The sequence below is a fragment of the Bufo gargarizans genome, chromosome 6 (genome assembly GCF_014858855.1).
Source record: "Bufo gargarizans isolate SCDJY-AF-19 chromosome 6, ASM1485885v1, whole genome shotgun sequence".
NCBI classification, from domain to species: domain Eukaryota; kingdom Metazoa; phylum Chordata; class Amphibia; order Anura; family Bufonidae; genus Bufo; species Bufo gargarizans.
In genome coordinates, this window is record NC_058085.1 from 165826853 (window position 1) to 165898941 (window position 72089).

Below are 72089 nucleotides of genomic sequence, written 5' to 3' on the forward strand. Positions count from 1 at the left end.
AGCAGAAGAGAAAGACAACCGAACTCCCAAGCGAGAACAGAAAGCCTTCCAGAATCTGGAAACAAACTGCGTGCCCCTATCAGAGACTATGTCTGAAGGAACACCATGCAATTTGACAATGTGATCAATAAATGCCTGTGCCAGCGTCTTAGCATTGGGCAAACCAGGAAAAGGGATGAAATGCACCATTTTGCTAAAACGGTCCACCACCACCAGAATCACAGTCTTCCCCGAGGAACGAGGCAGGTCCGTAATGAAGTCCATGGACAGATGTGTCCAAGGATGGTAAGGAATGGGTAACGGAAGGAGAGGACCTGATGGCCGTGAATGAGGGACTTTGGCACGAGCGCAAGTCTCGCAGGCTGCCACAAAACCCTCAACCGACTTACGAAGCGCAGGCCACCAGAATCTCCGAGCGATGAGATCCACTGTGGCTCTTGCCCCCGGGTGCCCAGCAAGGACCGTATCGTGGTGTTCCTTAATAATCTTGTGTCTTAAAGCGAGAGGCACAAACAACCTCCCAGGAGGAAAAAGATCAGGAGCCTCTGACTGGGCTGCCTGCACCTCTGCCTCCAATTCAGGAAAAAGAGCAGAGACTACCACACCTTCAGCCAAAATGGGACCCGGGTCTTCAAAATTCCCACCTCCAGGAAAACAACGTGACAGGGCATCTGCCTTCACATTCTTAACCCCAGGGCGGAACGTGACAACAAAATTAAACCTTGAAAAGAACAAAGACCATCTGGCCTGTCTCGGGTTCAGACGCTTGGCTGAGTCCGAGTAGGCCAGATTTTTATGGTCAGTAAACACAGTAATAGGGTGTCTGGCTCCCTCTAGCCAATGGCGCCATTCCTCAAAAGCCAACTTGATGGCCAACAATTCCCTATCTCCCACATCGTAATTTCTCTCTGCGGAGGAGAGTTTCTTTGAGAAAAAGGCACACGGTCGCCATTTGGCAGGAGAGGAACCCTGAGACAAGACTGCACCCACACCCACCTCAGAAGCATCAACCTCAACTATGAAGGGTAGAGAAATATCAGGTTGTACCAAGATGGGAGCGGAGGCAAAACTCTCCTTGATATTAGAAAAGGCCTTACGCGCCTCTACCGACCAGGAAGAAAAATCTACCCCCTTTCTGGTCATATCAGTGAATGGTTTAACAATAGAGGAATAATTCAAAATAAACTTCCTGTAATAATTGGCAAAGCCCAAAAAACGCATCAGCGCCTTCTGTTTCTCAGGAAGCTCCCACTCAAGCACAGCGCGGACCTTCTCGGGGTCCATGCGAAAACCAGAAGCGGAGAGAAGAAACCCCAGAAATTGAATTTCTGGAACCGCAAACACACATTTTTCCAGTTTCACGTATAATTTATTCTCCCGCAGGATGAGCAAGACCTGACGTAAGTGTTCCTTATGAGTTTTGAAATCAGGAGAAAAAATCAAAATGTCATCCAAGTACACTAATACAAATTTTCCCATTAAATGATAAAAAAATGCTGTTCACGAAATGCTGAAAAACGGCTGGGGCATTCATCAAACCAAAAGGCATAACCAAATTCTCAAAATGGCCCTCAGGGGTATTGAAGGCCGTCTTCCATTCGTCTCTTTCTCTGACCCTGACCAGGTTGTATGCCCCTCTTAGATCTAATTTGGAAAAGACTTTAGCCCCAACAATCTGGTTAAACAGGTCCGGGATCAGAGGAAGCGGATAAGGGTCACGAATAGTGATACTGTTCAGCTCCCTGAAATCCAGACAAGGTCTTAAAGAACCATCTTTTTTCTTAACAAATTAAAAAACAGCGGCAACAGGTGACTTTGAGGGTCGTATGTGTCCTTTTCTCAGACTCTCAGAGATATAAGCACGCATAGTGACCCTTTCAGGTTGGGAAAGATTGTATAAATGAGATTTAGGCAGCTTGGCGCCTGGGATGAGATTAATAGGGCAATCGTACTCCCTGTGCGGGGGCAAATCCTGAACTCCACTCTCAGAGAAGACATCTGAAAATTCAGAGAGAAAAGGTGGTACAGTCTTAGTAGAAACCTCAGAAACAGATGTTGTGAGGCAATTCTCTCTGCAAAAGTCACTCCAACCATTTATCTCCTAGAGGGACAAACATTTGCCTAATGATTTATACCTCCACAACAAAAAGAAACCTTCACATGCGGGCTGAACCTTCTATTGCCAGAGGCAATCAACCCCACCTGCATGGGTTCCTGCTCAGAAGGGGCTGACAGCGACTGAGACCCCTGCGCACAGAATGAGACCGCTGCACTGTCCTGGGACTGAGTATGACAGGAAGGAGAGATCTCTCCTCTCTCTCTAAGACGCCTGTCAATACGAACGGCCTGAGACATGGCAGCGTCCAAGGAGATAGGCCTCTCATGAAAGGCAAATGCATCTTTCAATCCCTCTGAAAGACCATAGCAAAATTGACTTCGGAGTGCAGCATCATTCCAACCAGTATCAGCTGCCCATCTCCGAAATTCTGAGCAGTATATCTCTGCGGATTGTTTGCCCTGGCATAACAGACGTAGTCTAGACTCAGCCAAAGCAACACGATCCGGATCATCATATATCTGACCCAGGGCTAAAAATAATTCATCCACTGAACGGAGGGGCCGTGCCCCCACCGGCAGCGAAAAAGGCCCACGACTGAGCATTACCCCTGAGCAGCGATATAATGATCCCCACCCTCCGTTCCTCGTCACTAGAGGAATGGGGAAGAAGGCGAAAATGGAGTTTGCAAGCCTCTCTGAAACACACAAAATTCTCACTACCCCCAGAGAACGTATCCGGGAGCGAGATTTTAGGCTCAGAACAAACTCCATGAACGCAAGCTGAACCGGTCACTAGAAACTGAGAAAGAGTCTTACGGAGATCAGCTACCTCCAATGAAAGACCCTGGAAGCGTTCAGTCAAAAGTGAAACCGGATCCATGCTTGAGACGGTTTAGGCAGTTTATAATGTCATGGAAGGTGTACAGGAAACAAGACAATGCAAAATGAATATATGACTCACTGGATCAAAAACTAAGGAACAAAAGGGAGACCCCTGCATAAGACCTGGCACTCTCCCTGAACTGCTCAGCCTATGCGAATACCCCAATGGTGGATGATCGCATATCCTCGTACCTCGACTATATAACACCTGAACACCCTACAATAGTGAGGGGACATGACCACCGGCTCCCTACACTAGACACGGAGGGAGTCAGGGTCACCTGGGATCCAGCAAACATAAAATCACAAATGAATGTACAACACTTATCTTGTAGAAGACTGGGAAATAGGATCAGCATGCACACACACTCCAGGAAGTTGTATAAACCGCACACTAGTGCATTATGGGGAGGAATTTAAAGGGATGCAATCAGTCCAACTACAAGACAGCTGAGAGAGGCTAAGGAGATGAGGAACTGAAAACCAAAATAAAGAAAGCTCAAGGAGGAGGTTCTGAAAGGCATCTGAGCTTCTCAGATGTCTGGTTGTGACAGCTGGGCACCCGGGGGCAAGAGCCACAGTGGATCTCATCGCTCGGAGATTCTGGTGGCCGGCGCTTCGTAAGTCGGTTGAGGGTTTTGTGGCAGCCTGCGAGACCTGCGCTCGTGCCAAAGTCCCTCATTCACGGCCATCAGGTCCTCTCCTTCCGTTACCCATTCCTTCCCGTCCTTGGACACATCTGTCCATGGACTTCATTATGGACCTGCCTCGTTCCTCGGGGAAGACTGTGATTCTGGTGGTGGTGGACCGTTTTAGCAAAATGGTGCATTTCATTCCTTTTCCTGGCATGCCCAATGCTAAGACGCTGGCGCAGGCATTTATTGATCACATTGTCAAATTGCATGGTATTCCTTCAGACATAGTCTCTGATAGGGGCACGCAGTTTGTTTCCAGATTCTGGAAGGCTTTCTGTTCTCGCTTGGGGGTTTGGTTGTCTTTCTCTTCTGCTTTCCACCCCCAGTCGAATGGCCAGACAGAGCGCGTCAATCAGAATCTGGAGACATATCTGCGCTGTTTTGTGGCGGAGAATCAGGAGGATTGGTGTTCTTTTTTGTCCCTTGCTGAGTTTGCTTTAAATAACCGTCGTCAGGAGTCCTTTGATAAGTCACCATTTTTTGGTGCATATGGGTTTCATCCGCAGTTTGGGACATTCTCTGGAGACGGGTCTTCTGGTTTACCTGATGAGGACAGATTCTCCTTGTCTTTGTCATCTATTTGGCAAAAGATTCATGATAATCTAAAGAGCATGAGTGGGAGATATAAGCGTGTGGTGGATAAGAGACGTGTGCCTGGTCCGGACCTGAATGCTAGTGATCTGGTGTGGTTGTCTACTAAGAATATCAAATTGAAGGTTCCCTCCTGGAAGTTGGGTCCTAAGTTTATTGGGCCTTACAAAATCTTGTCCGTCATCAATCCTGTTGCCTACCGTCTTGATCTTCCTCAGACTTGGAAGATCCATAATGTTTTTCATAAGTCCTTATTAAAACCTTATGTCCAACCCATTGTACCCTCGTCTTTGCCTCCTCCTCCAATTGTGGTTGATGGTAATCTTGAATTTCAGGTCTCTAGGATTGTGAATTCTCGTGTTGTCCGCAGTTCTCTCCAGTACCTCATTCATTGGGAGGGTTATGGTCCTGAGGAGAGGATGTGGGTCCCAGTGACGGACATTAAGGCCACTCGTCTCATCAGGGCTTTCCATCCTGAGAAGGTGGGCTCTGAGTGTCCGGAGTCCACTCGTAGAAGGAGGGGTACTGTCACCACCAGACATCTGAGAAGCTCTGACAGACGTTCTTCAGAACCTCCTCCTTGAGGTTCCTTTTGTTTTGCTTTCGTTAGCCTCTCTCAGCTGTCATGATTGCATCCCTTTAAATCCCTTCCCATACTGCATCACTTTGCGGTTTATACAACTTCCTGGAGTGTGTGCATGCTGGATGCTACTACTGAGTCTTCTACAGATAAGTTTGTTCATTCATTTCTGTTTTCCTGTTTGCTGGATCCTAGGTGACCCTGACTCCCTCCGTATTAAGTGTAGGGAGCCAGTGGTCGTGTCCCCTCACTATTATAGGGTGTTCAGGTGTCATATAGTCCAGGAACGAGGATATGCAATCTTCTACCATAGAGATTTTTGCATAGGCTAAGCAGTAAGGGAGAGAGCCAGGTCTGTTACAGGGCTTACCCTCTGGTTCCTTAGTTTTAGATCCAGTCAGTCGGATCTTCATTTTGTGTCTTCTAGTTTCTGTACACCATCCGTGACAATGAGTTGACAATTGGGAGAGACTTCCCTGGTTTCCCGGCACTCTAGCCGGACACGAAAGTTACCGATACCCAGGAGACAGATGTAACCCTAGCAGAATGGCCTGGCTCAGGTTGAGGCCAGAACCTTGGGAACCTGAGTCATAAGAGCCAGCAGTAGGGGTGACCGCCACTTTGGTGGAAGAGGGGGAGACAACCCCGCTAAGTGTGATGGTGGGAGAAATGGAGGACTTGCCACCGGGTCCTGAACTGGCAGACCTCAAAGTCTCTGGGGATAACTTTGGTACAGCACAGCACCAGGACCCGACTCTATCCCGAGCCTGGGAGAATGTGGTAGTAGTTGAGGGTGAGCTGCAACAACCGGGGGCTGAGTCTATGTTCCCCCATTTTGTGGTTCAACAGGAGATGCTGCACCGGGTAAATAAACTACGGGGTGAGCATATTGAACAGTTGGTGGTGCCCAAGGCGTATCGCAAGCTTGTGTTGGAGTTAGCCCACCAACATGTTCTTGGGGGACACCTGGGCCAGCAGAAAATGCAAGACCGGATTCTACAGCGGTTCTACTGGCCCAGTGTGTTCAGAGAGGTGGAAGAGTATTGCAAGTCTTGCCCCACCTGCCAGATAACCATCCCCCAGCCACATTTCCATAGTCCTCTGGTCCCTCTCCCGATTATTGAGGTTCCATTCGAGCGGATCGCTTTGGATCTTGTAGACCCAGTATGGAAGTCCGCTAGAGGGCACCAACACATCTTGGTCATCCTCGACTACGCCACTCGGTACTAGGAGGCGGTGCCACTGCATCATACATCAGCCAAACTCATAGCTAAGGGTTCACTGCTTGAAAAAGGTTCCATGGAGTGAACCGAAACGTCGCATTTTTGTGAATAAAGCACATGTCACTTTAATGGATGTGCCGCGGTACTCTTATTTTTAAGGAGTTAATGGAGATGTTTTCTCGAGTGGGTCTGCCTAAGGAGGTTCTGACTGACCAAGGGACCTAGTTTATGTCCAAGGTCATGAGGGAACTCTGTAAGTTGCTCCACATAAAACAGTTACGGACGTCCGTGTATCATCCGCAAACGGATGGCCTGGTAGAAAGGTTTAATAAAACATTAAAAAATATGTTAAAAAGAGTGGTGTCTAAGGATGGGAGGGACTGGGATCTTCTTCTGCCCTATCTCATGTTCGCAGTGCGATAAGTGCCCAAGGCCTCTACTGGGTTCTTGCTCTTCGAACTGCTATACGGCAGACACCCTCGCGGTCTGTTAGATGTCGCCAAAGAGGCGTGGGAACAACCCACACCGCACAAAAGTGTTGTTGATTATGTTACCCAGATGCAAGGATGGATGGAAACAGTGTTACCTCTGGCTAGGGAGCATATGGAGGCAGCACAGCAAGCCCAGACTAGGATCTTTAATCGGCAGGCTCGGATCCGGAACTTTAACCCGGGTGATCGGGTATTGGTGCTGGTACCAACCATAGACAGTAAGTTCCTAGCTAGGTGGCAGGGGCCCTACGAGGTACTTGAAAGAATTGGAGAGGTAGATTACAAGGTACATCAGTTGTGGAGGCGAAAACCGGAGCAGGTGTACCATGTGAATCTGATCAAACCCTGGAAAGATCGGAAAACCTGTACGGAAGACAGCCCATGTCCAGGGTTTCTAGGGGAAATGGATTCGATCCCTCTGTCTGAAGCAAGGGAAGCGGCTTCCACAGTGAAAATTGCTGACAGACTCTCCTCTAAACAGGCTCAGGAGGCCAGGGAGTTCATTAGTCGGAACACAAATCCAACATGACATTATAACTGAGCCTCAGGCAAAAGTCCAGTTAAAACCATACCGGGTACCCAAGGCTCGGTGACAAGGCGGAAGGAAGTGCAGCTGATACTGCAGCTAGGTGTCATCGAGGAGTGAATGGGCCAGTCCGATAGTCTTAATACCCAAGCCATATGGGACATTGCGCTTCTGTAACGACTTCCGCAAACTTAATGAGGTGTCAAAGTTTGACGCAAATCCCATGCACCGAGTAGATGAGCTTATTGAGAAGTTAAGCCAAGCCCAGTATTTTTCTGTGTTGGACCTCACCAAAGGGTACTGGCAGGTACCCTTGACGGAGGCTGCCAAGGAAAAAACGGCTTTAATCACACCAGAGGGGTTGTATCAGTACAAGTTATTACCCTTTGGTCTACATGGCGCTCCCCCCACGTTTCAAAGGCTAATGGACATTGTACCCTGTCCACATCGTCGTTACTCTTCGGCGTACTTGGACAATATCGTTATCCACAGCACCGACTGGGAAAGTCACCTACCTAAAGTACAGGCTGTAGTGGACTCCCTTAGAAAGGCTGGCTTAACCGCTAACCCGAGAAAGTGCACGATACGGTTAGAAGAGACCAAGTACCTGGGGTATGTAATTGGGTGCGGAATTATTAAACGTCAGGTAAACAAAACTAAGGCAATTAGGATTGGCACCAACCTGTCACTACTTGGCAAGTAACGTCGTTCCTGGGTATGGTGGGGTACTATATGAGGTTTGTTTCCAATTTTGCTACAGTCGCTGCACCATTGACAGGCCTTTTTGAAGGGACGCAAGTCAGTGATGGTTCAGTGGAATGAACAGGCGGAAAAGGCTTTCTCCACTCTGAATTCGGCCCTGTGTGGGTCCCCGATGTTGGTTACGCCCGACTTCAAGAGGGAGTTTGTGGTACAGACAGATGCCTCTGAAGTAGGCCTCGGAGCTGTACTCTCTCAGGACATCAATGGGGAGGAGCATCTTGTTGTTTTCCTGAGCCGCAAACTTACCCCAGCCGAGACTAGGTACAGTATAGTGGAGAGAGAGTGCCTGGCCATCAAGAGGGCACTCGAGTCTCTCCGCTATTTCCTGTTGGGAAGAAAGTTCTGTCTGGTAACTGACCACTCCCCTCTCAAGTGGATGTGCCAAGCCAAAGAGAGGAATGCTCGGGTCACCAGGTGGTTTTTGTCTCTACAGAACTTCAAGTTTTCTGTGGGACATAGGGCAGGCAGGTTACAGGGTAATGCAGATGCTCTGTCCCGGGTACACTGTCTGGTGGGTGTTCACCCCCCCAGGGTTGAACAAAGGGGGGAGGTATGTAGGAAAGCGCAAGGGGCCATCATTGATCATCATTGATGGAAGGGGCCATCAGTGATGCTACATATGTGTCACCAAGGTTCCTGGCCTCGGTGAGGTAAGAGCGAGTCATTTTAAGTGTCAGCGGCAGCTAGTGCTGACTGACACTATTGATTATTTAGTGTGGCTGTAAAGCCGATCCGGGCCAGCTCTTACTGGGAGCAGCCAAAGTGCAGGATGGGTGGCTGTTCCCCACGTTCCAGGCTGGGTTTTGGTTTGGGATAAAAACCCAGCCAGCAGTCCCAGCTGGGTGGATTATCCTCCATCTGATAGTGGAGCTTTGTCAGGCTGGGTGTTGGAGCCTGGGTTTGGGCCAGGCTTGCTATATTGTTTGGAAAAAAGCATGTGGACTTCTGCTTCACCCAAAGACTTATGTGCTGCAGCCTGGTGTGAACAAACACCAGACTCAAGGTGACTGTTTTTCCCTGAAACTGCCTTTTTTGTTGTCACTTTACGTATGTGTGAATAAAACACTGCACTGTTTAAGTTAAAGATGTTGTCATTGCCTCTGTACTGCGTCTGCAAGCCTGTCTACCAGAGAAAATCCCCAAAATACATATATATATATATATATATATATATATATGTTATTATTTTTTTATCACTTTTCAAATGACTTCTTGATTAGTTCAATAGTGTCATTCAGACCACTAGGAAACAAAGTATTTCATTGAAATATACAGAAGGATTCTCTATTTATCAATCTTTTGAATCTAGATGGAGTTGATTCGGGGATATGTTCAAGAATAATTAAATGCAGGCACTCCGAGTCATTATTATGCACCTGAGAAATGTGTCGGGACACACTATGTGCGAACAGGCCTTTTCTAATATTATAATGGTGTTTATTCAGCCTGGTTCTCATAGGTTGAGTAGTATGGACAACGTATTGGATATTATAAGTACATGACAGCAAATAGATAACAAAACTACTCCCACAATTTAGACGGTTGCGAAATCGAAATACTTCTCGAGTAGAAACCGAGGAGAATGTGTCCACGCCATCTGAGATACTATTACAGCAGGCACATGATGGACTGTGGCACTTATAGGTCTAGGCCCCCCTGCAGGTGGGGAGGATGAGTTACATGTGGATCTCAATGCAGAAGGAGTCAGGAGGCCTTTCAGGTTTTGAGATCTCCTGAATATAATCCCAGGTGTATGAGGTAACATATTCTTTAGGATTGGATTCTCATGCAGGATGGGCCAGTATTTGTGTAGTATCCCACTAATCTCTTTATGCAATGTATTGAAAGTAGTCAGGGATCTACATTGAAATTCTGGCGATGGATTTGGACTCTTGGATATAAGGCATACTGTCTGACACTGGGCGCTGTCTCTGTCTAATGCAGAATGGACAATACTTTTGGAATAACCCTTATCCAGAAAGTGCTTCTTAGTGAGCGCTGCCTGTTGGTGGAAATCAGAGTCATGAGAACAATTATGGCGGAACCTCCGAAATTGTCCATATGGGACATTCTTTAGCCATGAGGCAATGTACTGCTGTACTGAATGTAGCTACACTTTTAAAATATGTATGGTTAATAATATCATTGGTCCTTTGGGTCCTTTGATAATTTCCAATTCAAGAAATTCAACAGATAATGGGGAAAATTTGGGTATGAATTATCAACCCCCAATCATTATTATTCAAATAAGTGACAAAGTCCAACGCCTCAGCCTCAGACCCCAGCCAAATAAAGAATAAATTGTCAATAAAATGTTTATATCAAGGGGGAAAAACGCTGGGGCTGTGCAATGAACACGCCCTCGAAATGACCCATAGACAGATTAACATAACTGGGTGTGAAGCTCGTGCCCATTGCACAGCCCATGCGCTGTTTGTAGATCAGACCTTCAAAAGAAAAAATATTATTGTTTAGAATAAATTCCATGGCCTTGATACCAAAATCCACCTGGGTTTCTGGTAATTTGGCCACTGATTTCAGTGTCTAATAGACAGCCTCCAGTCCCAGAAAGTGCTGAATATTAGAATACAAAGCAGTCCCATCTAAAGTCAGGAAAGAAAACCCAGTAGTAGAAGAGAATGATTGTAGACAATGTATCAAGTGTGTCGAGTCCCTCAGATATGTGGGTAGCTCGACAACATTGTCCTGTAGAAAAAGATCAATATAGTGGGATAGGGCCGATGTAATGTGCCTTATACCCAAAATAATGGATCTCCTTAGGGGGGTTAGTAGTTGACTTATGGAGTTTAGGTAAGAAGTAAAAGAGAGGGGTCCTGAAAAAAATAACCTTAAGGAACTCCTACTGCTGTTTGTTAAGTAGAAGTATGTCATCCGCCCACTTAATCAAAGACTTATATTCCTCCAAAATCTGATCAGAAGGATCACATTAGAGTAATGTGCAATACTCAGAATCTGCTAGGATTCTCATGGCTTCATTGATGTAAGAAGAGCGGTCCATGATGACAGTACCCTTGAGTTTGGACATCCGGTCTTTCCCTATAGGATAGATAATATTTCAGTTGGGAGCTGGGTTTCAGCATCCCAAATTCATTTAACGTAAATGAAAAGAAAGTTTCTAAGAAGCTGCCTATATGTTACAGGGGATAAAAATTGAGGGGTGCTCTGACTCCAAGATATCAAGGCTGGGGTAGGAAACAGTACTCTTGATAAATCCCCCACAAAGTATATTGGAAAGTTGCATAAGCCCTTTAAATATCCTTGAAAACGAAAAAATAAAACTATACCGTACTATACGGTGCCCTGCTTGCATTGCTATGGTTAAAATGAGCATCTCAAAAAAAAAAAAAGCATTATTAAAGACTAGCAAATTATAATAGTCTGGTTATACAACGCATACTGGAATATTTCCTCCTCTGGGCATCTGCGGGGCTACAGCCATGCGTCATTATTTTCCTGCTGCATGGGTACGGGCTAATCTCTCTAAAATGTAGCCCTTTGGAAAAATCCAGTGTTGATGATGTGCATGTATAGGGCACAACTTCACCACATTAGTGTGAAGTAGACTTTTTGCCATCTGGTAAATACGTAACTGACAGATGCAAAATAAGGAATACATTTTCTAACTGCCCTAGAAGAATAATATAAATGATTTAACTAGATAGAAAATCTTGGGGCTGTGCGGAGCATGTGTCCCTTATCCCTCTCTTCCCTATCAGAGACACAAATCACTGCAGAACTACCTGTCTCAAGCAGTTAATTTTAGGCACTTTTCTCCGCCGCACAGGTGGGTCTGCGTGTATATTTTACCCATAGAACAAAGGAGATTTTGGCAGTTGTGCACCTGTCCCCATGAAATGAAATTGCTAAAGATAAACCTTTCTTTACATTTATTGTAGCAAAACAGAAATATGACATGATTGGAATATGTAATTGAAGCAGTTGGAGTTAAATGGTATTCTTAATGGCTAAAAAGTAAATGCAGCTGTGGATTGTGTCTTGTAAGAACCTCCATCTAAGATTAAAAAGGCAATTCCTTCTAGGATAAGGCGGAGAATATTTATCTACTGCTAGATGGTTAGCGATGTAATACACAATGAAGAGTACTGATGTTCTGTGTGCTAGGAAATGATTCACACGTCTTTGTATCATTTTGTTCCCCCAGGTGGGTAAAGTGTATTCAATCCAAACTTGTCCAACTAATATTTATTGCATAGTGGTCAAAAGTGGGAATTTACTGTGTACTTTATCAATGAGAAGAATAAGACTGTCCGCATAGGTGATCTGCTCCTCCAGCAGTTTCTTAAAGGGAATGTGACCTCTATCAGGTATCTCTGACAAGTAAAACCAGATAGGGAGACATATTCTTATCTAAGCAGGTTTTTTTTTTACTGATTGTAGCTTTTTTTTTTTTATTCTATTCCTGTAGAGGATTATGGAGGCAGCCATCTTGTTAACGGCATTGAGAGATATCCTTTACATAAGCCTTTACATGGGCCGTAGAAACAATAGATAGGAGGGGATTCATTGACTTCTACGGGAGAGTTTTCAAGCTAACTATGTAGCTTTCACTGTACAGGGAGGGAGTAGATAAGTTGTGACCACCATCTATTGTGACCAGTGGTATATAAAATCATCCGACAAAAGGATCTAAAAATACTAAAGTAGCAACATTTTTGAAAACCAAAATTTGTGTCAGTCTCGAAACTTTTGCCCACAACTGTACTGCAAAACTGTCTTTCAAATATTGCCTCAAAGTTTTAAAAGAAAACATTCTGGATGCCTGTAGCTAGAGGGCGCTTGTGACTTTTTGTGCTATTTGCCTCTTTTCCAGGGGGCATGCTTAGCAGGAGAGAGCCAATCTAATCCTACCAGTGATGACAATGAGATGACTTCTGAAAATAGATCTGTAGAGGACAGGAAGCCTCAACATATTATTGGACTTAGTGGGCATAAAAAATGGCAGTATTTTAGGATATCTTTTAAAATACTGACATGAAAAATGGGAAAAAAAATCCCCCGAAATTCTAAAAACATACATTTTCAAATAAAACATGATTTAAACAATAGGTATTTTTTGACAACACATTCCTTTGAAGGGGTCGAATAGAGATAGGAAAAAAAATCCACTGCCACAAGTCCATGGGCTGTGTCTGGTATTGCAAAGTTATGAAAAATTAGATTTGGCTGCTTCGCCGAATTTTACAAATTCGATTTGTGGTGAATTACTTTGTCACGAAGCATATTCTTTTGAATGTAGCGGGCGCAATGACAGGGAACAGTGATCGCACCGTCCCCCATCATTGAATACCTCAGATGCTGCACTCCTCGCTGATTGAGGCATCTGATCCTACAATCATGGGCTTTCAGGGTTTAATCCGGTAAAAAAAATATATATACATACCCGTACAAAATTTTGCACAGTGACATGATGACTCTCCGCAAGCACATGGATGAGGTGAGTATGTGTTTTTTTGCCACTATTTTAGGAAAAATAGATTACTTACCACAAAGCGCCAGTAAATTCAGCTTTGCAGTGAATCAAATTTTCCTGAATTTTTTCGTTTCATTAAACACTAATTGCAGATGTAAAAATCACAGGTACGCGGTATCTGAGGTGCAATCCAGAATAACATGAAGTAAAACTGCTGCACACCTCAAAACTCAATCTAATGGGACAGATTCACTAATCCTATCTAATATTTAGACAGTGTAAACTTAGACTAGACCCAGAGTTGACCACATGCTTTTACCATAAATATCCACCAAATAATAACACTGACCAGAGAAGTACACAGATCTCATAGAGCCCTTAGTAGTGGCTGCCTTGCGCCTCCAATTTCCCACTACACACGCATCAACCACTTCCAGACAAAGCTGAAAACATAGCACAATGTTCCAGATTTCTGATGAATTTATGACTTTTTAATGACACAGAAGAAATTTTTATTAAAAAAAATTGTAATCAAAAAGCCATCCTCGGCCTCCCTCACTTTATCCGACTTCTGTGTTGGAACAGATGCATAAACAATATAGCGCTCATCCTGAACAGCAGATTTCTCAATGTATTTACAGCAGACAACTGGGATAAATACATTGATAAATTGTCATGCTTCATTTCACATATTACAAAGCTCCGCCTAGTGGCTGCTACAGGAAAATACAGTGTATTCACCTTGGAACAGAAAAAGGAGTGAAGAGGATCAGTGCCCCCCTGACCCTGTAGCAGTTGTGTGGTCTGCCTTTATTGAAGGTACATCAGACAGTGGCCCGTGCTGGATGGTCAATTTGCTGCATCTTTAGACACATTTGTCTAACATTACCCAATCTATGGGTTGGTTTACTTTGCATTACATTGGCACATCTTAAAGGGGTTATCTGGGAAATTGATATTGATGACCTTTTTCTCATATTAGATCGGAGCGGGTCCAAGTACTCGGACCCTGGCCAATCCACTGTTAAAAAAGGCCACAGCACTCGTGAGCTCTTAGGCCTCTTCCTTAGGCGAATGACATCACCGTACATCATTCACGTGATCTAGGCATAATTCCGTTCCATTCAAGAGAATGGGGCTGAGCTGCAATACGAGGCACAGCCACTATACAATGTATGGTGCTGTGCTTGGTGAGTTGTAAAGAGATCACAGAGCTCACAGCAGCATCAGTGAGCGCAGCAGCCTCTACGAACAGATAATCAGCAGGGGTCCCAGGAGTAGGACTGATATTGAGAACCTATCCTGAGAATAGGCCATCAAATTCCTGGATAACCCCTTTAAGCCACAACTCTTATTAAGCAATGCATAAAAGTGTTTGAAATACATATGTAGTGCAAGACATGTACTCCAATTTTTTTCCCACAAATTAAGCTAGAATTATGGTGAATTTAGTTTAGTAAAGCTCTCCCAATGTCTTTTATTTATTTTCTATCTTTTCTAGCAATACAGACTGGTTGCAAACATTTTCAGTCAGCAGATTGCGAAAGTTCCATAGCAGAGAAGAATAAGAACCATGTGGCAGTGTGTCCTCTACAGCAAATACATTGCAATACCTAACACATGATTCTGGTGACTCTGTTATGATGCACTCAGCCATCGGATAGTCTGAAGAAGATCTGCCTACCAAAAAGGATGAATCAGATTTGTTATGAACTTTACAAAAATGTATCCGTCAAACTGAAGCTTTTGGGACCTCCAAAAATAGCCAAGCTTGCTAGCTTTTTATTCTCATAGCAATGGGCAAACAGTTTTTTTGACTCTCAATACATATTCCCTACTCACAGAATAGGCCATAAGCCTTATTATTAGTGGGAAAACCCCTTATTAAGGGGTTTTCCCACTAATAATAAGGCTTATGGCCTATTCTGTGAATAGGGAATATGTATTGTATGCAGGGGTTATGACCACCCTACAATCCAGCAGCGGTGGATGTGCTTGTACACTATAGGAAAAAGCACTGATGTATGCGCACTCCCGTGGCCCTGGCTACCAGAGAGACTGGCACCTTTTCCTATAGTGTGCCAGCACAGCCACTGCTGCTGGATTGCATAGTAGTTGTAATCATGGAAATGGAAACAAGCAGTGTATAATGTGATGGAGAAATGAATCAAGCCAGCAAAGGAGGCAATATGGACAATCACAATACATTAGTAAGTGACTTCTATTAACTGTTTCCTTTAAGGGAGTTGGTTACAGAAAGCAAACCTGCATTGTTATATTGGTGGTAGGCAGGTGCATTATTGCATTGCACCATGTTTTTTATAATATAAAAAATGTAATTGTTGAACCAGTTCAGTGATATTAAATGCATACATAGCTTAAAGAAATGTCACCACAAACACTGCATTATTCCTGAAATGAAATTGTCAATAGCAGTGTGCAGAGTGGGAGGGGAGGGACATTTAATTGCACCACTGTCTTTAAATTACAAAAAACACACTTGCAATTTTTATAGTACCTTTCAATAATCTGTGTATACCAAACTCATGGCTTTTTATTTAGGAAACCTGTGACTTTTCATTTATAGACCTTATAATAAAATGTCTGGAAAAAGGAAGCGTGCAAAACGAAAGACACAGGCCTTGTCATCCAAGAGTCAGAATGGGATTAGTAGCAGCAGTAGCAGCACCAGCTATACAGCCAGTGGTAGTAGTAGTAGATGCTCTTGTAGCAGCAGTGGTAGCAGTAGGGGCAGTGGTAATGACAGTGGCACTCATGGCAAATTCAAAGCAAGGAATGGGGGGGGCTAAAGAGCCTATGATCACTTATCACAAGTCTGATAAAAGTGGCAGGAAAGGTAAGGACTATAAAGATGATGGTTGTTGGACAGGACCTGGCAGCAGGACTGGGGTGCTGAGGAGGAGGAGATATCAGAGGAGGAGTGTGGTGGCAGCTACGGCAATAAAGAACAGAGGCAACGTACAGCCAAACCCTCTAAAAAAAACTGGCAGGGCCAGATCTGCTTCTATATAGTCACAGAATAAGACATAAGCAATCAGTGGAAGTCCCAAAGCTGGGACCTCCAGGGATCACAAGAATAGAGATCGTGCAGTGTCCCATGAGAATGGAGTGGTGGAATGCACACCACTAGTCCACTCTCATGGGGCACTTTGGGATATCTATTCTCATGATCAATGGCCCCAGCGATTCCACAATTATTGTTGGTGGGAAAGCCCCTTTTTAATTTTACACTATTAAAATATATTAAAAATGACAACTAAAATGATCCGCTCTGTTTTCTGCATTTAATGTAACATTAAATGAATACATGTGACAACTCGGCAAGATGAAGCTGAAGGGAGGATACGTTATTGTGTCTGGATCCCAATACTGCCACATATACTGTAGGTCTATTCAGTAGTACAAAAATAGCAACTAAATTCCACTTAAGCCATTAAATTAAAGCAGTATGACTTTTACTTTACAATTTTCTTAGCTTAGTGTATGATGCACAGGTAAATCCATTACTTCATTAGTTTGTCACTGTAAGAACTTTATGTGGTGTGATCTGTACAGGTCTGAATTTATTCAAAACAGGACCCTAGACAAAAATTGTAACGGACTACCCCAGTTCATCAGTTGTCATGATGATACAGGCCCACCAGGCACACAAAATGATCATCAATACTTTCTGGTGGGGCACCAAAGCTTATCATCTCTAATGCCTGTGATTAGAGTTGAGCGGACACCTAGATGTTCGGGATCGACAGGTTCGGCCGAACTTCAGAACTTCAGAAAAAAGTTCGAGACCGAACCTGAACCCCGTTGAAGTCAATGGGGACCCGAACGTTTAAGCACTAAAATGGCTCTAAAAATGTCATGGAAAGGGCTAGAGGGCTGCAAATGGCAGCAAAATGTAGTTAAGAGCATGGAAAGTGCTCTGCAAACAAATGTGGATAGGGAAAGGAATTTAAATAACATAAAATACGTACAAAAAAAATCTAGGAGGACAAGATCCATATGGAGTAAAAGGTTGAGGAGATGGTGGATGTGGCGGTGTAGGTGGAAGCGGAGGTGGAGGAGGAGGTAGCCTACACTGCTTTTTGGTTTTAAATTTATTTGTATTTTTTTAAATTAGGCTACACCCCAAAACATTGGGAAATTTAACCTGTGATAACCCCCTCCAGTCGTGCTAAACACACACATTCAGACAATACACTGGCTACAGGGCAGGCCAGCAAAGCGTAAAGGGCAAGCACAGGCCATGTGCCCAATTTGGAGTCCCAGAAGTTGAAGGGGGCAGACCTATCATTCAGTACGTGTAGGTGTGTGCACACATAGTGCTCCACCATGTCACACGTCCCCGTGATGTCCACGATCCAATTGGATATCTTCTCTATCAACTTTCAATGTTCTTTTATGCGCCTACCATGGTGATCACGGGTGGCTGGGAATCAGGGTTCCAGGCCGGAGAGGGAGTCTGAGAAAGGGATACCACATCCAAGGGAGGTCAATAGATAAAATTAAATGTAATTGAGCGGAAATGTGGGACAAAGTATTGAAGCATAAGCTTCCAAGTTGAGGAGGGGGCACGCAGCAATTACCGACTCCCGACTCGGGGAGGTAGTGACAATAAATAACAATACAGGACTCTTTAGATGCCCTGTTATTGGAATGATTAATAAAAAAAATATAGGGAATGTCACTGGAGTATTTTGGATTTGGAAACGTTAGCCAGGAGAGGCCCTGCTGCTGCTTTGTTGACTCTAGATAACTTCTGCCTGATCGCACGTTCCTGTGACGTCCACGATCCATTTGGATATCTTCTCTATCAACTTTCGATGTTCTTTTCTGAGCCTACCATGTTGATCACAGTTATCGATGAATCAGAGTTCCACACCAGAGAGGGAGCGTGAGAGGGAGCGGAAATGTGGGACAAGTTATTAAAGCAGAAGGATCGAATGATGGGCCAATTAAAGACGAATTTTAGAAATTTAAGTCCCTGTCACCTATGCAGAGCAGGGTTTTTTTATCCCCAGAAATGGGTTAATGTCACCCACCAATGGAACAGATTATTTTTGGTCCCTGTCACCTATGCAGAGCAGAGTATATTCATGGGAAAAATTGTAAAATGTCAAACCAAGAATGTATTAGAAAAATGTGTGAAATTTATTAACCTGTCTACTAGGTAGAGCAGGGGTCTATCACAGCCAAAAATTGTTGAATGTCACCCGAAAATGTAACAGAAAAATTAGTGAAATTTATTAAGCTGTCAACCAGGTAGAGCAGGGGTATATTACAACCAAAAATTGGTGAATTTCACCCGAAAATTCAACAGACAATTTTATTTTATTTTTTTACCTGTCTACTAGATAGACAGTGGGATGCGAAAGTTTGGGCAACCTTGTTAATCGTCATGATTTTCCTGTATAAATCGTTGGTTGTTACGATAAAAAATGTCAGTTAAATATATCATATAGGAGACACACACAGTGATATTTGAGAAGTGAAATGAAGTTTATTGGATTTACAGAAAGTGTGCTATAATTGTTTAAACAAAATTAGGCAGGTGCATAAATTTGGGCACCACAAAAAAGAAATGAAATCAATATTTAGTAGATCCTCCTTTTGCAGAAATTACAGCCTCTTAACACTTCCTGTAGGTTCCAATGAGGGTCTGGATTCTGGTTGAAGGCATTTTGGACCATTACTCTTTACAAAACATCTTTAGTTCATTCAGGATTGATGGCTTCCGAGCATGGACAGCTCTCTTTAAGTCATACCACAGATTTTCAATTATATTCAGGTCTGGGGACTGAGATGGCCATTCCAGAACGTTTTACTTGTTCCTCTGCATAAATGCCTTAGTGGATTTTGAGCAGTATTTACGGTTGTTGCCTTGTTGAAAGATCCAGCCTCGGCGCAGCTTCAGCTTTGTCACTGATTCCTGGACATTGGTCTCCAGAATCTGCTGATACTGAGTGGAATCCATGTGTCCCTCAACTTTGACAAGATTCCCAGTCCCTGCACAGGCCACACAGCCCCACAGCATGATGGAAGCACCACCATATTTTACTGTAGGTAGCAGGTGTTTTTCTTGGAATGCTGTGTTCTTTTTTCCTCCATGCATAAAGCCCCTTGTTATGGCCAAATGACAAAATTTTAGTTTCATCAGTCCACAGCACCTTATTCCAAAATGAAGCTGGCTTGTCCAAATGTGCTTTAGCCCACCTCAAGCGGCACTTTTTGTGCTGTGGGTGGAGAAAAGGCTTCCTCTGCATCACTCTCGCATACATGATCTCCTTGTGTAAAGTGTGCCTAATGGTTGAACGATGCACAGTGACTCCATCTGCAGCAAGTTGATGTTGTAGGTCTTTGGTGCTGGTCTGTGGGTTGACTCTGACTGTTCTCACCATTTGTCGCTTCTGTCTATCCGAGATTTTTCTTGGTCTGCCACTTCAAGCCTTAACTTGAACTTAGCCTGTGGTCTTCCATTTCCTCAATATGTTCCTAACCGTAGAAACAGACAGCTGAAATCTGTGAGACAGCTTTCTGTACCTTCCCCTAAACCATGATGGTGAACAATCTTTGTCTTCAGGTCATTTGAGAGTTGTTTTTAGACCCCCATGTTGCTACTCTTCAGAGAAAATGAAAAGAGGAGGGAAACTTACAATTGACCCCCTTAAATACTCTTTCTCATAATTGGATACCAAGCCAATTTGAGTTCCAATAATTAGTTCTAAAGGTTTTGGAATCAATAAAATGACAACAGTGCCCAAATTTATGCACCTGCCTAATTTTGTTTAAACAATTATAGCACACTTTCTGTAAATCCAATAAACTTCATTTCACTTCTCAAATATCACTGTGTGTGTCTCCTATATGATATATTTAACTGACATTTTTTATCGTAACAACCAACGATTTATGCAGGAAAATCATGACGATTAACAAGGTTGCCCAAACTTTCGCATCCCACTGTAGCAATGGTACATCACATCCAAAAATTGGTGAAATTCACCCAAAAATGTAACAGACAAATTTGTGATTTTTTTTACATGTATACTAGGTATAGCAGTGGTATATCACACCCAAAAATTGGTGAATTTCACCCGAAAATGTAACAGACAAATTAGTGATTTTTTTTTACGTCAACTAGGTATAGCAGTTGTGTATCACACCCAAAAATTGGTGAATTTCACCCAAACATGTAACAGACAAATTTATAAAAAAAAATTACATGTCTACTAGGTATAGCAGTGGTATATCACACCCGAAAATTTGTGAATTTGACACAAAAATGTAGCAGACAAATTTGTGAATTTTTTTACATGTATACTAGGTATAGCAGTGGTATATCACACCCAAAAATTGGTGAATTTCACCCGAAAATGTAACAGACAGATTAGTGTTTTTTTTTTACATGTCTACTAGGTATAGCAGACACCCAAAAATTTGTGAATTTCACCCAAAAACTTTACAGACAAACTAGTGATTTTTTTTACATGTCTACTAGGTATAGCAGTGGTATATCACACCCAAAAATTGGTGAATTTCATAGCGAAATAAAATAAAATACGTAACAAATAAATAAAAAAAACTTTATGAGGTGGAGGTCCATATGGAGTAGAAGTTTGAGGAGGCGTTAGACGTAGTGGTGTAGGTGGAAGCAGCGGTGGAGGAGCACGAGGTAGCCAACACTGGTTTTTGGTTTTCATTTTTTTTTATTTGATTTTTTATTAGGGTACATTCCAAAAGAGTGTGAAATATCCAAAATACAAGAATGAGCAATTGCGCTGTAGTATAACAATGGCTGGTTAAGGCCAGTATACATGTCTATTCTGTACAAGGTACGGACAAGTCCTGTGGGATCCATGCCTGGTTCATTTTAATGAACGTGAGCTTGTTCACATTGGCTGTGGACAGATGGCTGCGCTTGTCTGTGATGACGCCCCCTGCCATGCTAAACACACGTTCAGATAATACACTGGCTGCAGGGCAAGCCAGCACCTCCAAGGCGTAAAGGGCAAGCTCAGGCCATGTGCCCAATTTGGAGACCCAGAAGTTGAAGGGGGCAGACCCGTCATTCAGTACGTGTAGGCGTGTGCACACATACTGCTCCAACATGTTGCTGAAATTGACATTACACATTATGGTTGAATACCAACGCTGGCACAGAGAGGGATAAAGAAACATACATATATACAGGACCCTCACTAACAATCCCCCAATGTATAATATCAAGGTCTCTACCTGTGTAAGTGGAAGATCGTTCAGTGGTTTAGTCCTATTGTTCCAAGTAGCGCTAACAGTTCGTCTGGAGCGCTTATGGCTCTACTCACACTTCGCACGCTTCTCCGGACGGCAGCTAGCACACGCGTGGAGGAGTCTGCAGGGATGAGTCCAGGAGCAACTTCGTGTGACGTCACAGGTTTACTCTGGATGCCTCCAAGGGACAACTTTTCATCCAACGCGTTTCTGAACCTACGGGTTCCTTTGTCAGGGATAATACATGTCAGCCAGAGCTTTCACTGATTTTAAATAGATGCACTTCAGGGTAGCTTAATGGGGTTGTTCACCTCCGGGAGCCTTGCTGCCAGACTTTTCCCCCCTTTCCTCATGCACGTCACCAGTCCTGTGGAGGGAAGCACACTTACCAGCTCCCTGCCTGTGGGTTTGGCTCCTTTAATCTCTCACTGCTGCCTTGCTCCCATCTCCACGTGTCAATATCCAATGTGTCACATCACTAGGACAAGTGATGCATGGGGGACATGTCACTGCTGAAGCCAGTCAATGTCTACAGGGGCCATGTGACAAACAGGATGTTGACACGCAGAGACCAGAGCAAGGCAGCAACATTGGGGAACCGAAGGAGCCTGAACCCTGCGGGGAGCAGACAAGTATGCTTCTCTATGGCTGGCTATATTGGGTTGTCGGGCAAAAAAGTTCCACAAAGATGAGCAACCCCTTTAATGTATAAATTATTTTATGAGAAGAGAGTCCATCCTAAACAAAAATAACATAATGCGGCCAGCCACACAGAAGCCCACATAAAGCAGAAGGGGATACCAAGAACAATTAAATGTCCCAGACTCCCAGCACATCCTGCTTTTATTAGTCCACAACCAAACTGCTCTAATACATCTTAAGTTTCCTAAAAAATAAAACTGTTTTGCAGCAATGTTTTCTTATTACAATAAACATTGTTTCACAAAAGCTGTATTAACAATTGTATGTTAGTCCTAGCTACAGAGTAGTGATGAGTGGCACAGGCAATATTCATTTTCACAATATTTTGAGAATTTTTTCGCATAATATTTGCAATAAATTAGCGAATTCTAGAATTCATGATCTCCAGTCAATATTTTCATGTTTGCACAAAGCGGCACTGATGATGCACATATTATTTGTGCAATACATGCAACTTCACATTTTATCAGGTCTGAGTAGATATTACTGATTGGTGCATTAAGTATTGTTGTGACAACACAGCACTATATCTGTAGCATGTATGTATGGACAGCAGAGAAACTGTAATTCCTATCCAAATAGCGATACACAATGCAAGATATGGTGAATTTTGCTCTACTCAATCACATCCCTCACTATTCTAAAAATGTAAACCACATTATCAGAACAACTGGAACATACAACACCTAATCGGGTGCTACCTTCCTAATAGTACCACATACCAAACACAGAAGCATAAAATACTGCAGCGCATCACAACATACCTACTAAGCAGTGCCAAACAAATACTACAGTGCAATGCAAAAGACCTCCCCAGCAGCACCAAATGCCACAGTGCATCTCAAAATACCTTCCCAGAAGCTCCAGATACCACAGTACAGCACAAAATACCTTCCTAGCAGCTCCAGATACCACAGTGCAGCACAAAATATCTTCCCAGCAGCTCCAGATACCACAGTACAGCACAAAATACCTTCCTAGCAGCTCCAGATACCACAGTGCAGCACAAAATATCTTCCCAGCAGCTCCAGATACCACAGTACAGCACAAAATACCTTCCTAGCAGCTCCAGATACCACAGTGCAGCACAAAATATCTTCCCAGCAGCTCCAGATACCACAGTACAGCACAAAATATCTTCCCAGCAGCTCCAGATACCACCGTGCAACAGAAAATACCTTCCCAGCAGCTCCAGATACCCCAGTGCAGCACAAAATATCTTCCCAGCAGCTCTAGATACCACAGTGCAGCACAAAATACCCCCCTAACAATGCCAAATACCGTAAACTGGAACACAATACCTCCCGCGTAGTGCCGAAAAAATATCACAGTGGATCACAAAATACCTCCTCCATACCACCAAATACCACAGTTCTGCAAAAAATACTCTCCAGCATTGGGGGATAGCACAGTGCAGCGCAGAATACTATCCTGGCAGTGCCAAATACCACAAAACAACACAAAATACCTTCCCAGCAGCACTTTGTGAGCTCAGAAAGAGACTGAAAGAGCTAACAAGTCTAATGGATCGGGAGTTAACTCGGTCTCTACCTACGTAGTCTAACCAGCTGAAATCTCACACTGCAGTCTCCTTGGTCCTGTCGTAAAAGAAAGAAGCAGTTTTTAGTAGCTGCCATTCCACACCAAAACAGTTGCTGAAAGGGGTGAGATTTTAGCAGCAGCAGAGGAGGACATACACTGAGAGGAGCTTAAAAGGGGGTTCATGTATTAAACAGAAATATGCCTAAATTAGGAGTATTTATGGCTCAGATTGCAGAGCAAAGGTCTTTTGTGCCATAATCTGCGACTTCTCCCCTCTCACGCCAGGTCTAAAAAAAAGTGGGTGTGGAAGCATTTACCACTTTTTATGCCTGTTTTAGGTGTAGAAAAGGGTCTAAATGAAAGTAATCTAGGAAGCTGTCTTACATTTAGAAGTGGCGGAGGATCCACCGAAGTTATGTAGAGGCCCCTATAAACTTTAAGGGTACTGCCAAACAGGAAGGATCTGTCATGACCACAATGCCGTACCAGATCTGCATCAATTTAAATGTTAAAGGGGTTCTCTGGGAAGTAAGAAAGTGAAAATACCTCAATATTACTTTATTATATTTATATTCTCAAATACCTTTCATTATTTATAATGGCTTGTTTTGTCTGGGGAGCAATAATCAGGGGAAACAAAATGGCCACTGTACCATTAGTTCACACAAAACCTGTCCTGATCACTAGTGTTGAGAGCAAAAATCTAAAATATAGTGCTATATATTCGTAATATTCTAGATTTTATTTTCATCAGTACTACTGCTTCTTGCTTGTGGGCCAATGAGAAGGCTGCAATATCTTTGTCAGAGTTTAGCAACATCCCTAGCAACCAATAGGAAAGTTGGCTACCCCTTACTAGATAAGAAACTCCCAAGAAATTCCCCTGTTAAGAGGAGACTGTGTGAATCAGGCCTTCATGGTAGGAAACCACTGCTAAGGACAGGCAACAAGCAGAAGAGACTTGTTTGGGCTAAAGAACACAAGGAATGGACATTAGACCAGTGGAAATCTGTGCTTTGGTCTGATGAGTCCAAATTTGAGATCTTTGGTTCCAACCACCGTGTCTTTGTGTGATGCAGAAAAGGTGAACGGATGGACTCTATATGCCTGGTTCCCACCGTGAAGCATGGAGGAGGAGATGTGATGGTGTGGGGGTGCTTTGCTGGTGACACTGTTGGGGATTTATAAAAAATTGAAGGCATATTGAACCAGCATGGCTACCACAGCATCTTGCAGCGGCATGCTATTCCATCCGGTTTGCGTTTAGTTGGACCATCATTTATTTTTCAACAGGACAATGACCCCAAACACACTTCCAGGCTGTGTAAGGGCTATTTGACCATGAAGGAGAGTGATGGGGTGCTGCGCCAGATGACCTGGCCTCCACAGTCACTGGACCTGAACCCAATCGAGATGGAAAGGGGGGGGGGGGGGCTGGATCGCAGAGTGAAGGCAAAAGGGCCAACAAGTGCTAAGCATCTCTCGGAACTCCTTCAAGACCATTTCAGGTGACTACCTCTTGAAGCTCATCAAGAGAATGCCAAGAGTGTGCAAAGCAGTAATCAAAGCAAAAGGTGGCTACTTTGAAGAACCTAGAATATGACATATTTTCAGTTGTTTCACACTATTTTGTTATGTATATAATTCCACATGTGTTAATTCATAGTCTTCATGCCTTCAGTGTGAATCTACAATTTTCATAGTCATGAAAATAAAGAAAACTCTTTGAATGAGGTGTGTCCAAACTTTTGGTCTGTACTATATATATATATATATGTATAATACTGATAGTTAAGGGGAGATAGTCAGTGTAGGTTAGATCCTGATATAGTGTAGCTGTTGCAGTGCAGTGTGTTAGGTAGTGTGATAGGTTCTGCTGTCTATACATACATGCTACAGACATAGTGCTGTGATGTCACAACAATACATAGTGCACCGATCAGTAATATGTAGTCAGACCTGCTAAAATGTTAAGTTGCACATATTGCGCAAAAATATGCGCATCATTAATTGCTGATTTCAGCAATCGCGAAAATATTGGAGCACTCTATCTGCATATAAAGCCATTTTTTATGTTCTTCCGTGCCAACCATTTTCTCCAGTCTCAGGAAACTTCTAGCAGCTTGAAAAATGTAGCAACAGTGACCCACGCCTGTATTGCGCACGCAATACACGCATATTACATTGCTGATTTTCGCAATCACAAAAAGGATCGTGATTTCTTAAAGTTATGACGAATATTCGCCCAAATATTTGCGAAATATCGCAAATTTGATTATTGCCCCTACCGCTCATCACTATTCCTGACAAGCAAAGCAGAGAGGAGGATGAGGCCGCACTATGGCTCATTGTGGTGAAGTAACTTGTCCTCCTGTGTGATTAGGACAGGTTTTGCATGTACTGATAGGACAGCGGACATTTCGATGCATGAAACTTTTATAGTGAAACTTGGTGACAGATTTCACATGCATAGTTTAGTGTATAAACAGGATGCTCCCTCCTGTGGTGGCTGCAGGCACCAAGATTTTTATCATTTAGCACCTCTGTCCATGCAAGGGAGTCAGGGCTCTGTATCTAGAAAAGAAAAAAAAAATGTACTTCTATACTGATGTATTAAGAATTTAATAAGCACATACTACTGTAGTGGACCTATTTAGATTAAAAAGGTTATCCCATGATTGCCGTAAAAAATGAAAGTCAGACATCATATAGTACATGACAATCTGTACCCTGTAGCTCACATGGATCCAGAGCTCTCCCCATTTATTACTCCAATTGCACTGTTGGATTATTTCAGGCTAGTCGCTAGGAGGGTGTGGGTCCTTTCTCACTGGGTATGTTGAAGGATGGGACTGAGCATGTGCATCCATCCACCTCAGATAGGTGGACTGAGAACTAAGGGAAAAAAAGCAAACAGCAGGTGGTGCTATACAAATATATTTTACTGAATAACTCAAATACAAAATACAATGCTGGCTTGAAAAATGTATAATATTTTCCGTGAGACAACCCCTTTAAAATTATCCAAGACAATTTCATTCTTAAGGTTATGTGATCACCATGGGGATGACAGATTTCAACCCTTTCCAAGTCTTCGATTTCCTCAGAAGTAAGCAGCACATGAGGTACATTATCTGGTAGAGGCTTATGCTCCCACTAAATTAAAGTGATCAAGCATGTTACCAGGCAAGTAGGAGTGGGATCACATCTGTGATCATTTTAACTGTTGCCGTGGTCAAGGCTGCTTCTTTCTACATTTGCTGCTGCTTTTTTACATGCAATCATCATATCCTAAACCTAACACAAAGAGGTTCTTGGTCCCAAACTAAGATCTATCAGGCCAGGTGCAAAGCTATAGGGGTGCAGGGATATCAGCAGCTTCCAGGCCCTGATGCTTGAATCTAAAACCACCACATAAGAAGATTTCAATATGGCACATAACAGGTGGGGACCCTATTACGGATTTTCCACTGGGGTCAAAATGCTTTAAAATAACTTAACTTCACAAAATTGGGGAAAATAATAACAGGATTGTGTAGTAGATGACACAAAAAAAAAAGAGCATATTAACACCTGAACCAGTTAGATGAGCAAATAGATGGGAATCAATAACATGAAATATCTCTTCATTAGTTTTAATAAAACTACTTTAACTAGATAAAGCACTTTCTTTTACAATGGATTGTCTCACAGGAAACGACAGGAGATCATTGTTGATAGAGCTTGAGCAAAATGATGACAGCTCATTATAAAGTAGCTGCATTTCTAATGAGGAAAAGAATGCTCGTTTACATAAAATATCACCTTACCTCCACCGTATATTATTCTGTGCATATGGAATGAGGCCATTACTTCCAACTTTTACTGGATTGTCAGTGTTTATCATCACTAGTATTCTACTACTGTGTTTTAAGGTTTTCTATTATGCATATTGCTTGCTTTTTATGACTGTTATTGCATGCTGCTACCATTAACGGTGTATTTCCAATATTTCCAAGAATCTTAAAGACACTGGTTCCTTACTACACACAGAGCCAGACTAGTAAGCAGCCATATTTATCTCACTAGAATCTTTTGTATGCTTTATTGGAGCTGGGTACATATAAACTACATATAATGAAGCTGTATGTGACCATAGTAACCATAACACTTTATGATTTTAGGAACACGTATAATGCAAATGAATGTATAATTAGCAAGCTGCCGTATATTGGTGTATGAGAAAACAAGACTATTTAAGTACATATATAAAGAAAAGAAAAGAAATGAATCGCACATCCAGCTGCTATGCTTTGATCTAATTCCTTCTACTTTTGCAGAAAACAGCGCTAAGTCCACTCACCACGCCAAGGTTGCCTCTATGAGTGGGTCCCACTCTAAAATTGGCGCGGCACTGCGCGGCGACCACCAACGCTGTGGGGTCAATCCGGCAAGCGACAGGACCCAGCAGTCAAACAGCACCCCTGCTGCCCGACTATGCCATACCTAACACTGGGCCCCACCAACCCACCAGAAAAACTGTAAAGTGGCCCCCGTGCAGTACCACACCATGTGAACAGTTGTCAAAGCTCACCTTACCTGAAGCTCTCAGGAACTTCAACTGAGAATGTGTCACAGGATGTCTATGTGGCAGGTATAATTGACTCTAGTGTTCTAGCATAAATAATGGGAAATCTGCCCACTTTCTAAAACAGTGGCAAGTGTAAATAAGCAACAAGTTTCAAACTTGTGCACAAATAAGATCTTAGGACCCGCAACCTTTGTACGCCAGAAAACTGGAGTAGAAGCTTTAATAACTTCCCTAATATGTGTTTCCTTGGTTAAAGTCTAAAGTCATATTCTTCTTCCTTTTCTCTGTCCCTTCTCCTGGTAGTTGGCAGGTTAGAAAGAAGGGGGGCAGGTAGTATACTTCAGGATTAGTCTTTACAGGGTTTGTTTGTGGTCTGTGATTTGGATCTGATCAACCTCAGATTAAGGCCTCCGTTTTTTCTTCCGTGGGTCTTCCTTGATTTTTGGACGATCCACGGACGTGAAGAAAAAATCGTTTTGGTGTCCGCCTGGCCGTCAGGAGTCCCTATTATACCATCGGATCGGAGTTTTCTCCAATCCAATGGTATATTTTAACTTGAAGTGTCCCCATCACCATGGGAACGCCTCTATATTAGAATATACTGTCGGATATGTGTTAGATCGTGAAACTCAGATCTGACAGTATATTCTAACACAGAGGCATTCCCATGGTGATGGGGACGCTTCAAGTTAGAATATACTAAGAACTGTGTACATGACTGCCCCCTGCTGCCTGGCAGCACCCGATCTCTTACAGGGGGCTGTGATCAGCACAATTAACCCCTCAGGTGGCGCACACTGTGGAGGGAGGGGGGGCCGGGGAGGGCGCACACTGTGCCACCAATGAAAATAATACAATAGAGGGAAGGAGGGGGGGCCGCACACTGTGCCACTAATGAAACTAATACAATAGAGGGAGGGAGGGGAGGCGAGGGGGTCTGCCAGAGGGGTTAATTGTATGGATCACAGCCCCCTGTAAGAGATCGGGTACTGCCAGGCAGCAGGGGGCAGTCATGTACACAGTTCATAGTATATTCTAACTAGAAGAGTCCCCATCACTATGGGAACGCCTCTGTGTTAGAATATACTGTCGAATCTGAGTTTTCACGAAGTGAAAACTCAGCTCTGAAAAAGCTTTTATGCAGACGGATCTTCGGATCCGTCTGTATGAAAGTAACCTACGGCCACGGATCACGGAAGTGGATGCCAATCTTGTGTGCATCCGTGTTCTTTCACGGACCAATTGACATAAATGGGTCTGTAAACCGTTGTCCGTCAAAAAAATAGGACAGGTCCTATTTTTTTGACGGAGAGGAAACACGGATCACGGACGCGGATGAACAACAGTGCATTTTCCGAGTTTTCAACTGACCCATTGAAAGTCACGAACAATGGCCACGGATGCACACAACGGTCGTGTGCATAAAGGCCTAAATGTGTTGATCTGCCATTGAGCTTAATTAGTAGAATGTGTGCATGCCAGAAGAACACACTGACACACACTGTTCAGTTGGAGCACTTCCAAGATTCTCTCTTTTTAATTGGGGGGGGGGGGGGGGCGCGATGCCTTATATAGGACACACAACATAGGTTTACATAGGCAATGTGCTATAGTACATTTGGCAGTTCATGATTGGCTGGTTCCATATAAGGTTGTCTTCTCCCAGGGTCCTTATCTCGTGTGCACAGGGTGGGTGCCAGATGGAGGAGTCATCTTAGTTTCTGCAAGCTTCACTCGATGGGGGGGAAGAGCTGGCAACCATATTGAGTAAGGAATATATAGGCAAGTGAAATGAGCATTTTATAATTCCCTCGCTGTCCCTCACAGTCCCCCCTTAAAATGCAATTTTACTGTCCCTAAATGAAATGTCCTATAACATCTGTCTATAAATGTGCCTAGGAACTCTTTTAGACGAGTGATGGCTTGTCCAACCCCTTTGTTACAGTCTTTGCCCATAGAAAAGTCAGATGTCTGTCCCTCATGGCTGAATGACTTGATAATTAACTGGAAGTGACTGTAAGGGAGTGTAGGGTTTTCATATTGGAGGAAGGTGGGTGCTCCCTAAGAACCTTTTCCGTTTCCCAACAGTCTTCTCCATCATCTTCCGGACACAAGGCAGGACACAACACACTACCAATGCTAGGATAACCAGGATTATTAGAACCAAAATCCCTATTTGGGCAAGGATCTTCTGCCACCCATTCATCCAACTAAAGTACTGGTCCCAAGGGTCAATAATCCCTGAGTTCTTTTTTAGTTCTATTGACAAGTCCTCCAACATTTTAATGGCTAGATTGACCTTCCCATTTGGACCAGTATTGTCAGGAATATACGTGCAGCATACACCAGCATCAGGGAGCATCTTACAGACCCCACCTTTCTCTGCCAGAACCATGTCTAGAGCTAGTATATTTTGAAATATCATCTGTGAGGTGGCTTCCAATTGTTCCGCTAGGCCTTTCAGAGCATCCCTAATGTAGTTCACGAACCTCTACTGGTTGTAGTATATGTAGTTTATCCAATCGACATTTTTGTTGATGGTAATTATGGAATCAAGGACTCAAATCCTGCCTCGACCTGATCTTTGGCTTTAAATTCATTTGGTACCCCCCTCGGGACTCCAATGGTATCTATATATCTGCCATAGGAATCTTCTCTCCTAGGATGTGCAAGGGCATAAATGGCCTTTGCCAGAGCACATTCACCAGTCCAGTTACGTTCTAACCAGGTTCTGATTTTCATATCCCCACAGATCCAATAGATGTCACCAGGGAATTGCACCTGATCTTGTCAGGTCACTATAGGTGGAACAGTACCCTATTGAGGTGGAACAGTAGCTTATTGTGAAGTTCCCTAAGAACCTTTTCCCTTTCCCATAGTTTGTGTAGCAGGTGTAATCACCGGGGTATATGGTCAGACCTTCACCGGGCTTCAGGGTTTTGGTAACTATGTGGTATCTAGCCTTCCAATCCTCACAAGTAGAGTGATTGGTTGAGGTGTTTGTGTAAAGACTGAGAAAGCAGCTTTCTATGTCCTTGGGAAGGTTCAGGGGTACAGTACCTAGGTGGGGACGTGCTTCTCCACATACATAGCAGTTGGATTGGTTGTGTAAATTTGCACTGTATTTCATCCACTCCAACCCCAGGTTGATATCTGAATATCCTGTTTCTGAGGCCTTAGTGTCCTTGAAGGTGGGATCTGCTATGGCTATCATATCTTTGAAAGTGGAGACGTGAGGTTCTAGGGATTTAACAGGTGCACTTATTGAGACGGGTTGCCAGTCTGAAACTTCCCTAGTCTGCCTCTGGTTCCCCCTGCCATCCAAGCACCAAGAATATATGTGCCTGCATCCCCAGGACTGGGGTTTTCTATTTTTAGTGTAAGGTTCATGCTCATCCCAGTCCTTCCTTCATTCAGACAGATACCTGTTTTCCGGAGGGTCATTCTACTGATCGGGGACTTCCCACTTTTGTCCTTCTTATCTAGTGCACTTTGCGGCCTGTATCCCCAGTATGACCCTGTACTCCACCCCACTGAGCCCCACTGGTCACAATTCTGTCCCCAGTAATAGTCTGTGACACATACAGTCGGGTCCATAAATATTGGGACACCGACACAATTCTAAAATTTTTGGCTCTATACACCACCACAATGGATTTGAAATGAAACGAACAAGATGTGCTTTAACTGCAGACTGTCAACTTTAATTTTAGGGTATTTACATCCAAGTAAGGTGAACGGTGTAGGAATTACAACAGTTTGCATATGTGCCTCCCACTTGTTAAGGGACCCAAAGTAATGGGACATAATAATAATCATAAATCAAACTTTCACCTTTTAATACTTGGTTGCAAATCCTTTGCAGTCAATTACAGCCTGAAATCTGGAACGCATAGACATGACCAGATGCTGGGTTTCATCCCTGGTGATGCTCTGCAAGGCCTCTACTGCAACTGTCTTCAGTTCCTGCTTGTTCTTGGGGCATTTTTCCTTCAGTTTTGTCTTCAGCAAGTGAAATGCATGCTCAATCGGATTCAGGTCAGGTGATTGACTTAGCCATTGTATAACATTCCACTTCTTTCCCTTAAAAAAACTCTTTAGTTGCTTTTGCAGTATACTTTGGGTCATTGTCTATCTGCACCGTGAAGCGCCATCCAATAAATTCTGAAGCATTTGGCTGAATATGAGCAGATAATATTGCCCGAAACACTTCAGAATTCATCCTGCTACTTTTGTAAGCAGTCACATCATCAATAAATACAAGAGAACCAGTTCCATTGGCAGCCATACATGCCCACGCCATGACACTACCACCATCATGCTTCATTGGTGAGGTGTTATGCTTAGGATCATGAGCAGTTCCTTTCCTTCTCCGTACTCTTCTCTTCCCATTACTTTGGTACAAGTTGATCTTGGTCTCATCTGTCCATAGGATGTTGTTCCAGAACTGTGAAGTATTTTTTTATGTCTTTTGGCAAACTCTAATCTGGCCTTCCTGTTTTTGAGGCGCACCAATGGTTGACATCTTGTGGTGAACCCTCTATATTCACTCTGGTGAAGTCTTCTCTTGATTGTTGACTTTGACTCACATACACCTACCTCCTGGAGAGTGTTCTTATCTGTCCAACTGTTATGAAAGGTGTTTTCTTCACCAGGGAAAGAATTCTTCGGTCATCTACCACAGTTTACCGCGGTCTTCCGGGTCTTTTGGTGTTGCTGAGCTCACCGGTGCATTCCTTATTTTTAAACGCAAATAGCACACTTAAAATGAACTCTGGGCCTTTTATCTGCTCATTGTAATTGGGATATGAGGGAATAGCACACACTGGCCATGGAAGAGCTGAGAAGCCAATTGTCCCATTACTTTTGGTCCCTTAACAAGTGGGAGGCACATATGCAAACTGTTGTAATTCCTACACCGTTCACCTGATTTGGATGTAAATACCCTCAAATTAAAGCTGACAGTCTGCAGTTAAAGCACATCTTGTTTGTTTCATTTCAAATACATTGTGGTGGTGTATAGAGCCAAAAATTTTTGAATTGTATCCATGTCCCAATATTTATGGACCTAACTGTATGTATATTGCTGCAGATACGTCCTGGTACAAACTACACTACCAAGGAACAGGAAGACAAAAAACTATGTTAGAATAATCAAAAGTGAAGGTTGCTACATGTGTGTTGGATGAGTTATACCAGAATGTGGTAAGGTCATGTTCCTGGGTAATGACCAACTGTCGTCCCCTTATTAACCCACATAAAGGGAGGATATAGATCAGGATCAGCATATTGCAGATGTAGGATCCTCTGGAGCTGGAACCTTCTTGCAGTGGGAAGAGTGTATCCAGGTTTTCTTTCCCTCTAGCTGTAGCGGTGGTCAGCAACACATGGAATGGACTGTCAAATCTAGGCTCCAGTGAATGCTTTCTCAGGAATTTCTTGACCAGTACCCAGTCTCCCAGCAGCAACCTATGAGCTCCAGCATCTGCTGCGGGATCTGGAGTGGAAGAGAAAATCTATGCATGGATTTTAGTTAGTTCTTGTGCTAAGGTAGTCACATAATTAGTCAACACATCAGACTGTAATTGCATCTGTTGGGGATAATAACACCATAGTCTAGGGGCTGACCCAAAAAGTATTTTGTAGGGTGAGAGTAAGTGTTCTCCCCTAGGTGTGTACCTGACACTGAACAGGGAGACTCTCTGGCCAGTTCATCCCTCTTTCTTGGGACATTTTCGACATTCTGTTCTTAAGTGTCTGGTTCATCCTTTCCACTTTTCCGCTACTTTGCGGGTGGTAAGGGGTGTGGAAGGCTAGGATGACTCCCAGTGCGCCCCATATCTATTTGGTCACAGTGGCGGAAAAAGCGGGGCCTTGATCACTTTCAATAGTTTCTGGGACACCATATCTACAGACTATCTCTGAAAGGAGCTTCTTGGCGGTAGTCTTGGCTTTCTGGTTTGTTACTGCAAAGGCCTCTGGCCATCCTGAGAACATGTCCACCACCACTAGGGCAAACTCAAACCGCTCACTTCTAGGCATTTGTATGTGGTCAATTTAGATACGCTGAAAGGGATACATTGGTTTGGCCGAATGTTTTTTGTGGGGGCTTCTCAGTGCAACCTAGATTGCATTTTGCACGTATGGCACATGACTTGCAGTATCTGTCTGTCACTGAAGTTATCCCTGGGGCCACATAAAGTTTGTTGATCAAGTCATTCATCAATCCCTTAGATACGTGTGTAGCCCCATGTGCCCACTAGACCACCACAGGGCATAATGTCTGTGGGAGGCAGAGTCTCTTCCCTATCCTCCAGATGCTGTCTTTCTGCATAGCTCCGTTTTCTTTCCACTTCTGTTTTTCTTCCTGTGGAGCATCTTCTTGGAACTTCCCCAGCAAATTCCTGTACACTGGGATCATTAAAAGGACTGGTGTTAATTGTTCTCTTTCTCCTACTTCACAGCTGCTCTGTCCTTCCTCTTCTTGCTTCATTGCCGCCTGCTTAGCCGCCTGATCTGCTCGATAGTTTCCCATTGCCTCTTCTGTCATCAATTTTCCATGGGCCTTTACTTTTAGGACAGCCACCTGTTTTGGAAGCAGGAGTCCCTCCAGAAGATGATTGATGGCTTTACTATGCTTCAATGGAGTACCGGCCGCGGTAAGGAATCCTCAGGTTTTCCAGATCAGCCCGAAGTCATGGGCCACGCCTAAAGTGTATTGGGAATCTGTGTAGATGTTGGCTCTCTTCCCTTTGGCTATCTGGCAGGCTGTGATAAGTGCCTGAAGCTCAGCTTCTTATGCTGACATGGTAGATGGCAGAGGACCGGCTTGTAATATTGCATGTTGAGATGTTAGTGCATATCCAGCATGGTATTGTATTTTCTTATCAGCAAACCGGGATCCATCCACAAAAATGGAGGACCGTTGGAGGATGTGTTGTTTCCATCCTCATGAATTCAAAACAGTCATGGTCAAAGTCTGAAGGACTCACTTCTTCCTTTGCTCGAGGGGGGTAGAGATAATGGAAAGGATGAGGAGGAAGGCGAGTAGCAGGGTTTAGTTGATGACAGCGCATGAGAGTGACATTGTCTCAGATGTCTGGTAGCGGAGAGGTTTTGGCTGTACCTGGTTAAGGATAGCAGAGATGTCATGAGGTGCCAGGAGAATAAGTAAATGGCCCAGGAAAACGTCTGCAGTTTTGTCCAGTAGGTCCTGGGCTGTAAAGATAGCTCAGATACAAGATGGGCTTCCTCTTGCTACTGGATCCAGTCTGTAGGAGTAGTAGCCCAGAGGTCTCAGGCGGCTGCCATGGGACTGTGTGAGAACTCCAGTGGCATGCCCCTGTCTTTCACAAAAAGTTTAAAGGGCTTCTCATAGGGAGGCATCTGGGATCCAGACTCTACAATAAGAGATGAGCCCAAGAAATACATAAAGGGGTCTGGCTCCCTGGGGTTGTGGGATGTATTATATGACCTAGACCCTATCTTGGGTGAGGTGTCTGGTCCCCTGTAGAGATGTCGCAAACATAAAATTTTCCGTTGGCGAACGCAAATTTCTACAAATGTTCGCGAACGTGCGAACCGCCATTGACTTTTATAGGCAGGCGAATTTTAAAACCCACAGGGACTCTTTCTGGCCAAAATAGTCATGGAAAAGTTGTTTCAAGGGGACTAACACCTGGACTGTGGCATGCCGGAGGGGGATCCATGGCAAAACTCCCATGGAAAATTACATAGTTGACGCAGAGTTGGATTTTAATCCATAAAGGGCATAAATCACCTAACAATCCAATTTTTTTTTAACAACGTGGTTTAAAACCAGTGGCGTACCTACCATATAGGCAGACCACGCAGCTGCTATGGGGCCCGTGAGGAAGAGGGGCCCGTAGTGGAGGAGAATCCCCGCCCCCGTCTATCTTCCTAACTGTCTCCCGTCTGCTAGCCCCGCCTCCTAGCTCCGCCTCCAGTCGGCTAGCTCCGCCTCCCGCCTGTTAGCTCCATTATGCCTGATTCCTATTTCCTCTGGATTGCCACTACCCCACCAGTAATGAAGTAAGTGACCACTTGTAGGTGAGGACCGTTGGGGGGGGGGGTTCACTCAGCTTTCCCAGGCTATTCCTCTGCACATATGTCATTCAGAACAGGAGGAAAGCTGGGTGCTATTATGTAATGTGACTCAGCTTTCCTGATGTCCTGCATGGCACAAGTGCAGAGGCAGGAGAAGATATGGGGGGAGGTTGGAGCTGTGTTACTCAGCGTTCTCAGACTATTCTCATGTCTCTCCACATGTGCCATACAGGACAGCAGAAAAGCTGGGTGCTGTTACATCATGTGATGTCCCTCAGATTTCCTGCTATCCTGCAAGGCATAAATGCAGATAATAAAAATATGGAAAGGCAGGGGGGAGGGGTTCACCCAGCTTTCCCAGAGACTCCTGTCTCTGCACATGTGTCATGCAGGATAGCGAGTAATGACAGTGTCTCCCAGCTGTCCTGCATGACACAGAGGATGGGGGAAGGGGGGCACTCGCTTCCTCAAACTTTTCTCATGTCTATGCGCATGTGCATATGCCATGCTGGACAGCAGGAAAGTTGGGTGGTATTACATCATGTAACGCCCCAGATTCTTGTCAAAATATGCTGAACTCCGCCGGGACCTATCAGATCCCATTCTCTATAAGGCTACTTTCACACTTGCGGCAGGACGGATCCGACAGGCTGTTCACCATGTCGGATCCGTCCTGCGGCTATTTAGCACGACCGCCGCTCTGTCCCCATTGACTATAACGGGGCGGACCTCTGGCGCAGCATGGCGGTGCACGCCGAAAGCCGCCGGACTAAAAGGTACTGCATGTCTGACTTTTTAGTCCGGCGACTTTCGCCGTGCACCATATAGTCAACGGGGATGGAGCGGCGGTCCGGCGGCACGGCGAAATAGCCACAGGATGGATCCGACATGGTGAACAGCCTGTCGGATCCATCCTGCCGCAAGTGTGAAAGTACCCTAATGGGTCTGTTGTGTTCCGGCATGAGTACTGCCATTTTGTAGAACAAAATACTTCTGCATGAGGTGGGGCAGGGGAGAAGTTAGGGAGGGTAGTGAGAGGAGCCAGGGTGCATAGTAGGAGGGACTAGGAAAGGGCATGGGGGCCCAATCTAAATTCTTGCTATTGGGCCCAATGATTTCTGTGTACGCCCCTGTTTAAAACATCCAGTGTGTGTATACGATCAGGTATTATGTTGTATCGATCAGGTAGTGTAAGGGTTACGCTCGCTTCACAGACATTGACAGACCAAACTCCCCTTTTAATGCACCGCAAACAACTGCAAACAGTCCATTTGCCCAACCGCAAACTTCCCATTTGCACAAGGTTGGATACCAAGCTAGCCATGTCCCGTTGATGTAATTGAAGGTTTCTTCCTCCACCCAGCCACGTACAACACCAAGGGTCCCGGAAAGGTGAATTGAATTGATTTTTCGAATGGGGAGATGGTTAAAAAAACGCTGGCTCCCTCCCCTTTGTTTGAATCCACGGTCACTGCGTCTGTGCCGTGCAATTTACTGTCCCACCCGATATGAGTGGTATTTCCTGTAGTTCTCTCTTCTCATCAGTTTAATCCCTGTTACGTCCCCAATCTGGTGTCCATTTATTAAATAGATTTTTCAAACGGAGAATGGTTAAAAAATTGCTGGCTCCCTCCCCTTTGTTTGAATCCACGCCATCGTTACTGCATCTGCGCCATGCAATTTACTGTCACAACCGATATGAGTGCTATTTTCTAGTACTATTCTCATCAGTTTAATCCCTGTTACGTGACATCTCCAATCGGGGGTCCATTTATTAAATTGATTTTTCGAACGGGGAGATGGTTAAAAAAACGCTGGCTCCCTCCCCTTTGTTTGAATCCACGCCACGGTCACTGCGTCTGCGCCGTGCAATTTACTGTCACACCCGATATGAGTGCTATTTTCTGTAGTACTATTCTCATCAGTTTAATCCCTGTTACGTCCCATATCAGGGTTGGAAAAAAAAATTAGGCCCGGTACCTTCGACTGCCTTCACAGTGACAGACCAAACTCTGATACACCAAACTGAATTGATTTTAGGAACCGGGAGATAGAAAAAGCAGCTTGGTCGGTCCTCTTACTCCCAAGTTGGGGCACTGCGCGTGCACGGAGCAATGTGCTGTGACACCCTATATGAGTGGTGTCTTAACTAGTACTATTCCTATCAGTTTAATCCCTGTTACGTCCCCTATCCTGGGACGTGTGTCGAACTGATTAACCATTGTCGAATTAACGAACCATTACGACATCCTGGAATAATTTAGTTCTGAGCTTTGTACTTTATTTGCATTGGAATTGTTGGGGATTTTTTAAATTGTTTGCATTATTTCTAATAAACTATTAAGAGACTTTATTATGATTTTTTTATTTTATGTATTAAAAACCCACCCATACAACTTAAAAAAAATTATAATAATTTTTAGTTTTTTCTATGAAAAAACATCCAGCCATCCCGATCGCTTTTGGTCTGATCATAATGAAGCAACAGCCTTATCATCTGGGGTGTGGCAACATTGCCAACACACTCAGAGGTGATGATCGCTTCATTGTGATACGCAAGCCCCTTCACCACAACAAGGTAACGATCACGAAAGGGGAATTGACACTTGTATGTGCCTTTTTTTTTTTTTTTTTTTTTGCAGCCATAGTGCAGCACCAGAGGCCAGAAAAATTAGGCATGTACACATGCCTGAAAAACAGTGTTATTGTTGCAGCCGCTGTTGTAGCAGCAGCTGGAAAAATTGATGTTTTCAAGGCAGAAAGGTGACTAAAACATTGCGGCTTGAACCCTAGTTGGTGGCGGAGAATTCACGAAAGTCATCCGGTATGCAGACATTAAATACAGCAGCGTGGGCCAAGGCATGTCATCAGGCCTTTTGTTAGTTAAACGTATCCCCTACTGTCAGTCCCTTCGGGATCCATGCCTCATTCATCTTAATGAAGGTGAGGTAATCAACACTTTTTTGACCGAGGCGACTTCTTTTGTCAGTGACAATGCCTCCTGCTGCACTGAAGGTCCTTTCTGACAGGACACTTGAAGCGGGGCAGGCCAGAAGTTCTATCGCAAACTGGGATAGCTCAGGCCACAGGTCAAGCCTGCACACCCAGTAGTCAAGGGGTTCATCGCTCCTCAGAGTGTCGATATCTGCAGTTAAGGCGAGGTAGTCTGCCACCTGTCAGTCGAGTCGTTCTCTAAGGCTGGATCCCGAAGGGCTGTGGCGATGTGTAGGACTGAAAAAGCTCTGCATGTCCTCCATCAACAACACATCTGTAAAGCATCCTCTCCTTGCCGCCGTGGTCGTGGTAGGAGGAGGATTACTTTCACCTCTTCCCCAGTTAGATTCCCGTTGTGCTGTGACATCCCCCTTATAAGCTGTGTAAAGCATATTTTTTAGTTTAGTTTTGAACTGCTGCATCCTTTCTGACTTCCGGTAATTTGGTAACATTTCCGCCACTTTCTGCTTATACCGGGGGTCTAGTAGCGTGGCCACCTAGTACAGGTCATTCTCCTTCATCCTTTTTATACGAGGGTCCCTCAACAGACATGACAGCATGAAAGACCCCATTTGCACAAGGTTGGATGCCGAGCTACTCATTTCCCGTTCCTCCTCCTCACTGATGTCATTGACGGTCTGTTCTTCCCTCTAGTCACGTACAAGACCACGGGTCCCAGATAGGTGACAGCAACGAGCACCCTGGGATGCCTGCTGTGGTTGGTCTTCCTCTTCCTCAAAGCCACATTCCTCCTCTGACTCCTCTTCCCCATACTCCTCTTGCAGCGTTGCCACAGGTCCAGCAAGCGATGATGACTGTTTCTGGTGGTGATGGTGACCACAACTCTTCCTCTTCACGCTCATCTACATCCTGATCCAGCACTCTTCGCAGGGCACGCTCCAGGAAGAAAACAAATGGGATGAGGTCACTGATGGTGCCTTCGGTGCGACGGACTAGGTTTGTCACCTCCTCAAAAGGACGCATGAGCCTACAGGCATTGCGCATGAGCGCCCAGTAACGTGGCAAAAAGATTCCCAGCTCCGCAGAGGCTGTCCTAGCACCCCGGTCATACAAATACTCGTTGACGGCTTTTTCTTGTTGGAGCAGGCGGTCGAACATTAGGAGTGTTTCGGCGCTGAATGTCTGAAAAGTGCGCCATGGCCATGTAGGAACGCCTGAAATGGCCACACACCTTCTTGGCCTGCTTGAGGACGTCCTGTAAGCCTGGGTACTTAGACACAAAGCGTTGTATGATGAGATTCAACACATGTGCCATGCACGGCACATGTGACAACTTGTCCAAATTCAATGCCGCCAACAAATTGCTTCCATTGTCACACACCACTTTACCAATCTCCAGTTGATGCGGGGTCAGCCACAGATCCACCTGTGCGTTCAGGGCGGACAGGAGTGCTGGTCCGGTGTGGCTCTCTGCTTTCAGGCAAGTCAACCCCAAGACAGCGTGACTCTGTCGTATCCGGGATGTGGAATAGCCCCTAGGGAGCTGGAGGGATTCAGTTGATGTGCAGCCAGATGCCGCAGCAGAAGAGGACTCAGCCAAGGAGGTTATGGAAGAGGATGGAGTAGGAGGAGTAGAGGAGGTGGCAGTAGGCCTTCCTACAAGTCGTGGCGGTGTCACCAACTCCGCTGCAGAGCCACGCATTCCATGCTTGGCAGCCGTCAGCAGGTTCACCAAATGCGCAGTGTAGGTGATATACCTGCCCTGACCGTGCTTTGCAGACCAGGTATCAGTGGTCAGATGGACTTTTGCCCCAACACTATATGCCAGAGATGCCATGACTTCCTTTTCAATCAATGAGTAGAGGTTTGGGATTGCCTTATTAGAAAAAAAAATTCGTCCGGGTACCTTCCACTGTGGTGTCCCAATAGCGACAAATTTTTTGAAGGCTTCAGACTCCACCAGCTGGTATGGTAAAAGCTGGCGGGCTAAGAGTTCCATCAAGCCAGCTGTCAGACGCCGGGCAAGGGGGTGACTCTGTGACATTGGCTTCTTACGCTCAAACATTTCCTTTACAGACACCTGACTGTGGGCAGATGAGATGGAACTGCTCAAGGTGAGAGGCGGAGTGGCGGGTGGTTGAGAGGGGGCAAGGAGGACAGCAGTGGTTGACGTGGCTGAAGATGCTGGACCAGGAGGAGGATGGTGGCTTTGAGCTTGTGTGCTGCTTCTACTCGTCATCATGTGTTGATCCCATAGGCGTTTGTGATGTGCGATCATGTGCCTTCGTAAAGCAGTTGTACCTAGGTGGGTGTTGGATTTCCCACGACTCAGTTTCTTTTGGCACAGGTTGCAAATGGCATCGCTGTTGTCAAAGGCAGACATACAAAAAAAATGCCACACTGCTGAGCTTTGCAATGACGGCATTCTGGTGGTGGCAACAGCATGCATTGATTGGCGTGCTGTCTGGCTGACCCCGGGTGCTGATACATGCTGTCTGACTGTGCCACTAGCTCCTTGCGACGACCTCCCCCTGCTTCCAACTCGTCTCCTCCTTCTCTCTGTCTCCCCTTCTGAACTTTCCCCCTCTTCTTCTTCTCTTTGAGCAGGTACCCACGTGGCATCCACGAACACATCGTCATCATCAACCACTTCACTTGTATCTGACACCTCAGCAAAGGAAGCAGCAGCGGGTACAACATCATCATCATCATCACACTGTACGTCCATGTGTGTAATGCTGCCTGACTGAGACATATCCCTGTTATCTACATCCCCTGGCAATAATGGTAGCGCATCACTAATTTCATCCAACTGATGTGTAAATAACTCCTCTGAGGAATCAAGTATAGCGGCTGTGGTGGCTGTGGTGGTAGTGGTGGCGGCGGGCGGGAGAGTGGTGACCAAAGCTGAGCTGGAGGAGGATGGTGCGTCAAGGTTCTTAGCGGAAGCTGTTGAAGATTGGGTGTCCTGTAAGCCAGTAAACTATTTTCTCAGAATTTTTTGGGTTTAGGGTACGTGGCCTCTGAACACTGGGCATTATTCCAGGGACAGTGGAAATCACAGCACCACGAACACGACGGCCCCTGCGGCGTGGCCTGCCTCTGCCTGTCATTTTTTATTAGATAAGTGTTACTATGCGTGCAAGGTACTGTGCCACTCTATATAAGTGGTGGGCAATGGGCACAGTACAGTCTGTGTGGGCCTGACACACACGGGCTTGCAAATGTGATTATTTCACAGAAAAATTTTCAATAGAATTTTTTTTATCTGCAAGGTATTTGAGTGAATGACACCCTGTAACAGTATCAGTGCAGGCCTAGCCACTAGCTAGTGGGCACAATACAGTATGTGTTGGCCTGGCACACACGGGTTTGAAAATGTGATTAGATCACAGAAAAAATTTCAATAGAATTTTTTTTATCTGAAAGGTATTTGAGTGAATGACACCCTGTAACAGTATGAGTGCAGGCCTAGACACTAGCCAGTGGGTACAATACAGTATGTGTTGGCCTGACACACACGGGCTTGCAAATGTGATTAGATCACAGAAATTTTTTTAAACAATTTATTTTTTTCTGAAAGGTATTTTGGTGAATGACACCCTGTAATGGTATGGGTGCAGGCCTAGCCACTAGCCAGTGGGCACAATACAGAACATGTGGGCCTGACGCACACGGGCTTGCAAATGTGATTAGATCACAGAAAAATTTTCAAACTTTTTTTTTTTCTGAAAGGTATTTGGGTGAATGACACCCTGTAATGGTTTGAGTTCAGGCCTAGACACTAGCCAGTGGGCACAATACAGAATGTGTGGGCCTGACGCACACGGGCTTGCAAATGTGATTAGATCACAGAAAAATTTTCAATTGAATTTTTTTTTTTCTGCAAGGTATTTGAGTGAATGACACCCTGTAACGGTATGAGTGCAGGCCTTGCCACTAGCCAGTGAGCACAATACAGTATGTGTTGGCCTGACACACACGGGGTTGCAAATGTGAATAGATCACAGCAAAATTTTCAATTGAATTTTTTTTTTCTGCAAGGTATTTGGGTGAATGACACCCTGTAATGGTATGAGTGCAGGCCTAGCCACTAGCCAGTGGGCACAATACAGTATGTGTGGGCCTGACGCACACGGGCTTGCAAATGTGATTAGTTCACAGAAAAATTTTAAATCAAATTTTCTTTTTCTGCAAGGTATTTTGGTGAATGACACCCTGTAACGGTATGAGTGCAGGCCTAGCCACTAGCCAGTGGGCACAATACAGAACATGTGGGCCTGACGCACACGGGCTTGTAAATGTGATTAGATCACAGAAAAATTTTAAAACATTATTTTTTTTTCTGAAAGTTTTTTGGGTGAATGGCACCCTGTAATGGTATGAGTTCAGGCCTAGACACTAGCCAGTGGGAACTATACAGTATGTGTTGGCCTGACGCACACAGGCTTGCAAATGTGATTAGATCACAGAAATTTTTTAAAAAAAATTTTTTTTCTGAAAGGTATTTGGGTGAATGACACCCTGTAACAGTATGAGTGCAGGCCTAGCCACTAGCCAGTGAGCACAATACAGTATGTGTTGGCCTGACACACACGGGGTTGCAAATGTGAATAGATCACAGAAAAATTTTCAATAGAATTTTTTTTCTGCAAGGTATTTGGGTGAATGACAACCTTTAACGGTATGAGTGCAGGCCTAGCCACTAGCCAGTGGGCACAATACAGTATGTGTGGGCCTGACGCACACGGGCTTGCAAATGTGATTACATCACAGAAAAATTTTAAATTTAATTTTCTTTTTCTGCAAGGTATTTTGGTGAATGACACCCTGTAACGGTATGAGTGGAAGCCTAGCCACTAGCCAGTGGGCACAATACAATATGTGTGGGCCTGACGCACACGGGCTTGCAAATGTGATTAGATCACAGAAAATTTTTAAAACAATTTTTTTTTTTCTGAAAGGTATTTGGGTGAATGACACCCTGTAACGGTATGAGTGGAAGCCTATCCACTAGCCAGTGGGCACAATACAATATGTGTGGGCCTGACGCACACGGGCTTGCAAATGTGATTAGATCACAGAAAAATTTTAAATCGCATTTTTTTTTCTGCAAGGTATTTGGGTGAATGGCACCCTGTAATGGTATGAGTTCAGGCCTAGACACTAGCCAGTGGGAACTATACAGAATGTGTGGGCCTGACGCACACGGGCTTGCAAATGTGATTAGATCACAGAAAAATTTTAAATCATTTTTTTTTTTTCTGCAAGGTATTTTGGTGAATGACACCCTGTAACGGTATGAGTGCAGGCCTAGCCACTCGCCAGTGGGCACAATACAGTATGTGTTGGCCTGACGCACACGGGCTTGCAAATGTGATTAGATCACAGAAAATGTTTAAAATAATTTTTTTTTTCTGAAAGGTATTTGGGTGAATGACACCCTGTAACGGTATGAGTGCAGGCCTAGCCACTAGCCAGTGAGCACAATACAGTATGTGTTGGCCTGACACACACGGGGTTGCAAATGTGAATAGATCACAGAAAAATTTTCAATAGAATTATTTTTTTCTGCAAGGTATTTGGGTGAATGACAACTTTTAACGGTATGAGTGCAGGCCTAGCCACTAGCCAGTGGGCACAATACAGTATGTGTGGGCCTGAGGCACACGGGCTTGCAAATGTGATTAGATCACAGAAAAATTTTACATTTAATTTTCTTTTTCTGTAAGGTATTTTGGTGAATGACACCCTGTAACGGTATGAGTGGAAGCCTAGCCACTAGCCAGTGGGCACAATACAATATGTGTGGGCCTGACGCACACGGGCTTGCAAATGTGATTAGATCACCAAAATTTTTTAAAACAATAAAAAAAATCTGAAAGGTATTTGGGTGAATGACACCCTGTAATGGTATGAGTTCAGGCCTAGACACTAGCCAGTGGGCACTATACAGAATGTGTGGGCCTGACGCACATGGGCTTGCAAATGTGATTAGATCACAGAAAATGTTTAAAACATTTTTTTTTTCTGAAAGGTATTTGGGTGAATGACACCCTGTAATGGTATGAGTGCAGGCCTAGCCACTAGCCAGTGGGCACAATACAGTATGTGTGGGCCTGACGCACACGGGCTTGCAAATGTGATTAGATCACAGAAAAATTTTAAATCAAATTTTCTTTTTCTGCAAGGTATTTTGGTGAATGACACCCTGTAACGGTATGAGTGCAGGCCTAGCCACTAGCCAGTGGGCACAATACAATATGTGTGGGCCTGACGCACACGGGCTTGCAAATGTGATTAGATCACAGAAAAATTTTAAAATTTTTTTTTTTTTCTGAAAGATATTTGGGTGAATGACACCCTGTAACGGTATGAGTGGAAGCCTAGCCACTAGCCAGTGGGCACAATACAATATGTGTGGGCCTGACGCACACGGGCTTGCAAATGTGATTAGATCACAGAAAAATTTTAAATCGCATTTTTTTTTCTGCAAGGTATTTGGGTGAATGGCACCCTGTAATGGTATGAGTTCAGGCCTAGACACTAGCCAGTGGGAACTATACAGAATGTGTGGGCCTGACGCACACGGGCTTGCAAATGTGATTAGATCACAGAAAAATTTTAAATCAATTTTTTTTTCTGCAAGGTATTTTGGTGAATGACACCCTGTAACGGTATGAGTGCAGGCCTAGCCACTCGCCAGTGGGCACAATACAGTATGTGTTGGCCTGACGCACACGGGCTTGCAAATGTGATTAGATCACAGAAAATGTTTAAAACAATTTTTTTTTTCTGAAAGGTATTTGGGTGAATGACACCCTGTAACGGTATTAGTGCAGGCCTAGCCACTAGCCAGTGAGCACAATACAGTATGTGTTGGCCTGACACACACGGGGTTGCAAATGTGAATAGATCACAGAAAAATTTTCAATAGAATTATTTTTTTCTGCAAGGTATTTGGGTGAATGACAACTTTTAACGGTATGAGTGCAGGCCTAGCCACTAGCCAGTGGGCACAATACAGTATGTGTGGGCCTGACGCACACGGGCTTGCAAATGTGATTAGATCACAGAAAAATTTTACATTTAATTTTCTTTTTCTGCAAGGTATTTTGGTGAATGACACCCTGTAACGGTATGAGTGGAAGCCTAGCCACTAGCCAGTGGGCACAATACAATATGTGTGGGCCTGACGCACACGGGCTTGCAAATGTGATTAGATCACAGAAATTTTTTAAAACAATAAAAAAAAATCTGAAAGGTATTTGGGTGAATGACACCCTGTAATGGTATGAGTTCAGGCCTAGACACTAGCCAGTGGGCACTATACAGAATGTGTGGGCCTGACGCACACGGGCTTGCAAATGTGATTAGATCACAGAAAATGTTTAAAACATTTTTTTTTTCTGAAAGGTATTTGGGTGAATGACACCCTGTAATGGTATGAGTTCAGGCCTAGACACTAGCCAGTGGGCACAATACAGTATGTGTTGGCCTGACACACACGGGCTTGCAAATGTGATTAGATCACAGAAATTTTTTAAAACAATAAAAAAAATTCTGAAAGGTATTTGGGTGAATGACACCCTGTAATGGTATGAGTTCAGGCCTAGCCACTAGCCAGTGGGCACAATACAGAACATGTGGGCCTGACGCACACGGGCTTGCAAATGTGATTAGATCACAGAAAATTTTTAAAAAATTTTTTTTTTCTGAAAGGTATTTGGGTGAATGACACCCTGTAATGGTATGAGTTCAGGCCTAGACACTAGCCAGTGGGCACAATACAGAATGTGTGGGCCTGACGCACACTGGCTTGCAAATGTGATTAGATCACAGAAAAAAAAATTATCAATTTTTTTTTATCTGCAAGGTATTTAAGTGAATGACACCCTGTAACGGTATGAGTGCAGGCCTAGCCACTAGCCAGTGGGCACAATACAGTATGTGTTGGCCTGACACACACGGGCTTGCAAATGTGATTAGATCACAGAAAATTTTTAAAACAATAAAAAAAATTCTGAAAGGTATTTGGGTGAATGACACCCTGTAACGGTATAAGTGCAGGCCTAGACACTAGCCAGTGGGCACAATACAGAATGTGTGGGCCTGACGCACACGGGCTTGCAAATGTGATTAGATTGCATAAAATTTTTAAATCAAATTTTTTTTTCTGCAAGGTATTTGGGTGAATGACACCCTGTAATGGTATGAGTACAGGCCTAGCCACTAGCCAGTGGGCACAATACAGTATGTGTTGGCCTGACACACACGGGCTTTCAAATGTGATTAGATCCCAGAAATTTTTTAAAACAATTTACTTTTTTTCTGAAAGGTATTTGGGTGAATGACAACCTGTAACGGTATAAGTGCAGGCCTAGACACTAGCCAGTGGGCACAATACAGAATGTGTGGGCCTAATGCACACGGGCTTGCAAATGTGATTAGATCACAGCAAAATTTTCAATAGAAGTTTTTTTTTTCTGCAAGGTATTTGGGTGAATGACACCCTGTAACGGTATGAGTTCAGGCCTAGCCACTAGCCAGTGGGCACAATACAGTATGTGTGGGCCTGACACATGTAAGGAACTAAATTATACAATCTCTTACCGTGTTCGGAGGTGATCAGGCTCCGTCCCCGTCCGTGGTTTAGATGGTGTCACGGTCCCTCTCGGTCGGCTGGTTGTTGGTCACACCTCAGAGTCCCTGTTCAGGCACCAGACTGATTTTGATCTGATCAACCTCAGATTAAATGTGGTGATCTTCCATTGAGCCTAATTAGTAGAATGCATGCACGCCGGAAGAACACACTGACACACACTGTTTAGTTGGAGCACTTCCAAGATACTGTCTTTTTAATGGGGCGGGTTGATGCCTTATATAGGACACACAACATAGGTTTACATAGGCAATGTGCTATAGCACATTTGGCAGTCCATGATTGGCTGGTTCCATATAAGGTCGTCTTCTCCCAGGGTCCTTATCTCGTGTGCACAGGGTGCGTCCCAGATGGAGGAGTCATCTTAGTTTCTGCAAGCTTCACTCGATGAGGGGGGAAGAGTAAGAGCTGGCAACTATTTTGAGTAAGGAATGTATAAGCAAGTGAAATGAGCATTTTATAATTCCCTCACGGTCCCTCGCAGTCTGTAACCATGGTGACGAGAGATGAGCGAAGTATTGGAAAATTCAATTCAGCTGCTTCGACGAATTTTACAAAAAAATGTGCTTGGTGATGAAGCGCATTTCTTTGTAAGTAGTCAGTGCAATGACAGGGAGCGACGATTGTGCCGCTCCCTGTTATTGTACCCCTCAGATGCTGAGTTCACTGCTGATCGTGGGATCTGACATTAGCATTAAAGTATAAAATAATTTAAAAAATCATGCTTAACTCATCCATTTGATCACGAAGAGCTGGCCGCTGCCATGCTTGATCCAGCATGAAATCTCGCGCGGCCTGTGGTGACGTCAGACATCACCGCGCACGCGATTTTGCATGGGATCTTCATTTGAAATGGCGACGTCCAGCTATTCGCACTCAAATGGATGAACCAAGTATAGTTGCATAGTTAATACGGTTGAAAAAATACCATGAAGGTCAACCAAGGGATAGGTGATAGTATGATTTATTTTATTTTTTACCGCCATTTCAGGGGAAATCGATTTGCTATCATGAATCACAAGGAAATTTGGCTTCACAGCTAATATAATTTTTCCTGAAATTTGTATCGAAGTCCACTTTGTGGACTTTAATTAGGTTAACACTACTGGAGATACATAGGTCTGCATGGAGGTGGCAGAATCTCTATAAAAAAAGGGAAATAGATTTAATTGCATGAAGATTTCAATCGTATTGCAGCTCACACTTATACATAACCAAGTTCGTAAAAGAAGGCATCTCATGTGTCTTGAATAGGGATGAGCAAATCTGAAGTCGATTCGCATAAAGCTTCGTACAGTATTAGAATGCATTGGCTCCGATGAGCCAAAGTTATTTCTTTGCGAAGCCTCGCAAGACTTGGCGCAATAAGTTCCTAAATTAATTTCTACTGTAAAAAAAACATTTCCCAAACAAAAAGTTCAGGAATTTATTTTTTACAGTACAAATTAATAACTTTGGCTCATCGGAGCCAATACATTCTAATACTGTACGGAGCTCCTGTTCTCTACAGTATTAGAACAAAGTTTTTTCGAATTGACTTTTTGAAGTCGATTCGCTCCTCCCTAGTCTTGAATGGCAGAGTTGCTAGCCAGCCTAATGAACAATGCTGGAAGGTATTTACTGCTGAATGAATATGCTGCCTAGAATATTATAATTTAAATTTTATTAGTATAAAACTATAGCTAAAACAGCAGATCTGACAATGTGTGATGATGTGTGGTTTCCTAAGGCAGAAGCCTCAGGCAAATCTAAGCTTTGCTTTATGCATGGTCTCTTTTTAATTCTGCAGCCAGCTTAGAGTTAAAATTCTGTAACAGTTTGCTGTGCTAATGTGATATGTTACTGTACTGTCACCGGAGAACATCCATATGTAGCGGCTGAATAATAGATGAACCAGGACCTCATCAGAAATGAGAACACTTGCACAATGGAGGTTTGTTATGCCTAGGAGATGGCATAGTTGATTGTTCTGTAAATGAAGAGTGCAGTTATTCTGTATCTATATTATTCTGAATCACATCATTGAAAAAGTTGACTTTGGGGAAAGTGGAGCTCATTTCCTACTAAAACATTTCTTTGTCTGATCTTCCATTACATTGTGTAGTCTGCACTGCATTGCAGCATACTATTAGAAGCTATAGGCTTGTGACGTTCCTATGCAGTACACTAGATCTATCTACAAGACTTATTGAGGGGCAATTATGATAAATTGGCAGATTAAAAATAAGGTTTGAAATAGTCACATTGAGAATGGAGAAGAATTATGCACTGGGAAGCATAGCCACTAGGCATCCCAGGACTATTATACATTTTCATTTTCTGCCAGCTGAAATAGGATCATGTTTTAAATAAGACTTATTGATAGAGAAAAATTCTCTGATTTGTCATTTGACATACAATGCAATGATTCTTGAAGATATGCATTGATAAGTTAGCTTTAGACATGAGTGAAACAATTCTACCGATTCGGAACTCGTCCTCAATTTTTGATTTGCTTCAGAGAGAGATCCCCAAACCTAAAACTTCTCTGAGTAAAAAGTGCAAAGTAGTTCTCCTTTCAAAAAGACAATAGTACTGTGTAGTGTTGAGCAAAGTATCCGAAGTGGAGTTCGATCGGAATGTCAGGAAAAATTTGATTCACTGCAAAGTTGAATTTCCTCATGGTAACAAATCAATTTTCCCTGAAACGACAGGGGGAAAAAAACATACTCACCTCATCCATTTGCGTGCGAAGAGGCCACTACCACCATCTTAATTGAAGATATTGCGCAAAATCTCATGCATGGTTACGTATGACATCACCAAGCCAACCAGCATGATGACGCCATCATGTCACAACCAGCATGATGACGTCATCACGTCACCGCGCAAGATTTTAAGCGCTGTCTTCAATTGTCAGGAAGCTGGGGATGTCATCTCCAACCGGGGTCGGAGGGTTCGGCCTGGCAGAACCATGGGCGCCCCAGCAGCTACTGTGCATATTAGATAATAGCTATGGCCTTGCTGGGGGAGGTTTCCAGTCCACATCCACACCTTCAGGCTATAAAGAGCAGATTAGATCCTGGCTCAGTGCTGAATTATTCCACCTTATGGTGAGACATACAAAGCTTCCTAGGTATTTTGTTTGCTGTTTCCTGCTGAATTTCCGTGTATCAACTTCGATCAACATCCGTTTCTGACCCTGTGCATTCCGCCTTAACCTTGGATTTTGCCTGACTACTCTGGGATTGTGCTTGGTTATCTCGTTCCTGGCTGCTACCTGCCAGTAGGTTTTCCTCCTGGCTGTTTTCCTTAAGCTCGCCTGTCAGAGCTTGACATCAATTAAGATGACTGCAGTGGCCTCTATGTGATCAAATGGATAAGGTGAGCTTTTTTTTACCGCATTAGCCCCTGAAAGCCCTCAATGTTAATCTCAGATGCTGCGATCAGTGATGAACGCGGTATCTGAGGGTTTCAATGACGGAGGGGGGTGGTGGCAAAAACACTATTCCCCATTATTGAGCCCACTACGTACAAAGAAATGCTCTTTGTGACAAAGCAAATTTCTTTGAGAAAATTGCCCTGGTTAGCTGAGTGGCCTTAGGGATGCCGGCATCAGATAGGCTCAATGGTCTTTTCTTTTTGACAGGAAAGATAATTTGAATATCTTTCGCAGAAACCCAAAATGTAAAATAGGCAATTGGAGCATATTTAATTCTGGTAGACTCGATTCAGACCCAAATCGAGTTTTAAAAAAAATCTGTGAATTGTAGACTAAACAACTCTAAAGGAATTTGTTTATCTATTACTACTTTATAGTGTAATTGGTGTAATTGTGTGCATATGCCCTGGAGCCAGGGGTATTTTGAAGTCTGGACAATTGCCCCTGTTTTCCCTAAGTCATTAACTCCTCACTTTATTTAACTTTATTAGGTTAACTTGCACTGACTTATACTGTTTAACTGCATTTCATATGCTTGTTGTGATCCTGTTCATTTGCACTGTGTTTGCACAGCACTGTGGAAATGGTTAATGAATACTGAGAGACTTTTGGGACTTTTTAGCTAATAATGAGAAGCTGGTAATTTTTCACAGTTACCATAAGACTTGGAAACAAGACAGAATGACCTTTTGGATGTCTGGTTTAACTATGTTATTATCTCTGAAGACATGTTTTTGTCTGGAAAAACTGCTTGGTCATTGCCATTGAATATTACTGAAAGTCTAATGCAAGGCTATGAGAGATGGGGAGTTGTAACATTGTATTTGTTTGGGCTGAGTTTCTCCACTCTATCCCTCTCACTAGAAGGTTCTAGTTCAGCCACAAACTGTATATAAGGAGAGCAGGTGATAGGTAAAAACTAGGCTGTCAACAATTGAAATGTCCGTAAAGGCGTCTCATGACGAACCAACTTAGGTAAAAAGATAATACGGACAAACAAATGTCAGCGCCACTCTCTAAGTAATCAGAATAAAATAGGTATTAATAGTGATCCAAGAGACCGATGACCAGTCTCCGAGTCAATTGGTGAAACAAACTAACGGTAACAATAAAGATACCGTAATGGTAATGGTAATATAATTATAATGCTTTGCATAGATATAGAAAAGTAATTATATGAACCATTAAATAAATAAATACACACCCAAATGTTATTACATTAAAATTAAAACCATGTATCACGTACTATAAGTGATACTTTATATATTAAAATTAAACAGGGGAGCACCCTGATGGACTCACTTCACAGGGGGTATGCCACCAAGATAAAGCACAAGACACCTGGAGCACAACCCCCCAGCCGGGATAGCCTGTAGTGTGTTGAAGATTGACGTCAGCGCTCCAGTCGTACCATGAAGATGATAAACGGCACGTGGGACAGCACCTCTTGATCAATCCTTTTATTGCAATAATAAGCGGCTCAACGTGTTTCAGGAAAGGCAAATAGTCCCCTTCATCAGGAGCAAGAATAACAATAGAAACTCGTGGTACACATATATACACACACACATGGATAATACAAAATTCCCGCCAAAGAAACATCACTTCCGGTTTCTGAGACAAACCAGAAGTGGTGTGTTCCACTGTGGAACGCATGTAATACAAACTAACAATACATACAATTAGATATATCCAAATAAGAGGTTAAATAGAAAGTAGTAGAAGTGTATAAGTAAGGCCCAATGTATAAAACTGGTGGTCGAAATGGTACTACATAAGAGACGCTCGGTGGACCGGAAGAGCACTAGCTTCTGGTATACTGAAATGGAGCGCACAGGAGCCGGAAGTGAACTAGCTACCAGTCTGATATACAGTGGAACGCATAGCTGGAACGCATGATGGCAAGCACGCATGCGCCCTGCTGAAGCGCAATGGACAAAGTGCATTCTAGATAGAAAAGACTGTTAGAATGGGAACGCCTATGACATTGGGTAGGAGATATGGGTAAACCAACATAAAGGGGATCTGGATGGAAGATGACTAATATAACTAGATGTATATGAGGATGGGAAGGACCACACAAATGAAACACAACAGGAGCCGTAAGAGTACTAACTTCCGGTATGGTGTAGGGTGGAACGCACAGCTGGAACGCATGGCAGCCCACACGCATGCACACCGCTGGAGCACAAAAACAGCGTTTCAAATACAGCAGACTTAAAATCACTATAGGATACTAAAATAATAGGAGCACCTATGACAACAGGGTGGGAGAATAGAGGTAACAGGAGATGGATCCTGACAAGAACCATATACAATAGCCGTACGAAGGTTCATCAACCAGGCTGTTCCAACTCCAAGTCCAATTCTGTGGCCCCAATAAAATCACCTGTGCAGCAGTCCAGTTGCCAGAATATACCTTCGGGCAGGCCCTCTCTTACTAGATTGGCACCATACCCCCTTGAATTAGAGTCACGAATCCAACAACCTAAACACAGTACTGGTAAAATCACCCAAACTGGGCAGTTGTCCACTGAGACTGCTTTACTCAGGAGAGAGACCGTTAGCACTCTCCCCTTCCATACCACTCTCATAAACAATCACCACCACTGCCTGCATCCCCTCAATTTTCCTTACCACCACCTGGGCCTAATACAATAAGTATTAATTTAGCAAGCATTCCTCTTGTTCCCAATGGCGATCCTTCCGAGTGCTATCCATCTGTCTCTCCGACTCCATTGAGCACCACGAACCTTGTACTCTCCCCCAATGATCTTTCTAACATCTCCACTCATTCAGTGTCATTGTCCAGTCCTGTTTATTTTTTAGCCCTTCAGACCAACCTTACAGAGAATTCTTCTTTTTTAGAACAGGTCTTGCCAACAGCCCACAAAGGACCCCCAGTGCCTCCCTCCAGACAGATACTCAACAGTTTTTTAGCTCTCAGCCCTTTGGTCCTTCCTACAGATTCACCCCAACTGAGCACTCCGTTAACATCCCGGACACTAAAGATTACCCACTTTTACACTTTGGTTTCAAGCCTAAAGAAAAAAGGGCAAAACATAGATATCGAGGATGTAGAGGAAGCGGAAAACGGCGCTCCCGTAAACAAGAAATTGAAACCCAAACAATAAAAGGGACTATTAACAAGGAGATCAATGATCAGAAAACATTGGAAAATAAAGTAAGTATATTTAATTTATCAAAATACGTTCTCACCAGAAACGAAATAGAACTTTTGAGTAAGGGCCTTTCTTTCTGTCCTACCAATCAACCTGATCTCTTCGATTTATTCATAGACCTCAACCAATTCATATGTAAACTCACTCTTTATCGACATTTTACTATTAAAAATCTTTCACGTAAAATAGAGTCCTCAACTGCTCATTCGTTAATACCACCAAGTCCGATGTGATATCTAGCTCCCCAATGTTGCATTCGGACATAGGTTCTCCATCGAATGCGTTAGTCCACCTAGATTACCCTAGTTCCCCTCATCTCAACCCTTCACCCGTCCCCAGTCCATCTAATTTAAGACCAAGATCTAGCTTTTATCCTCTTGAAAGTAAAGGCCCCCATATAGAGAGCTTTTACAACATGGTGATGTCAGATTTCAGAGAGTCCTTTCATACACTATCTTTGACCACTGGTATAAACAACCTTAATCCTCATTTATCTAAGACCCTACAGACCCTTATGGGTAACAATGAGATTGTTATTAAGAGCGCAGATAAAAGGGGGTGGTATAGTGCTTATGGATGCTTCCTTTTATTCTGTCTGACGAGACTTACTACCAAACTTTACCCTTTGATTCTACAAAAGAATATAGGAAACAATTAACAACACTGGTCGAGGAAGGATTTAGTTTGGGTAACTTTGATAAAAAGGAGAGCCACTTTCTTAAAATATCTCATCCATCTTTGGCAGATTTTTAATTTTTAACCAAAATACATAAATCTATAGTCAATCTACCAGGGAGACCCATTATATCAGGAGTAGGGTCCCTTACCTCTTATCTTTCCGATTACTTAGATGGTATCCTACAAAAGTACATTCTTCAGTTACCTTCCTATCTATGAGATACATCCCATCTGATCACCACGCTTGACACTTTTATTTGGAAAGGAACTTACAGATGGGCTACACTTGATGTTAGTTCATTGTACAGCAATTTAACCCATTCACTTGGTATACAAGCAGTAGAGAACACACTTGCTGCTGACCCCCTGATTCCCCCATCCCAGAGAATGTTCATTTAAATTCCATACAGTGCATTCTAAATAACAACTAATTCATTTTTGAAGATACCATTTACCAACAGTTCAAAGGGATGGCAATGGGCACAAAATTTGCGCCTGCTTATGCAAACATTTTTATGGGGGCTTTTGAGAAGGAACATGGCTTCCTTACTCACCCGAGTATTAGGTTTTATAAGAGGTGACGTGATCCTCATATGGGAAGGTGACTTTGATACTCTTTCATTGTTTGCTAATAACATTAATAAAAACAACACCTGGAATATTACCCTCACATTAGAACAGTACTCCTCCAAAGGCCACCTTTTTGGATTTAGATTTAGAGATCATCAATAATACTATTACCACTAGAACACATTTTAAAAAAGTGGACACAAACAGTTACCTTGACTTTAAGAGTTGTCACCACACTAGGTGGAAAAATAATATCCCATACAGCCAGATGAGAAGGAACCGTAGAAACTGTTCTGATGACAGAGTGCTGAAGGAACAGCTTTCTGTTCTCAGAAAAAGGTTTCTAGATAAGGGTTATCCCAGAAGTTTGATACGAGAATCAGAGAATAGGGTCCACAAAACAAGTCAGAAAGAGAGTCTGGTAGGTAAGGTGAGAAAACAGAGCGAGTCCACATTTGTTAGGTTTAACCTTATAATACGATATAATTCCAAACATTCTGTGATCAGAAAGATCTTGAATAAACATTGGACAATCCTCCTAAAAGACCCTATTATAGGCGCAACTATTCCCAAAATCTCAAACCTTACTTAAAGAAAAGCGCGTACTTTAAAAAACATCATAGCACCCTCTTGCCCCAAATTACTCCAGGATCCCTCTTCTTTTAAATCTAAAACACACCTAAAAAAGGTTCTTCTAAATGTGGGATTAAAAGGTGTAAATGTTGCGCTATCATCGGTTGTGCAAAACAAGTTAAATTACCACCACCCAAAGAACCCATTATACTACGCCAAGCTATGAATTGTAGTACTTTGAATGTTATTTACCTTTTACAATGCCCTGTGTCCTTAAGTGCCAGGACATCAGGGCGTACCTGTACGCCCTGTGTCCTTAAGAGGTTAAAGGGATTTAGGATATCCCATCACTTTCTGATCTTTGGGGGTCCTGGGAAGAGAAAGGTGCTGTTCCAAGGTTCAGGACCCAAGCAGTTTAAGAAAGTGATGGTATCTAGTATTGATATGTCAATACTGTCAGTTTCATTAATTAAATGGAAGTGTGTAGAAGATAGATGTTTATTTTTTATGCTGTAGCTTTTTTTACGTTGGGGGCTCCCATGCTGGTGGCTGTAGGAACAAAGTGTGAGCGCTTCCAATGCAGCTATAAAGAATGTGAGATAAGAAAGATTTACACTGCCTGACTGGACAGGCAATTATGAGGAAGGAACCGTTCTTTCCGGATAAATGCCTGCTCATCAGTGGAGGTGAAGAGTGCATTTACATGCAGCAATTAACTCCACTGTATGGGGAGAGTAATGGCTACTGAAATCGCTTGCCCTCATACACATTCATGGTTCACATTGCACAATATGCTGCCCAGAAACAATGATTTAGGGGTACACATGAAAGATCATTTCACTCGATGGGGGGGATCTTTGGCATCTTTACACAGGCCCTGTAAATCTGCCATTAATGGTCAGAAAAGGGTCCACAAACTAGACTAGAGTCTTGAGGCAGAGATGGACTACACAGCCCATCCTCCATGTGAGCTCATCTGTATAATGTTGCTATCTTGCCATATCTATGCATCCAGGAGTTCAACAAAGGTGTCACCTGTAAATGTCCTGGAAATATGTAATTATTCTCCAGATGGGACAACCGATTTAAGACCCATCCTCTATCTATAATAAGATGACTCTTAAAGCTATAATTTTTAAGTCAATTACATAAAGATCAATTTGGAATTTCTTACTGTTCTTCAGGATCCATCCTTAGAATGTACACTGCCTGTGTTATGGAATATAATGGATACTTGCTTGTCACTTACAAAATGTTGTCTGTCCGAGAGACAACCCCCAGTATGCATTCTATGATTGAAACTATTTGCAGCAAAAACTTGAAACTGTCAGTAATTCCTCTATCATACAGTCTATCATACATATGCCTTAAACTTATTTACTGTTTACATTCCTTCTTGCTAAGAAAACAATCATGGGAACCCACTCCTCCCACTTATTTGACGGGTATATAATGTGAAGCCCCCACCTAATAAATTAGAGTTATGCTTTGACCTTATATAGAGTGTCAGTGTTATTTCTCTCGCCGTGCATGCACATATCTATCTATCTAATTTGGAGCAGTGTATCAACCTACCTGACCATTGATCACAACCAGAACATTTTGGTGCCCAACGTGGGGCTCAAAGGTTGGTCCCCCCCTGTTCCCATACCCTCGGAGATCAGACGTAGGAGGGGCGCACCAACGGACACCGGGATCGCTACCCATGACATGAGGTAAGAAAACAGAGTAATCTTGCCTATACTGTGTCTCCTGGTGTAGTCTCTTGTCATCTGTCTGAGGAAGGGGTGCGGCAGCAATTGGGGCTCCTTTGATGGTATGCAAGTAAGAACCCCACAGTAATTGATGAGATTTTGATACACTGTGTTATGACCTTGAGCACCTGTGTATAAACTACTGAGTTACAAAATAAGGAAGCCTACCTCATATGCCTACATCGCGGTACAGCCAGAGGCATCTGTCCGGATAGTAGAAGGGGAGGAGGCGGTCAGAACCAGTCCAAAGGTGTACTATGCGTCTGACTCAAAGAAGAACTTGTGAAGTAGTTCAGGAACACAGGGTGCAAGCACAGGTTACGGACTAGACAGCTCCAGGAGATATTACATTATGAGAAATGTTGAAAATGTCCCGAAGGGATGCTGCTCACCAGAGCAGTACATGGCGGACAAGAGAGAGAAACATTTTGTAAAGTGTTTACCTAGGTTGGAGAAACTTTATGAGATGTGTAAAGGTGGCACTCTTTGTGTTGATACATGGAGAGCATTGTTAAATGAGAAGAAAGGCAAACTTGCTGATGAAAAGATAGTAAGTGCAATGGAGGTGTGGCTTGACTGCAGCAAATAATTTGAACGGACGGGGGAAGAACAGACATAATGAAAAGACAGGAAGATATTACTGTATGCCCGGGCAGCCACCTTATAATTATGGTGTCATCGAGAAGGGGGGTGGACCTGTCCCATATGTGGGCAACAGAATCCTCCCTCCCGTGTTACGCGCCTCGCATGTGGTTCTTCATGCCCACATAGCCACATTCCTGTAGCTCCCCAGCACCTCCTACCCACAACTCTGCTTGAGACACCGTCATATTCCCAGCCAACACCCACAGCTGGACTGTTAACCCCCGGTAACCTAGATCCCTCTGTTCTTCCTGTAAGCCCACAAGTTTAAGCACTCTATCCCATGATAAATCCTGATGGCACATTTAGTCTGCCATAGCAGGTTGTTCAAGTGATGGTCGAGAAGAAGGAGGAGGATGATAGGGATGAGAACCCAGCAGAACCCCCCGTGCATACAACTTTCCCCTCTCCTGCAGATATTAACACTCTAAAACGGCGGTCAGACTTGACCGAGGAGGAGCTGCGGATACAGTATGAGTTACATGAGATAAAAGAACAGATGAAGAATGTGGCAGAACAGTCAGAATTTTGGAAATATGCAAATGAGACCATTTTATCCAAAGCAATATCTAGGGGGCCACCTAGATATGTGTCATTCACACCAAATCAGCTGTATTTAATTGTCAGTCAGTTGCCGGACCCCGAGACCCACCCCATGCTGTTTTACTGTAAATTAGATCAAATATACAAGACATATGGGTGTACATGGTCAGATCTACAAAGTATAGTAGAGAACAAAACTGGGGGAATACTCAGGCCTCATTCTGGAGAAACTCAAGAAGCCAGAAGTCGGATATGATGACCGTACCTCGGGATCGGGGTATGACTTTATAACACGAATGGAAAAATGGGCGAAGGACAAGTTAGCTGACTAGTCATCCTTGCTGCAAGACATGACTCAGGACAGGATGGAATCAGTGGAAAAATTTGTGCAGAGAGTGAAACAAAATTATAGGGACATGGGGTTCAGTGTGAACGAGCCCGTACACATGAGGCTTCTATCACGTTCCTTTGTTGAGGGTCTGAGACCGGACATCAACAAAGCACTAACCACATGTCGCCCTGAGTCGAAGGCTTTACCCATAGACATACTCGAACACGTTGCCAAAGGACTTGAAGGGAACAACAAGAGAACCAGGACAGCTGTGATTGCCGTAATGTCAGGGGAGGAGAGTGGGGTCTGCCCCTCCACATGTACTTGTTATGGGTGTGGAAAACCAGGACATATAAAAAGGAACTGTCGCAGTCGACACCTCTTGCCCTCCTATAAGCAATGGCGGCAGCAACAGCAGCAGCAGGAAAGCATGCCACTGCCACACCCGACAACCAATAGGACACCGGCAAGCCAGTGCCGGGAGGAGATAACACCTACATGGCGGTTCACACCCCTCCCGCTGGTCCCGCCCCTCGAGTGACACTTAATGTAGCGGGAGAAAGATTGTAATTTCTTGTAGACACTGGTGTAGCCCGCAGCATCCTCTGTGAAAACGCCACCCTCCCATCCTGGCTCACGACCTTAGCCTGCATCCTGACCTCGTCTCTGCCTGATCCTCCTGTACCTCGCTGCTCTAAAGTGTATGATTTGGATTGTCGACCACGCCTCTGTCTGCTGTTCAGCTTGTGGGATAAAGGGTGAAGACCAGGGGAACACTTAGATTCCGCTCCCAAGTTTGGCCCAAAGCCAAACCGGTAAGTGGCACAGCGGGTCCACACCCGTTGGAGCAATACACTCTGCCTGTGAAAAGTGGAAGAGAAAATACTCCCTGGTAGTAAAAACCCCCAAACCAGGTGAAGGGAAAACCATATACCCAGGTAACTACACCTGTTACTTCAACCCTGGCACTCAGAGATTTTTGGGAAACTTCACAGAGGGGTACTGCTCATCCTACAGCAACCTGTCCACTGAAATACAGAATCAGGGGTTATCTTTGGGGGACATCTATTGGATCTGTGGAGACGGAAAAATAAGAACTAGGTTAGAAGGCAAGGTCCGGTGAATGGGCCCTAGTGAAAGCCATAATGCCCCTTCACATACTAGAAGATGACCCAACAGTTAGAGGGTATACTCAAAAAACCTATTTAGGGAGGTCAAAAAGGGAGCCTCCCCACAGGGGAGTTTTGACCCACATGTGTATATAGACACGATAGGAGTACCAGGGTCCCCAACGAGTTTAAGGCCAGAGATACGGTGGCAGCTGGATTTTAATCCCTACTCCCAATGGTGACAATCAACAAGAACGTTGACTGGATAAACTACATATGTTATAATCAGCAAAGATTTGTAACCTACACCCATGATGCCCTAAAAGCCGTGATGGCCAGTTCGCCGTGTTCGCCCGCGAACACATGCAGGCTGCCATCTTAAATCACAAGTCCGGTGATGCACAGGTAAGTCCTTACCTGTGCCTGCGCCGCAAGCCGGTCTGAAATAAATGCGGTCACCAGGAGCAGGCAGTTCTGAGAACAGCCGCCGGGGGCATTCATTGGGCTGTTCTCGGAACTGCAAGCTCCCGGTGACCGCATTTGTTTCAGACCGGCTCGCGGCGCAGGCACAGGTAAGGACTTACCTGTGCATCGCCGGACTTGTGATTTAAGATGGCAGCCCGCATGTGTTCGCGGTCAAACACAGCGAACTGGCCATCACTGCCTAAAAGGAATTGCAGAACAGTTAGAGGCTACTTCTGCTGAGGCCTTTCAGAACAGGATGGCTCTAGATATGATCTTAGCTGAGACTGGGGGAGTTTGTAAAATGATTGGGGAAACTTGCTGCAATTACATCGCAGATAACACTGGCCCCAAAGGGAAGGTAACTGAATCAATAAACAAGCGGTAGGGTTGAGTGAAACCGAACTGTAAAGTTCGGGTTTGTTCCGAACCTTTGGATTTTTGGACCCCGGACCCGAACCCGAACATTTCAGTAAAAGTTTGGGTTCGCGTTCGGTGTTCGACTTTTTTATGTCGCTTTTTGAAAGGCTGCAGAGCAGTCAATCAACAAGCGTTTAACTCTGTACCCTTAGGGCCGCTTCACACGAGCGGATGCCGTGCGTGGCATCCGCTCCGTGAAAGAGTGCCAAGACCCGCTGCAGACTGCAGAGGCACGGAGCGGTAACATGACTGTTAATGCTCCGTGCCTCTCTGTGATCTCTTTACTACGAAATCACAGTGACAACTGTGATTTCGTAGTAAAGAGATCACAGAGAGGCACGGAGCATTAACAGTCATGTTACCGCTCCGTGCCTCTGCAGTCTGCAGCGGGTCTTGGCACTCTTTCACGGAGCGGATGCCACGCACGGCATCCGCTCGTGTGAAGCGGCCCTTAGAAGCCATCACAGCCATGCCTACTAATGGCATGGCTGTGATTGGCCAGTGCAGCATGTGACCCAGCCTCTGTATAAGCTGGAGTCACGTAGTGCTGTACGTCACTCTGCTGTTACTAGTGTAGGGAGAGGATGCTGCTGCTGTGAGGGAGAGAATAGGAATAGGAAATAATCTTTAATCAGAAGTGCTTACTCAGTTAACTCAGCGATCTACCAAGATTTAGTTTTGTGGGTGCAGAGCACAATCTTTTTACCCTGCCCTGAGCCCAGTGACACAGAAATTTTATGCAAACTCAGTACACCAGCACAGCATATGTGCTTTTGTGACATTCAAATCCAAACTGGGTTTTAAAAAACACCCTTTTTGGGCAAAATACTAAATTTTACAGCCCTTGCTGCATCTGTACGTGTGAAATTCAAGAGTTATATACTGCTGTTATATTCTGTTATTCAGAAAACACCTTTTTTGGACAAAATACTTAATTTGCAGCCTTGTCTGCATCTGTCAGTGTGAGATACACGCTTTAGATACTGCTGTGCTATTCTGGTATTAAGAAAACACCCATTTTGGGCAAAATACTTAATTTGTGGCCTTGTCGGCATCTGTTAATATGAGATACATGCTTTAGATACTGCTGTGCTATTCTGCTATTAAAAAAACACCTATTTTGGGCAAAAAACTAAATTTTGCAGCCTTTGCTGCACCTGTCATTGTGAGATACACCCTTTAGATACTGTTGTTCTATTCTGCTATTAAAAGAACACCCATTTTGGGCAAGAGAGCGCCAAATAAGGGACGTGGCCCCGGTTGTGGTGCTGCTGGTGGAGCTCCTGTTGCAGGGAGAGGACGTGGTCGATCTGTGCCAGCTACACGCACAAGTGAAACACCTTCCTCAGGTGCAAGTAGGCGACAGAACCTTTAGCGGTATTTGGTCAGGCCTAATGCGGCTCTACGAATGGTGATGCCAGAACAAGTACAGGCGATAGTAGATTGGGTTGCTGACAGTGCCTCCAGTTCCTTTACATTGTCTCCCACTCAGTCTCCTGCTGAAAGATCAAAGTTGGCACCTACAGCTGATGTCCATCAGTCTTTGACCTCACCCCCTTGCAAATTAGCCGAGCAGTCTGAGCCCCAAGTCATGCAGCAGTCTCTTCTGCTTTTTGATGACTCTGCTAGCAGGGTTCCCCAGGGCCATCGACATAGCCCTGCCCCAAAAGTGGAAGAGTTTGAGTGTATCGATGCCCAACCACTTTTGTTTCAAGATGAGTACATGGGAGGACCACCGCAGCACGTCTTGGATGATGACGAAACACAGGTGGCAACTGCTGTGGCTTTCGAAAGTGTGCAGACCGACAAGGAGGGCAGGGGTGAAGACTGGGTGGAAGATGATGTGGAGGACGATGAGGTCCTCGACCCCACATGGAATCAAGGTCATGCGAGTGACCTGTGTAGTTCGGAGGAAGAGGCGGTGGTCGCGCAGAGCCACCAGCACAGCAGAAGAGGGAGCAGGGTGCAAAAGCGGAGCGGCCGTCCACTAGACAGTACGGCTTCTACTGCCCACCGCAGCAAGGGACCGAGCATACCAAAGCCAGCTCCATGGAGTTCCCTGGCGTGGCAGTTCTTCAGACAATGTGCTGACGACAAGACACGAGTGGTTTGCACGCTGTGCAATCAGAGCCTGAAGCGAGGCATAAACGTTCTCAACCTGAGCACAACCTGCATGACCAGGCATCTAAGTGCAAAGCACGAGCTGCAGTGGAGTAGACGCCTCAAAAACCAAGAAAGGTCTCTGGCTCCTCCTGCTTCCTCTTCTGCTGCAGTCTCGGCCTCTTCATCCACCTCTGGAGTGACAGTGCCACCTGCCACCCCGCAAACAGAGGATCTGCCAGCAACACCACCACCTGGGTCACCGAGCATCTCCACAATGTTCCACGGAAGAGTTCAGCTCTCCATCTCCCAAACACTGGAGCGGAAAAGGAAGTAGCCCCCCTACCCACCCGCGATCCCTGGCCCTGAATGAGAGCATTTCAAAATTACTGTCCTTTGAAATGCTGTCATTCCGTCTGGTGGACACGGAGAGTTTGAATAGCCTTATGGTGGTGGCTGTCCCACAGTACGTCGTGCCCAGCCGCCACTACTTTTCCAAGCGTGCCATCCCTTCTCTGCACAACCAAGTGGGGGACAAAATCAGGTGTGCACTGTGCAACGCCATCTGTGGCAAGGTCCACCTAACTACGGATACATGGACCAGTAAGCACGGTCAGGGATGTTATATCTCCATAACAGCACACTGGGTAAATGCAGTGGCAGCTGGGTCTGAGGCGGATAGCAGTTTGGCGCATGTCCTTCCACCACCGAGGATTGCAGGGCGTTTCAGTTTGCCTCCTGTTGCTTCCTCATCCTCTACCGGCTCCTCATTCGATCAGCGTAACACCTTCACCACCAACATCAGAACAGCCAGGGGTAAACGACAGCAGGCAGTTTTAAAACGAATCTGTTTGGGGGACAAACCCCACACTGCGCAGGAGCTGTGGACGAGCCTTGAACAACAGACCGATAAGTGGTTGGTGCCAGTGAGCCTCAAGCCCAGCTTGGTGGTGTGCGGTAATGGGCGAAATCTCGTAGCAGCTCTGGGACTAGCTGGTTTGACACACATCCCTTGCCTGGCGCATGTGCTGAATTTGGTGGTGCAGAGGTTACTTAAAAATTACCCCGATATGTCAGAGCTGCTGCATAAAGTGAGGGCCGCCTATGCGCATTTTCAGCGTTCTCACCCTGCTGCTGTTTGCCTGTCAGCGCAGCAGCGTAACTTTGGCCTTTCCGCTTACCGTCTTATATGCGACATGCCCACAAGGTGGAACTCCACCTTGCACATGCTGGCCAGACTGTGCGAGCAGCAGCAGGCGATAGTGGAGTTTCAGCTGCAGCATGCACGGGTGAGTCGCTCTGCGGAACAGCACCACTTCACCACCAATGACTGGGCCTCCATGCGAGACCTGTGCTCCTTGTTGCGCTGTTTCAAGTACTCCACCAACGATATCGTCGTTATCAGCATTACTATCCCTCTTCTATGCCTCCTTGAAAAAGCGATGCTGGTAATGATGGAAGAGGATGTGGCACAGGAGGAGGAGGAGGAAGGGGGATAATTTCATAGGGTTTCCGGCCAGTCATTCACAAGTGGCTCCGAGGGTGGGTTCCTGCACCCACAAACACCAGGTACACAATTGTCCAGCCAGGGCACAGTTCTGGAGGATGATGAGGTGGAGGATGAGGAGGAGGATATGGAGGAGGAGGAACCATGTTCACAGCAGGGTGGCACCCAAACCAGCTCATGGCCATCACTGGTGTGTGGCTGGGGGGATACAGAGGACACAGATGATACACCTCCCACAGATGACAGCTTTTCGTTGCCTCTGGGCAGCCTGGCACACATGATTACATGCTGCAGTGTCTCCGCAACGACTGCCGAGTTGCCCAAATTCTAACTTGTGCTGATTACTGGGTGGCCACGCTGATAGATCCCCATTACAAGGACAATGTACCATCCTTAATTCCATCACTGGACCGTGATTGTAAGATGCACAAGTACAAGTGCACGCTGGTAGACGCGCTGCTGGTGGCATTCCCACCTTAAAGCGGGGGCACAGTGGAAGCACAAGGTGAAGGCAGAGGAGAAGGAAGAGGTCTCCAATGCAGCTGGGGTACCACCAGCACCTCAAAATGCAGGGTTAGCATGGCCAAAATGTGGAAAAGCTTTGTCAGCATGCTACAACAACCAGCACCACCAGCTGATATGGAACATCTTAGCAGGAGGCAGCATTTCAGCAACATGGTGGAGGAGTATGCGTGCACACGCCTACACGTACTGAATGACGGGTCTGCCCCCTTCAACTTCTGGGTCTCCAAATTGGGCACATGGCCTGAGCTTGCCCTTTACGCCTTGGAGGTGCTGGCCTGCCCTGCAGCCAGTGTATTGTCTGAACGTATGTTTAGCATGGCAGGGGGCGTTATCACAAACAAGCGCAGCCGCCTGTCCATAGCCAATGTGGACAACCTCACGTAAATTAAAATGAACCAGGCATGGATCACACAGTTCTTGTCAGTAACTTGTGCAGAATAGAAACGCCTTAACCAGCCATTGTTATACTACAGCGCAATTGCTCATTGTTGTATTTTGGATATTTCACACTCTTTTAGAGTGTACCCTAATTAAAAATAAATAAAAATAATTAAAACCTAAAACCAGTGTTGGCTACCTCGTCCTCCTCCACTGCCGCTTCCACCTAAACCGCTATGTCCACCGCATCCTCAAACTCCTACTTCATATGGACCTCCACCTCATAAATCAAGTTTACTTATTTTTTATTTGTACGTATTTTATTTTATGTTATTTCACTAATTTGTCTGTTGGGTGTGATATACCCCGGCTGTACCTAGTAGACAGATAACATTTTACTAATTTGTCTGTCACATATTCAGGTGAAATTCACCACTTTTTGGGTGTGATATACCCCAGCTGTACCTAGTAGACAGGTAAAAACATTTCACTAATTTGTCTGTTACATTTTCGGGTGAAATTCACCAATTTTTAGGTGTGATATATACCCCTGCTCTACCTAGTATACAGGTAATATTTCACTAATTTGTCTGTTACATATTCGGGTGTAATTCAACAATTTTTGGGTGTAATATACCACTGCTATACCTATGTCATGGTCTTACCTCCTTGCTGTTCCCTTCGTTTGACATGTGCTGGCGGCCATCTTGGTTTCTGGGTTTTCTTGTAGCCTCCCACCCTGCGGCTCCTCCTTCCCACTGGGAGGAGCTGGATGCCTAGCTCATATATATAGGAGGTCTGTGGCTTCAGTTCCTTGCTTGGTCCTCCTGTGTTCACATGCTTCCAAGACTGCTGCTGCTTCTGGTTCCTGATCCTGGCCTCGTCTGACTACCCCGTTGGTTCCTGATTCCGGCTTCGTCTGACTACCCTTCTGGTTCCTGACCTCTGTCTCCGCAAGACCCTGCTTCGGTTTAGCCATCCGTTCGGACTTTGCTTACGGCTTGCTCTTCAATAAAACCTTCTTATTTTCCACTTATCTCTTGTTGTACGTCTGGTTCATGGTTCCATGACATTAGGACCAAGCCATGAATTCTGACGGTACAGGGCCACCCTCGCTACCTACACTGGTTGCCAGACTTGATCAGCAGGATCACCTGTTGGGTCGGTTCGCTGTGGCGTTGCAAACCCTGCTTGAACGCACGGCTCATTTAGCTTCCGTTGCCGATGGGTCGGTTGTCGCTCCTGGGCCCGCTCCTACTGCCGCTCCGGTTGTTGCGCCAGAGTCTACCCTGACACCTGTTGCTGCGCCTGTGGTGTTTCAGGGTATGACCGGTTCTGCCCCCCTTCCACAGCGCTTTGGGGGAGAGCCAACTCAGTGCCGAGGTTTCCTTAACCAGGTGGGCATTTACTTCGAGTTGCTGCCACATGCCTTTCCTACTGAGAGATCAAGGGTGGGCTTCTTGATCTCGCTGCTCTCGGACAAGGCCTTAGCCTGGGCCAGCCCTTTATGGGAGAACAACAATCCGGTGGTTGCCGAGTTTTCCGGTTTTGTTGCTTCTCTTCGGAAGGTATTCGATGTGCCGGCTCGTGCTGCCTCTGCTGCGAAGCTCCTTATGTCCATCAGACAGGGTTCACGATCCGTAGCTGAATACGCCATTGAGTTTCGTACCCTGGCAGCAGAGGTGGGCTGGAATAATGAGGCTCTGGTCGCTGCTTTCTCTCATGGTCTCTCGGATGCCTTGAAGGATGAGGTTGCAGCTAAGGACCTACCAGTGGAGCTCGAGTCTCTTATTTCTTTCCTGATTTTGATTGACATCAGACTCAGGGAGAGACCTTCCTTTAAGGAGAGCCTGCGGAGGTCTCCTAACAGATTGGCGCCTACGTTTGCTGTCCCACCCGTGCCTCCCTCTCCTCCCACGCCTCCTGGGGATGACTTGTCTGGGGGTGAACCCATGCAGCGGGGGTTTGCTCGCCTGTCTGAGGGGGAGAGGGTACTCCGGAGACGCGAGGGCCGATGCATGTACTGTGGTCTCGGTGGGCATTTTCGGTTGGCATGTCCGAACCGTCCGGGAGAACGCTCGCACCTGAGGTCCTGTCGGGGGCAGATCTTGGGTGGAGTCTCCTCGTCCCCGGTTTCCCGTGTTGACAAACCACTGATCACGGTTGTCCTCTCCTGGGTCGGGGGCTCGGTGACGACCCAGGCGTTGGTGGACTCTGGTGCTGGTGGTTTGTTCATTGATAGAGTGTTCGTTGCCGCCAATTCCATTCCTCTGCAGCCTCGAGGTTCCCCACTGGCTCTTGAGGCGATAGACGGCAGACCCCTTCTGCCGCCACACGTGACTCATGAGACCCTTCCAGTGGGGATAGCCATTGGTGCCGTTCACAGAGAGTCGGTCTGTCTCCAGGTTATTTCGTCTCCACACTACTCGGTGGTCTTGGGGTACCCCTGGCTCCAGAAGCATAATCCGACTTTCGATTGGAGATCGGTCGAGATCCTCTCGTGGTCACCGCAGTGTGGGGCTAGTTGCATCCATGGGCCTGTCAAGTTGCTGTGTACTTCCTCGGACTCTCTGTTGCCTCCTGAATACGAAGAGTACCGGGATGTATTCGATAAGGTGCGCGCGGTTGCCCTACCTCCGCACCGCCCATACGATTGTGCCATAGAGTTACAATCCGGTGCCGTTCCTCCTCGTGGCAAAGTCTATCCACTGTCGGTAGCGGAGAATGAGGCCATGGAGGAGTACGTGAGGGAGGCGCTTTCACGCGGACACATTCGCAAATCCTCGTCCCCGGCAGGGGCTGGATTTTTCTTTGTGAAAAAGAAGGGCGGCGAGTTGAGGCCTTGCATCGATTACAGGGGTCTCAATCGCATCACGATCAAGAACGCTTACCCGATACCCTTGATTTCCGAGCTGTTCGATCGCCTCAAAGGGGCCACGGTCTTTACCAAACTCGACCTGAGGGCGGCATATAACCTGGTAAGGATCAAGGCGGGCGATGAGTGGAAGACCGCGTTTAACACCAGGACCGGTCATTATGAATCCTTGGTTATGCCCTTTGGGTTGTGCAATGCGCCCGCAGTCTTCCAGGAATTCATCAACGATGTTTTCCGTGACCTGTTGCAGCAGTGTGTGGTGGTCTATTTGGATGACATCTTGGTATATTCTGCATCCATGGAGGCCCACATTCTGGATGTCAGACGAGTGTTGCAACGCTTACGAGAGAACAAGCTGTTCGGTAAGCTTGAGAAATGCGAATTTCACCGATCCCAGGTAACCTTCTTAGGTTACATCATTTCCGCTGAGGGGTTCTCCATGGATCCTGAGAAGGTTTCGGCTGTCTTACAGTGGCCCCAGCCCAGTGGTCTCCGTGCCCTGCAGCGCTTTTTGGGCTTCGCCAATTATTATCGGAAGTTCATCAGGGACTTTTCCATGCTAGCCAAGCCTCTCACGGATCTGACCAGGAAGGGCAGTAATCCTCAGGTCTGGCCGCTCGAGGCCATCCGAGCTTTTGAGGCTCTAAAGTCCGCCTTTGTGTCGGCTCCGATTCTGTCGCATCCCAACCCTGGGTTGCCTTTTGTCCTCGAGGTGGACGCGTCTGAGACGGGAGTAGGCGCCCTCCTGTCTCAGCGTAGAACACCAGAGGGTCCTCTGCTTCCTTGTGGGTTTTACTCCCGGAAACTGTCTTCCGCGGAGTGCAACTATCAGATTGGTGACAGGGAGTTATTGGCCATCGTGCAGGCCCTTAAAGAATGGAGGCACTTGCTCGAGGGCTCGGTGGTTCCGGTTCTCATCCTGACGGACCACAAGAATCTGACCTACCTCTCTGAGGCCAAGAGATTGACACCACGTCAGGCCAGATGGGCTCTGTTCTTGTCACGTTTTAATTACGTGGTCTCCTACCTACCCGGCTCCAAGAACATCAGAGCGGATGCCTTATCACGGCAGTACTCCGAGCTGTCCGGGGAGGAGTCGATTCCGACTACGGTCATACCCCCGAATCAGATCCTGGCCGCTATTCGCACCAGCCTGACTTCTCCTCTGGGTGAGCAGATTTTGGCGGCTCAATCTGGTGCTCCCTCTGGGAGACCCAACGGCAGATGTTTTGTGCCTGAGGAGTTGCGCACTCGGCTGTTGCGAACCTACCATAACTCCAAGGCCGCGGGGCACCCTGGAAAGAATCAGCTGTCCTGGGCGGTTTCACGTCTGTTCTGGTGGCCTTCTCTACGTTCCGACATCGCCGCATATGTAGCGGCATGCTCCGTTTGTGCCCAGAGTAAGTCCCCTCGGCACCTTCCGTTGGGCCTTTTGCAACCCATAGCCACCGGGGAGCGTCCATGGTCACACCTGGGGATGGATTTCATTGTGGACCTCCCTGCATCCCGAGGCCATACGGTCATTCTCATGATTGTGGATCGGTTTTCCAAAATGTGCCACTGTGTTCCTCTCAAGAAGTTACCCTCTGCACAAGAGTTGGCCTCGATTTTTGCCAGGGAGGTCTTCCGGTTGCACGGTTTGCCCAAGGAGATTGTGTCGGATCGGGGGAGTCAGTTTGTGTCCAGGTTCTGGCGCACCTTTTGCTCCCAGTTGGGGATTCATCTCTCTTTCTCCTCGGCCTACCACCCTCAGTCCAATGGGGCCGCAGAACGATCCAATCAGGCCTTGGAGCAATTCCTTCGTTGCTATGTCTCCGATCACCAAGACAATTGGGTTGACCTCCTGCCTTGGGCTGAGTTTGCCAGGAACACGGCGGTGAACTCTTCCTCTGGGACGTCTCCCTTCATGGCCAATTATGGGTTCCAACCTGCCGTGTTACCGGAGGTATTCTCTCCCCAGGATATTCCGGCTGTGGAGGATCACCTTTCCGTCCTACGTGCTTCTTGGGTACAGATCCAGAGGTCCCTTGAGGTCTCTGCGCAGCGCCAGAAACTCCAGGCTGATCGCAGACGAGCGCCCGCTCCTTCCTACCAGGTCGGAGACCGCGTATGGTTGTCCACCCGCAACCTCAACCTTCGAGTGCCCACTCCCAAGCTGGCGCCTCGCTTTGTTGGTCCCTTCCGAGTGCTTCGCAGGGTAAACCCGGTAGCCTATGCCCTTGCGCTTCCTCCTGGCATGCGGATCTCCAACGTGTTTCATGTCTCCCTGTTGAAGCCACTGGTGTGTAATCGTTTCACTTCCTCGATTCCTCGGCCTCGTCCGGTCCAAGTGGGCAATCGTGAGGAGTATGAGGTGAGCAATATCCTGGACTCACGCCTGGTCCGCGGCCGGGTGCAGTTTTTGGTCCATTGGCGTGGTTATGGTCCAGAGGAGCGTTCCTGGGTTCCCTCCGCAGATGTCCATGCTCCTGTCTTGCTCCGAGCCTTCCACGCACGCTTCCCTCAGAAACCGTTCCTTACTCCGCGGAGGAGGGGCCCTTGAGGGGGAGGTACTGTCATGGTCTTACCTCCTTGCTGTTCCCTTCGTTTGACATGTGCTGGCGGCCATCTTGGTTTCTGGGTTTTCTTGTAGCCTCCCACCCTGCGGCTCCTCCTTCCCACTGGGAGGAGCTGGATGCCTAGCTCATATATATAGGAGGTCTGTGGCTTCAGTTCCTTGCTTGGTCCTCCTGTGTTCACATGCTTCCAAGACTGCTGCTGCTTCTGGTTCCTGATCCTGGCCTCGTCTGACTACCCCGTTGGTTCCTGATTCCGGCTTCGTCTGACTACCCCGTTGGTTCCTGATTCCGGCTTCGTCTGACTACCCCGTTGGTTCCTGTTCCTGGCTTCGTCTGACTACCCTTCTGGTTCCTGACCTCTGTCTCCGCAAGACCCTGCTTCGGTTTAGCCATCCGTTCGGACTTTGCTTACGGCTTGCTCTTCAATAAAACCTT